General features: G+C 34.9%; 3 protein-coding genes and 1 pseudogene across 8 annotated transcripts in view; all 4 read right to left on the reverse strand.

The window, feature by feature from the left end:
* Positions 1-11291: 11291 nt before the first annotated feature.
* Positions 11292-34405, reverse strand: LOC107956449 (autophagy-related protein 8f-like; annotated as a pseudogene).
* A 4994-nt stretch (positions 34406-39399) lies between these two features.
* On the reverse strand, positions 39400-43197 carry LOC107952767 (phosphatidate cytidylyltransferase 4, chloroplastic). 4 transcript variants are annotated; one of them, XM_016887935.2, is made up of 8 exons: positions 42658-43197; positions 41969-42270; positions 41598-41788; positions 41079-41203; positions 40724-40857; positions 40017-40132; positions 39745-39783; positions 39400-39598 (listed from the first exon to the last, which is right to left on the reverse strand). In XM_016887935.2, exons 1-8 carry the CDS (start codon positions 42925-42927, stop codon positions 39546-39548), a joined length of 1230 nt encoding a protein of 409 aa, XP_016743424.2. In that variant the 5' UTR covers positions 42928-43197; the 3' UTR covers positions 39400-39545. The 4 variants fall into 4 exon arrangements, with proteins under 4 accessions (XP_016743424.2, XP_016743425.2, XP_016743423.2 ...); XM_016887936.2 differs by having other exon boundaries at positions 39400-39606; XM_016887934.2 differs by having other exon boundaries at positions 39400-39783.
* A 76-nt stretch (positions 43198-43273) lies between these two features.
* Positions 43274-48125, reverse strand: LOC107952765 (uncharacterized). 3 transcript variants are annotated; one of them, XM_016887931.2, is made up of 2 exons: positions 47595-48125; positions 43274-44967 (listed from the first exon to the last, which is right to left on the reverse strand). In XM_016887931.2, the coding sequence occupies exons 1-2, from the start codon at positions 47994-47996 to the stop codon at positions 43486-43488; spliced, it is 1884 nt and encodes a 627-aa protein (XP_016743420.1). In that variant the 5' UTR covers positions 47997-48125; the 3' UTR covers positions 43274-43485. The 3 variants fall into 3 exon arrangements, with proteins under 3 accessions (XP_016743420.1, XP_040972887.1, XP_016743421.1); XM_041116953.1 differs by having other exon boundaries at positions 43274-46202; positions 46844-47838; XM_016887932.2 differs by having other exon boundaries at positions 43274-46898; positions 47595-47688.
* A 16833-nt stretch (positions 48126-64958) lies between these two features.
* Positions 64959-72089, reverse strand: part of LOC107952764 (protein transport protein SEC16A homolog) — a 7918-nt gene continuing 787 nt past the window's right edge. Inside the window, exons 2-14 of the mRNA XM_016887930.2 lie at positions 70679-72089; positions 70243-70560; positions 69986-70114; positions 69749-69871; positions 69425-69592; positions 69177-69299; positions 68908-69042; positions 68483-68610; positions 68290-68398; positions 67860-68219; positions 66540-66683; positions 66144-66436; positions 64959-65956 (exon numbers count right to left, since the gene is read on the reverse strand). The exon at positions 70679-72089 is cut by the window's right edge and continues 434 nt beyond it. Coding sequence (XP_016743419.1) covers positions 65458-65956; positions 66144-66436; positions 66540-66683; positions 67860-68219; positions 68290-68398; positions 68483-68610; positions 68908-69042; positions 69177-69299; positions 69425-69592; positions 69749-69871; positions 69986-70114; positions 70243-70560; positions 70679-72089 — 3940 coding nt within the window. The 3' untranslated portion in view covers positions 64959-65457. The remainder of the gene's footprint in view (positions 65957-66143; positions 66437-66539; positions 66684-67859; positions 68220-68289; positions 68399-68482; positions 68611-68907; positions 69043-69176; positions 69300-69424; positions 69593-69748; positions 69872-69985; positions 70115-70242; positions 70561-70678) is intronic.

Genomic DNA, 72089 nt, shown 5'->3' on the forward strand with positions numbered 1-72089 from the left:
CTGACTTGCATCTATGAAGAAACTCGGGTCACACAGCCTTAGTACACACCCGTGTTGCCAGGCTGTGTGTCACACACAGTTATGACACACGCTCGTGTGTCTACCCATGTAGACAAAAATTATTCTATTTTCCAGTCATATTTCTCACTCATTTGATCCTTTATCTTCACTCACATTTAATACATGAAAAAACCAATTTAGGATATTCAACCGAGCCTTACACTGAATGCCATTTGTTAGTCGTACACTTCATGTAAATAACAAGAAACGTATATGGGCTCAATTCCCATTAAATTTCTCTTGTACTTATTCTTTTTTTACATTATATATTCGTATAACATATAACAATCATACCTCTGTATTTCATATACAGTTTCATAACAATTTGTCTTGGTTTTGAACAACTTTATATTTGAGTTTTACTCATCAAATCATTTGAAACATCATCTTTACACATATAGTGCGCTTGAGGTGCTCAATTCTATAATTATAAATGAGTGTTCAATTCTATAATTATAAATGAACACATTTATATATATATATTTATCATAGTTTCATATTTCCATGTATCAATTAGCATCACTTCCTTGTATTTCAGACAAAAAACGTGTAACAATTCATAAACATGCAATTCACTAACTCTTCCTGCCAATCACGATTTAAATTGACAAATCACTTATTGAGCCTAATTTCAATGTTCACTAAAATCTATCATATAAATTTGGATGTACGTATTCATCAATAAATTCCATGTACAGATATCATCATCTCATATTGCCACATACATTTACTTTCCACATTTATGAATTCAAATAACATATATAAGACATATCGATGTATTTCAAGTATGTTTTCATGATATTTCATTTCGAATTCAGATTATTTCATATTAGAACTTTTCTCATTAACTCATTTGGAATACCAATTCATACGGATAATAATCTCAAGGTGTAGAAATATATAATCACAAATGAACTCATTCATCAACCAAGTTTTATATTCATGTCTCATCAACTCGTATTTCGTTATCACATAATTCCATGTAATACTTGCCAAAATTTGTCAAATTAGTGAACATATTACGGAATTGGTTTGCACTGGTATGCACTGAATCTCATTGATAATCACTGATAATCACTTATGCCATAGCATAGCTATGGTCTTTTCACTAGAATTCCATAGCTCGACTATGGCCTTACCTCTTCACTATTATTATGCCATGGTGAAACCATGGACTTATCCATCACCTCATCACTTTTTACTAAAATACCATAGCCCAGCTATGGTCTTACATCTTATACACATATCACACCGATGCCATATCCCAGGTATGGTCTTACACAGAAATCACTTGTCACTTTTAGCCAAAGCTACCACTATTCACTGATCAGGTAGCCGGAGCTACCATTTTTCACTGATCAGGTAGCCGAAGCTACCACTTTTCACTGATCAGGTACCCGAAACTACCACTTTTCACTGATTAGGTAACCGAAACTACCATTTTTCACTTGTCATTTGTCCTTGATCAGATAAGTGTAGCCGAAGCTATCACTTATCACTTTCACTTATCCTTGATCAGATAAGTGTAGCCAAAGCTATCACTTATCACTTGTTGCCATGGTGCAACCATGGTCTTTTCCGTCAATTCATCTTGTCACTGAACTGAAGTTCTCAATTTGATCATTTATTCAATTTTCATGCTTTTACATTATTCACAATTTTATCATCAGTACATATGAAATAACACATCACAAAATTCATAAAATTAACAAATGATCACTAAAATTTAGCCATATAAACTCACAAGTTCGATTTTTGTATTATAACGATAATCATAATTTCATAATAAATATTCCAAATAAAGCATTATATCATTTCTAATTCAACACTTATCGATTATAATCGGGCATGTGATCAATTTATACACGAGTCATTTATATATTTTTCCTCCTCCTCCTCTCTATCCACATCCTTAGTATAAATAGCACACTTGTAAGTAATATTATCCATAATTTTTACTATTTACTTATTTGAATATTAAAGTTATCCATCTGTATCATAGTCACTAAATTATTTTTATCTCAAACTACAGAACTCCAAATTAAGATCCGCAAATTTTCCTTAAAACTAAACTCACGTATCTTCTTACCATAAAATTTTCAGATTTTTTGGTTTAACCAATAAGTACATTTTATTCTTTAAATTCAACCCTATTCTGCTGTCTAACAGTTCCAACCCTTCTTCACTAAAAATTAATTATCTCCTCGTACAGGATTTGAATGATGTTCTAGTTTGTTTCTCTTGAAAATAAACTCATTCAAGATTCTAAAAATATAAGTTTAAGCCCCTAATTATGTTTCTATAATTTTTTATGATTTTACAAAGTCAAAATAGGGGAACCCAAAATCATTCTGACATTGTCTCTCAAAATTTATTATATCTCATGATTTATAATTCCATTTCTTACATTGTTTCTTCTATAAGAAACTAGACCCAATAAGATTTAATTTATATTTTATTCATCCTCTAATTCGATTTCTATAATTCTTGGTGATTTTTCAAAGTTAGACTATTGCTGCTGTCCAAAACAGTTTTAGTGCAAAATGTTGGTTTCCATTTTGCCCCAAATTTCACAATTCATACAATTCAGTCCTTACTCAATTAACCCCTCAATTGAGCTAATTTTTATCAATTAATACTTTATTATATCATTTTAAACTACTTCATAAGCCTTGAAAATTAGAATTTTAGCACTAGACCTTATTTCCAAACTCTTTACAATTAGGTCCTAAAATCAATTTCCATCAATTTTACTTGATAAAATCATCATATATCAAAATTAAAGCTTCAATTCTATGTTTATTCATCATATGCTTCCAGCACTCATCCATAAAAACTTTAAAAATTAGCCATGGAATCAAAAACTAATGAAATAATAAGTTGGACCCAATTGTAAAAGTCCAAAAACATAGAAATTTCAAGGAGAAAGCAAGAATTAAATTTACATGAAGCTAGAGTATGAAAACCAGCTTTAACCCTCTTCCATGGTTGTTTTTCAGCTGATGAATATGAAGAGAAGTAAAGAGAATTCTAGTATTCCAATTTAGTCCCATTTTTATTTAGCTAATTTTGGCAATTTTCTAATTTTGCCCTTATTTCACCTATTTCCTGATATTTCTCAGCTATTGCTGCACAAAATATCTTCTTTGGGCTTATTTTCACTTTCGGTCCTTCCTAGTTTGACAATTGAGCTATTTAATCCTTTTAGCAACTTTTACACATTTTACAATTTAATCCTTTTTATTTAATTAACCACCCAAACGTCAAAATTTTCTAAAGAAATTTTAATACTACCTTATTGGCACTCTATAAATATTCAGAAAAATATTTATGGCTTGGTTTATAACACCGAGATCTCGATACCTCTTTTTCTCAATTTTTTGACCAAATAAATCTTTATAAAACACAATTTACTATTTCAAAAATCTTTTAAAAACTACATTTGGCTCGTAAATATTAAATAATATAATCTATGAGTTTATTTTTTGGATTTGATGGTCTCAAACCACTATTTCTGACATCGCTGAAATTCAGGCTATTACAATAATAGTGAAATGCGAAATTAACTTTATTTATTTATTCATCGTTCAAATAAATAGAAGACAGTTACATGTTTACTATAATATGGTACATTTCCCAACACTTTGGGACTATGGTATGGAAATGAGGGAGTCCGCTAAGGGCTGGTTCAATTATGGATGTCCGCCAAGGAAAGAAAGGAAAGATAAACAAGAAGTAAGGATAGGACTTGCTGATATGGCAAGCTACCTGGATTACGGTGAAGAGGAGAGTTCGACCAGAGGAAGGTCTCATGGCAAGCTGAATACCTTGAAGGACTAGGTGGAGTCCAACATTCTAATAAAGAACAGGTGGAGTCCAACATTCTAATAAAGAACATTCACCTTGAGTGAGCAGGGAGTTAATTTATGTTTAGTTTATTTTATGTTTGCTACCCTCATATGTAAGGGTTAATTTATGGTACAAAAAAGGAATTTACTAAGTTAATTCGAACTTATGAGTGGTTGGCATATGTTCACAGGATTTTTGAAGTTGATCGAGGACTCAGAGGAGGGACCAAGCCAGAAGGAGTAAAGATTGTGGATCACTATTTGGTCAAGTCATGTACATAGGAAGAGGGTACTATTGGATTCTTAGCTTCAGGATCAATAACAACAAAGCCAGATAACCTCTCTAGAATCTAGATATTTAGGACAAATATTCCTTAGTAAGATTTTAATAGTTGTATTGAAAACAAATAGATTGATTAGAGATAGAAATTTGAGAAATTAAGTATTCAGTGGCTTAAGGCCTTGATGTACTAATTGTTATTTTAAATTTCATTATTTGATTGGTTTTATTATTAGTCTACTTTATAGAAGTTTAGTTAGTAAAATAAATTATAGGTCCATTTGTGACGCTTTATACTTCGATTTGATGGACGAATTAGGCATGGGGTGTTACAAAAAGAACATGGAGAAGGATACTATATAGTTACCGTATGAGAAGATTAATGAAACCAAATATTTCTACATATCTAAGACGCATATATGATCCACGTATAGTACTTGTATAATTCATTCCTAACAACATCAACCTATGTTATATATATTGTAAAATATGTAGGTTTGTTATGGCTATGCTGGAAAGAGGAAGATTTGAGAAGACTTTGAGTTGAGACTTTACATTTGGAAAGAGGATTAGGAATGATGATGATGATAGTGATCTAAGTTGTGAGAAGGAGGATTTGCCATTGGAGGTGAGTAATCTAGGTTAAAACCTGGATGTTTTCCTCCACGAGTCTCATGAGGCACACGTTAAGAAATAGAAACTACAGACATGTGGTTGATGTCAACATCGTCTTCCAACTTTTGAGTATCATCATTATCATGATCTGCTATGAGATTCCTTGAAGCTTTCTTCTTTTATTGATAGAATTTCTTTCCACGTGGTATATATTGCCTGCACTACTGCAGCTAACTTCTTTTCGGAACCCTTCTTCATATCACTCTGCCAAACACCCCAAGAAAATTAATTAATAAATAATAGATCCAAGCCACTAACAAAATATATATGAAAGGCTATAGCTAGTGATGAATGATAACTTGTTTCTTGAACCAACCTTGATAGTCAAGTGAAGCTTCTTTTCAAGCGTATTATTCTATGTGTAACCCGTACCAAGGCAGCAAGCATTATATGCATGTACAGAAAGGCAAAGAAGTACAACAAGAAAACTGTAAATAAAATGAAATAAAATAAAATAAAATAAAGAACACACAGATTTTTACGTGGAAACCCTTTCGAGAAAAAACCACGGGCAGAGGAGAAGAAAATTCACTATGTCAAATTTGAATAATTTCAAGAGGAATAGACTATGTCTATTTATAGGCTTATAAAGCCATATTCTAGTAAGACTGAAACACCTTATTCTAATCAATATCAAATAGATGGAATTTAATAAGGTTTAAAAAACCTTATTCTAAAATAAAATAAAAGAAGTATAATTCTATATGGATTCTTCTTTTATTTTATTCTACCACTATATTTTATTTAAATAAGGATTCGGGTCACTTAATTCTAACAGTCTCCACCTTGACACGAATTCTCAATGAACAAGTTCTTCATCGCGAACTCTCAACGAACAAGTTCTCCACCTCTTCCATAAATCTCTTAAGGGTTTAACTTCAACAATGAACACCAACCAAGTTTAGCAATGCTCAAACTTGGTTACAGGAAGTGACTTAGTCATCATATCTACAGGATTTTCATGAGTACTAAATTTGCTCAAACAATATCACCACGAGCAATAATATCACGAATAAAATGATACCGAACATCAATGTGTTTTGTTCACTCATGAAATATTTGATCTTTTGTAAGAAATATGGCATTCTGACTGTCACAAAATACTGTGTTGATTTGAAGGTCTTCATTGAGTTCACTAAGGAGTCCCTTCAACCAAATATCTTCTTTACAAGCCTCAGTAATTGTCATGTACTCAGCTTCAGTAGTAGACAAAGCGACTGTAGTTTGCAAAATGGCTTTCCAACTGATTGCACAACCTCCGATTGTAAAGACATAACCTATGAGAGATCTTCTTCTATCAAGGTATCTAGCAAAATCAGCATCAACATACCCAATGAATCTTCAGTTCTTCCAAACTGTAAGCAAACATCAGTAGTACCTCGTAAGTATCTTAAAATCCACTGAACTGCTTTCTAGTGTTCTTTACCAGGATTCACCATATATTTACTAACTGCACTAACTACAAAAATCTGGACGTGAACAAACCATAGCATGCATAAGAGATCCCACTGCACTAAAGTATGGAACATGTGACATTTACTCAATCTCATCATCTGATTATGGAGACAAAGCCGATGAAAGTCTGAAATAGGCTGCTAAAGGAGTACTAATAGGCTTAGCACTCTGCATATTGAACCTGCAAAGAACTTCCTCAATGTACCCCTTCTGACTTACGTACAATTTACTTGTTTTTCTATCTCTGAGAATCTCCATACCATGTATCTTCTTTGCTGGTCCTAAATCTTTCATCTCAAATTCTTCAATTAGTTGGGCATTGACCTTTCTTATCTCTCCTTTATCTTTTGCTGCTATCAACATGTCATCAACATAAAAAAGTAGATACACAAAAGAACCATCACTGTTTTTCTTAAAGTAAACACAACTGTCAAAACTGCTTCTTTTGAAATCTTGAGAAGTCATAAAGGAATCAAACCTTTTGTACCACTGCCTTGGTGACTACTTCAAACCGTAAAGGGACTTTTTCAGCAAGCAAACATAATATTCTTTTTCTAAGACTGTAAAACCCTCTGGTTGTTGCATGTAGATGTCCTCCTCAAGTTCTACATGAAAAAATGAAATTTTTACATCTAACTACTCAAGCTCCAAATCATGCATGGCCATAATACCAAGCAAAGCTTGAATCTCACAACTGGGGAGAACACATCTCTGAAGTCTACTCTTGGAATTTGACTGTAACCCTTTGCAACAAGCCCTGCTTTATATCTGGGTTCTTCAACTCCTGGAGTCCATTCTTTCTTTTTAAACACCCATTTACAACAAACAGCCTTTTTACCTTTAGTAAGTTTCACAAGATCCCATGTTCTATTTTTGTGAAGTGATTTCATCTCCTCTTGAATAGCAAACATCCACTTTTCTGAGTCTTCACAGCTAATTACCTCAGAATAATTAGATTGCTCTCGGTTTGCATCTATATCTTCAGCCACATTTAAAGCATAAGCAACTAGATCAGCCTCATCATACTTCTTTGGAGGTTTAATTTCTCTTCTAGTTCTATTTTTGGTGATAAAGTATTGCGGTGAAGAAGTAACTCTATTCTCAATTTTTGTACTGGCTTGAGGTGTCGACTCTGTATTAATTTGATGCTCCACCTACTTTTGATTTTCTTTATTGGAAGAGTCTTTAAGAGATAAGTTAGGTAACATAGCAGTTTCATCAAAAACAACATCTCTGTTAATCACAATTTTTCTATTTTCAGGACTCCATAACTTATACTCTTTTGCACCAGCTTTATAACAAAAAAAAACAAATTTAATGGATCTCGATTCCAATTTTCCATTACCAACATGAGCATACGCAGGACACCCAAAAATCTTTAAATCAGAATAATTAGCAGGATTACTAGACCATACCTCTTGTGGAGTCTTTTTCTCAATGGCAACAGATGGGGATTGGTTGATTAAAAAAACATGTAGTAGAGGTTGCTTCAGCCCAAAACGACTTTGGTAAGTTGGCATTTGACAACATACATTGAACCTTCTCCATGATTTTTCTGTTCATTCGTTCTGCAATGCCATTTTGCTGTGGAGTATGGCAAACTGTCAAGTTTCTCACGATCCCTTCTAACTTGCACAATCTATTAAACTCATCAGAACAGAACTCTAAGCCATTGTCTGTACGGAGGTATTTTATTTGTTTTCCCATCTGTTTTTCGATCATAATTTTCCAAGCCTTAAATGCGGAAAACACATCGCTTTTCTGCTTCAAGAAGAACGCCCAAACTTTTCTAGAAAAATCATCAATAAAGGTTAGCATATAATTAGCTCCACCTCTCGAAGGCACTCTGGATGGCCCCCACAGATTAGAATGAATATACTCCAACGTTCCCTTCGTGTTATGGATTCCTCTGGTGAATCAAACTCTCTTTTTCTTTCCAAAAACACAGTGCTCACAGAAATTCAGTTTGCAAATTCCTTACCCATCAAGAAGTCCTCTTTTTTCTCAATTCTGCCATGCCATTCTCACTCATATGCCCTAGGCGCATATGCCAAAGTTTAGTAATATCATCATCTGACAAGGAAAAGGAAGTGACAGTTGTATCACCAGTAACAGTATAACCCTACAAAATATATAACTTGGCAGTCTTTCTCTGCCCTTTCATCACAACAATGGAACCTTTGGAAATCTTTAAAACTCCACTTTCAGCTGTGTATCTGTACCCTTTTGTATAAGAGTACTCAATGAAATTAAATTTCTTTTCAATTCTGGAACATGTCATACGTCACTGAGTGTTCTGACAACTCCATCAAACATTTTAACTTTAATTGTTCCAACACCTGTGATTTTACACGAAGCATTATCCTTCAGACATTGTTTCGTAAGTTGTAAACCAATCTCGATTGGGACTCATGTGGAAGGTGCAGCCAGAATCAAGTATCCACTCCTCGCTCACTTTAGAATTGTTGACTGAAGAAACTAGAAGTTCACCATCGCTGTAGTCTTCTACAACATCAGCTTCACCTGAATTTTCTGTTTGTTTTCCCTTTTGATTTGCAACCTCCCTTTTAATCTTGTTCTGTAGCTTATAACACTTAGATTTAATGTGCCCTTTCTTCTTGCAGAAGTTCAAGTTTTACCTCTGTTTGAAGACTTTGATCTACCCTTAGATTTATAGTGAGGATTCCGTTCCTGTGTCCTTCCACGATCATCATCAGCATTCCGATCTTGTCTTCCCCGAACAATGAGACCCTCTCCCTGAGAGTCAGGTTTAACCATAAGATGTTTCATCTTATCATACGAGGTTAAAGAATCATAAACCTCATCAACAATGAGAGACTCATGGCTATATAAAATCGTGTCTCTAAAGGTTGAACAAGACGGGGGCAACGAACAAAGTAGAATCAACCCTAGATCTTCCTTATCATACTGAACCTCCATGGCCTCCAAGTTTGAGAGAATTTCTTTAAACACTGTTAAGTGTTCGTATACAGACGCACCTTCCTCCAAACAATGAGCATAAAGACGCTGCTTTATATGCAGCTTGCTTGTTAGAGTTTTCGGCATACATATTTGTTCTAGCCTTTTCCATAATGCAGCGACGGTCTTCTCTTTCATCACATTCTGTAAAATTTCGTTGGACAAATGCAGATGTAATTATGTTAACGCCTTTCGATCCTTACGCTTCTTCTCTTCATTTGTTAATGTCGAAGGCATCTTATTTATCCCTAGCAGGGTATCCTCCAGATCCATCTGTGCAAGAACTGCTTACATCTTAATCTGCCACAATGCAAATCTGGTGTTGCGATCCAACAGTGAAATTTCACACTTCAAAGATGCCATTACCATGATCTAGATGAACAACCCAGAAGCTCTGATACCACTTTGTAAAAAATAAAATAAAATAAAATAAAGAGCACACAGATTTTTACGTGGAAACCCTTTCGGGAAAAAATCACGAGCAGAGGAGAAGAAAATTCATTATGTCGAATTCGAATAATTTCAAGAGGAATAGACTATGTCTATTTATAAGCTTGTAAAGCCATATTCTATTAAGACTGAAACACCTTATTCTAATCAATATCAAATAGATGGAATTTAATAAGGGTTAAAAACCTTATTATAAAATAAAATAAAAGAAGTGTAATTCTATATGGATTCTTCTTTTATTTTATTTTACCACTGTATTTTATTTAAATAATGATTCGGGTCACTTAATTCTAACAAAAACAAGATGTGATTGGCATGTTAAGGGAAAATAATTGGGAGACGACTCCGATCGAATAGCCGGAAACTCGTTTGCAGTGTTGGGATTTGAGAGATAGAAGAAGTGGAAGTATAGCCTATGGTGGTATGTGTAGTTAGAGCATTAAATGCAGGTATCTCGATAGATAGAAGAGGGTCTCTTTTAGAACATACAGATGCATGAGTGAGAATAGGTAAGAAAAGTTGATATATGGGTCGCCTCTCTCATGTCCTCTTTCTCAATATTTTTAATCAATTGGGGTCTCTACACGCACACCCCCCTTCACCAGGGAAAACTAAACAATTTCCTTTTGGAAAAATTAAACTTACATATGGGAGGTTGACTCCAAAATAGAGATTTTCTTTTGTAATATGACCAAAAAATTCAAGAAAGCTAATGCGTGTGAGAGTATCTTTTCTATTCAAATGTATTAAACCATTAATTAACGAAACTGTAGCATTTATTTATCTCAAGTTTCCATTTCAAGCAGGCAGCACAGCAGACCATGCTTTAGAGTAGAGATATTTCGTCCATTTTTAAATACTTCTTTTATTATATTTAACTCATACTATAGGAAAATGATATAAAGAGACTTAATAGGAATTAACCAAACCTCAAATCAGTGATCATCCACAAATTAACAAGTGTAGGTAGGAGCATATATAGAAGAAAGAAAGCAAGGGTACTTGGACCACCTCCTATTTGTTCATGTTGCACGAAACACTAAAAGCAAGTGCCCTTAACCATGCATGACATGTGTCACTTACCGACGTGATTCATTCAATTGCCATGGGCCCCGAAACCTTGAACGATCCTCCACAATCCACACTATTTGTTTCTTAAGGATTCTAAATGATTACAATTTCCATGTTCTAACCCGACATTTGCCTCTTGCTAGCATTTGAGGTTGCTTTTGGCTAACCTGCTATGCTGGTATCTCATCTCATGGAGCTGAACTAGGAACTTCAATATGATTTACACTTGCCTCACCGAACATACCATGTTGCAGATTGGAAATGAAATATGTAGGAATATATATTTATATAACACACTTGATTTAATTTCAAATTGCTCAATTGATTTAACATTAGTCTCTTGAGAAGCTATATGTAGAGGAACTATACAAGTAAAAGGACTATAAGGTCACATATCAGACATAACGCCACAGTTATTGATACCATTTCATGGGAGGAAAACATTAACATGAAAACACGGCCGTTGTATTAGTTCAGCTGCTACCAAAATTGTTTTCTCCATTGTATGTAACATACAGAAACCCATCTTCATCCTTCTTTTCATCATAGATGGTTGATATAGTCGCACCTGCAATATGAGAGTGATAGTTAATTTAGTAGATCCATAAGAAATAAAAGCTGACAAATAAGCATTCAACATTAGTCAAAGAGAACAAAATTTCCACGTGGAACGAAAACTTGCTGGAGGGAGGACTCTGTCCACAAATATGAAGATAACCTTTTGAGCACTCGGTCTAATTCTCTTTTGAATAACATACACAAATTGACCCATCGTCAGGCCAGATGGAACTAAGTATCTGGAAGTCATTTAATTGAGACTAAGTATCTGGAAACCATTTAATTAAGTTAAGCCGAGTACCATAAGAGATTCCACAAAGTGGATGGCAAAATTGTATTGAAAGGACTAGCATGCACCAGCCATGCACTTGGTGGCTAGTACTGATGTAACAACTTACTTTTTTCCCCTAAAAGTAGAAAAAAAGAACATAACATGATACTAAACTTGGCATGAAACAATTTCTTACTTCTTCTTGTCAACGGTAGGAATGTCACTTCTCTTTGCGTTCTCCACTTTCACCTAAAGTCACATAAACAAATGCTAATAGAAGCAAGATTGGGATTATCGCAAAGTTACAAAATTCTCTTTTGCATGGAAAACATGCATAAACTAATCCAAGAAGGCTCCATTTAATGTTTCACAGTTTTAATATAAAATAGTTCCCTTATTCTAATAAACTACTAAAAGATAAAATAAAAATATTCCTAGAATATGAATAAAATTTATCTACCTAAATAAGATTTATCTACCTAAATAAATTTTCAACAAGGAAAGAAAAAAATGAAAGTTTCATTCCATAACCATCAGGATAACCGCTTACCCCCTACTTTTATTGTTAAAAAGCAAAAGAGAAAGAAGTTACAGGGAAATTGAATTTCAATTGAACCTGTTAACATAAGACCCCCATACGCTTCGTTTTATCCCCTCAAGCAAAACACACCGTTTCTTTAAACTAAGACACTAAGCGGTGTGTTTAACTAACCAAAATAACAGAAAAGGAAACATTACACCAATAAAGCATTCCCTAACAGGTCTTATTTAGTTGTAATAATATGTACAAACTTGGTAATGTTTCATCTTTGAACTTCAGAGTTTGGCCTTTGAATCAGGTTTCCATTACCCTTAACCTGGAGAGTTCAAATATATGTTAATGGATGACCATTGCATGAGTATGACATAACGATGATGTGTTTGCTACATCATGATATCTATTGGGTTAATGTCAGTTATACATGTTTAACGTATGTTTATGAGGTATGACTTGAGAATAATAACTTATACGCAATAGTTGAACATTTGTATTGGTAGCACTAAGATCATTCTCTAGAGATATTGCATGAATAGAATATTTATATATCAAGTAAATATTGGCAAAACTGGTGCTTATTCTTAGCTTGAAAAAAAGTTGTAAGCTGAAAAAGATAAAGAACAGATCAATTTTCTGCTCATTTGGGCATGGCAAAGTCGAACAATTTATAGCGAGGAATGGGATTATAGTTGTGCTCTATGCATTTCCCATTTTGAAGTGTAATAGAGATTAAATCTACGCCTCAAATGCCCTACTTCTCCCTGCCGAGAAGGGGAGAAGGAAGGACAAAAAAAAAGCTTGAAACTCTAGTACTTGGAAGTGTGAAGTGGCACGGGCCTCTATCCTGGAACTAGTTATTAGACAAAAGGACTTCATAATTTCCCTTATGTTTTAGTAGTTTATTAGAATAAGGGAACTATTTTTCCAATTAGGATTTGGACTCTTTTCTCTATTTAAGTTCAGTTCTTTAGTCAATAATAATAGAATAGTTTTATTAAAAGCTCTCTTAGAAACTTTCATGGTATCAGAGTTAGGTTAAATCTCTAGTAACATCATGGTTAAACCTTGGTGCGATCACTACAAAAAATATTGGCACACTCGAGAAATATGTTGGAAGCTCTATTGGAACCCGACAAATGGAAGGAAAAAAAGTGGCAATGGTCGTGGTTCATAATCAAGGGATAGCAAACCTTTCCAAACAACTAATAGAAATTATGAGCGCAAAAGTTCTCTAGAAAGGTCTCCATTCACTAAGGAATAATTACAGCATCTACACAAGTTTTTTCAATCACTACAGTTTCGGATGAATTCTTCTATTCCTAACTCATCCAATAATCCTTCTTCCTCTTTTGCCCAATCAAGTACTGATTTTTCTATTTTTTTCAATGTCAAGCCTTGTAAAACAAACACGTGGATCGTTGATTCTGCAGCTAGTGATCACACAACTAGTAGTCATTTTCTTTTTTCAACTTACACACCTTACGCAGGAAACAAAAAGATCAAAGTAGTAGATAGGTCATTCTCGGCAATAGCCGGGAAAGGCACTGTTAAACTTTCATCTTCCTCGGTTTTACATGATGTTTTACATGTGCCAAATCTAGCTTGTAATCTCATATCGGTCAGTAAATTATCCCAGTCCTCAAATTGTCCTGTTATATTTGACTCATCTATGTGTAAGTTTTAGGACATGGTCTCGGGGAGGATGATTGGCAATGCTAAAGAATTTGGAGGAATTTACTTTCTTGAAGACAACCATCTAAGTCAACCAACAACTACTTTATGTTTAAATTATGTTTCTGATTTTGATAAGTTTATGTGTAACAACCCAGTTTAGACTCTAGTCAGAATAGTGGTTTTGAAACCACAAATATGAGCCAAAAAAATATTTTAATATTATTTTATGTGTTTACAGTATGAGGTTAAACATGTGTGAAAGTTTCGTATGGAACTTTTATCATTTGTGTGCTTAATATTGAAAAAGGACTTAATCGTAAAAAAATGCAAAAGTGGCATTCTATTTGATTAAGTTCCGAATTGTTATGTCTTTTTAAATGTGAGGTCCTTATGTTGTAAATGGACCATTGAATTCATGAATAGACATAATGGACATTAGTTGGTGGAATTTTAATGATATTAATAAGGGTTAAATTGGTTAAGGGCTAAATAATGCTGATTTAATTAAACAAAGGCATGAAAATAAGCCATTTTATGCTCATCCATTGCCGAAAACCAAAGAAAAATAAAATAATAAGCAAGCTAGGGTTTCAACACTTATATTGGCTAATTAAGGTATGTGTTTTCATTCATTTTTTATATTTTCTACGTTTTGTAATCGTTGCTCTGAATACTATCATGCCCATGTATCAATTTTGGAAATTGTTGATGATTTTGAGTTGAGCCATTGTTGATAATGTGAGTTTTATGAAGTTTGATGATAGTAAATGGAAGATATGTGTTAGATTACTCTGTTTTGTAGTGGGATTTTTGATGAATTTGAGTATTTTGGACTAAATTATGAAAATGAGAAATTTAGGGATTAAAATCTGAAATAAATGACAAATATGGGCTGATATGGATCATAGGAAAATTCGGCTAAGGCATGGTTTTGATGAATTTTATATATTTTGTGTTTTGTGTAATAAGGACTAAAATGTCAAAATGTGTAATTTTAGGGGCTAAAGTGAAAAAAATCCCAAAGATGTGTTTGTGGATTAAATTGAATGTGTTGGTGATTAAATGAGTTAATTTTGAATACATATAGATCAAGAAAGGAGAAATTTGGACCTAGATCGAGGCAAAAAAAAGTGCTCGATTGATCGACTAATATCGTCATTTTTACGTCTGAGGTAAGTTCGTGTATAATACATATTATTTATATAATGTTTGTATGTGATGAAATAAATAGAAATGAGATTGAGAAGTTGGAGTATGTGAAATGTGAATCGAATTTGAGGCACTAAGTGCGCGAGAAATGAAATAGCTACGGCTATTAAAAATGGCAATGAGTGTGCGAGAATATAACAGCAATGGCTAAATAAACGGCACTATGTGTGCGATACTGATATAAGTTTGGTTTAATGAAATGGCACTAATTGTGCGATATTATTATAGCTTCGGCTAATTATTTGGCACTGAGTGTGCGAGTTCATCGAATGTTCAATTATGATCGAATGAAGTAGTGCATCGAGCATCAAAGTGATAAATGTGATAGAAAAGAACGTGATGTTACAGGTATGTACGGAACCTAAGTGGTTGATGATATTGAGTATGAAGTAGATGAAAGGTTATGTAAATGAATGATGAGATGAGTTGCATTAAGTGTTAGCTAAATGATAGAATTTTATTTTAATCGATGAGTTAAATGGGTTATATCATGAACTTACTAAGCTTTAAAGCTTACTGTGTGAAATGTTATCTATTTTATAGTGTTATAAAGCTAGCTCAGATCCAGGGAACATCAGCGACTCACTCACACTATCGGATATCTATTTTGGTACCATTTTGAGAGTTGTATAAATGGTATATGGCATGTATAGGCTAGAAGTATTTAGTATGTTTTGTGATGTGAATATCTAGCCATGAGATTTGGCTTGTAAATGTTGGTATGTATGGCCTTTTAAGTTGGCCTAAATGATGTGTTTGATAGGTAAGTTATATGATAAATATAATATTTATGTGATGGTTTGAATATGGAATGTTGAATTGGTAAGTTGTGTGGTATGAAGTATGTGATAAAATGATGAGTTTATCTATTTGGAACTTATGCAAGTTGTGATCATTTTGGTACATTGATTTGGTATGTTGGTTGTGAAATTGAGTAGCGAATTGGATTGTAATTGAATGGCAAGAAATATATATAAATTGATTGATTTGGTTTCCTATGAACGTATACAAATAATGCTAAAATGTTGTGGTTTTGGAATGCTTGAGTTAGGTGGGAAATGTGGCTTAAACCAAGCCTAATTTCACCCCACATCGTTGAGCACATGGGTGTGTGTTTCGACCGTGTTTCCATTGTAATTTAGCTATTCAAGTCAGTCTCGAGCACGGCCTAGACACACGGACGTGTCTGGTGACCATGTGAGGCACACAGCCTTGGTACATGAGCATGTGTGGCCATTTCAAAAGGGTACACGGGCTAAACACACGGGCGAGTGATCGGCCGTGTGACCCAAGTCAGTTTCGACCACGGCCAAGGCACACGGGCGTGTCTTGTGGCCATGAGGTGAAGTCAGTATGTATGCCCTGTTTTGCCACAGCCTTGACACACGGGTGTCTAATGCCGTTTGAGGCACACGGCCTGTTCACACGGGCCTGTGACCTTTATAACTTAGAAAAATGTTTAAGTTTTGGAAAAAATTTGTATGTGCTCGGTTTAGTCCCGACTCCTTTCTAAAATATGTTTAAGGTCTCGTTGAACTAATAAGGGACTTATTTTTTATGTTTGATTTTTATTAGAGAATGATGTATATGAATTGTTCGTAAAATATTTTGATTTGTCCGGTAACTTATTTAACCCTAATCTAGCGACGGATACGAGTTAGGGGTGTTACATTATGATTTGGCATTATAGGCTTGGACATCCTAATTTTTACTATTTAAGATATTTTTTACCTAATCTATTTAAAAATAAAAGTCCTTCTTCAAATCATTGTGAATTTTGTGAATTGGCTAAACATTATCGGTCATTCTTTCCACCTCAAAAATATAAAACCTCCAAACCTTTTTCATTAATTCATAGTGATGTTTGGGGACCTTCAAGAGTATCAAATTTTTCAGGAAAACATTGGTTTTTCACATTTATTGATGATCATACTCAAATTTGTTGTGTGTTTTTATTAAAAGATAAGTCTGAAGTTAAAAATGTGTTTCAGTCTTTTTATGCTATTGTGAAAATACAATTTGGTGTGAAAATAGAAGTATTTCAGACTGACAATGATAGGAAATTTTTTAGCGACCAATTAGGTGTTTTCTTAACCAAACATGGAATAGTCCACCAAAGTTCTTGTACAAATACACCACAATAAAATGGCATTGCATAAAGAAAAAACTGACATCTTTTGGAAGTAACTAAAGCCTTGATGTTCACTAGTAAGGTACCACGTTATCTTTGGGGCGAAGCCTTGTTAACAACTACATATCTTATTAATAGAATGCCTAGTAAAACTCTAAACTATAGAACTCCTTTTTGTCTCTTTAAAGATAACTTTCCTAACTCTAAATTGATCACAGATTTATCCCACCGAGTTTTTAGGTGTAGTGTTTTTGTTCATCTTCACAACCAAGGTAAACTAGATCCTAGAGCAGAAAAATGTGTCTTTGTTTGCTATGCTTCTAATAAAAAGGGTTACAAATGTTATGATCCAATTGATAGGAAGATTATTGTTACCATGGGTGTCTCATTTGTAACACAATCTTATTTTGATTCTAATCTTCAAGGAGGGAATTATACTAAGGAAGATTCTATAATTGATCAAGAAAAGACTAGGAATATACAACATAGGGATTCTAATAATGGGGAAGGTGAATTTATGATTAACACAAAAATTAATGATGTTAATGTTAATGAAAAGGAGTATGAAGGTCTAGAGTCTGATCATGAGAATAAAGAACAAACAAAGGAGTTAATTGTTTCCTCAAGAAGAAATCGAAATCAAGAAAGTGGAATCCACCAGATTCATCACCAAGATCTGACCCACAAGATCCTATCAAAAGTCCAGGTAAAGCTCATAATCTAGCAAATGAATTTTCTAATTTAGATATTCCAATTGCCAAAAGAAAAGGTGTTAGAAATATTGTCAAATATCACATGTCTAACTTTGTATCCTATAAAGCCTTGTCTTCGACATTATCAACCTTTGTTTCGTGTCTCGATACTGTAAAAATACCAAAAATTTTGAAAAATGCTTTACAGGTTCCTGAGTGGAAGGAGACTATCTTAGAGGATATGCGCACTCTTGAAAAAATAGGTACATGGGAAACAATGCAATTACCTGTAAGGAAAAAACAGTGGGTTGTAAATGGGTGTTCACAACCGAATTCAAACCAGATGGATCTTTAGATAGATACAAAGCCCGATTGGTGGCTAAAGGGTACACTCAAACATACAGGATAGATTATCTTGAAACATTTGCTCCAGTAGCTAAATTAAATTCCATTAGAGTTCTTTTATCAATTGCTGCTAATCTTGATTGGTCTTTACAGTAGCTGGATGTGAAGAATGCTTTCCTAAATGGGAAACTTGAAGAAGAAGTTTACATGGATCCTCCTCCAGGTTTTGAAGAAAACTTTGGAACTCGAGTATGTAAACCCAAGAAATCTTTGTGTGGTCTAAAGCAGTCTCCTCGAGCTTGGTTTGAACAATTCACTCAAGTTGTTAAAAAACAAGGTTACTCACAAGAGCAAGCTGATCATAGAATGTTCTATCGACATTCACAAAAAGGTATAATAGTAGTTATTATAGTTTATATCGATAATATCATTCTTACTGGAGATGATGTGGATGAAATAAGGCGTCTCAAGGAGCATCTACCATTGGAATTTGAGATCAAAGACCTGGGTCCTGTGAAATACTTTCTTGGAATGGAAGTTGCTCTATCAAAGAAGGGTCTTGTAGTCTCTCAGAAAAAATATGTGATTGATCTTTTAAAAGAGGCTGGGATAAGTGGCTGCCGCCCAGCTGACACACTAATTGATCCAAATGTAAAATTCAGAAATAAAGAAGGTCGATTAGTTTATAAAGGGCAGTACCAAAGATTAGTTGGTATGTTAATTTACTTATCGCATACAAGGCCAGACATAGCTTTTGCAGTGAGCTTAGTGAGTCAATTTATGCACTCTCTAATAGAGGAACATGAAGAAGCAGTGTTTCGAATTCTAAGATACTTGAAGAGTTCACTTAGAAAGAGCTTATTCTTCAAGAAATCCGAACAAAGAGGAATTGAAGCTTATACAGATGCAGATTGGACAGGCTCAATAACAGATAGAAGATCTATATCAGGATACTGTACATTTTTTTGGGGAAACCTTGTGACTTGGTGAAGCAAAAAACAAAGTGTTGTAGCAAGAAGTAGTGCAGAGGCTGAGTTTAGATTAATGGCTCAAGGAATTTGTGAAATGATGTGGTTAAAAAGAATTATAGAAGAGCTGAGGAAACTAATAACTTCACCAATGAAGTTGTACTGTGATAGCAAAGCTACCATTAGTATTGCTCACAACCCAGTCCAACATTACAGAACTAAACATGTTGAGATCGATAGATAGTTTATCAATGAGAAGATTGAAGATGGCAAACTGTACATACTGTTTGATCCTTCAAAACATCAGATTGCTGACATAATCACCAAAGGACTCTTTAAGATAAGTTTGATTTTCTTATAAGCAAGTTGGGCATGATTGATATATATGCACCAACTTGAGGGAAGGTGTTGAAATATATATATATTAAATTTATTTAGGTAGATAAATCTTATTTTGGTAGATAAATTTTATTCATATTCTAAGAATATTTTTATTTTATCTTTTAGTAGTTTATTAGAATAAGGGAACTATTTTCCCAATTAGGATTAGGACTCTTTTCTCTATTTAAGTTCAATTCTTTAGTTAATAGTAATAGATCAGTTTTATTAAAAGCTCTCTTGGAAACTTTCATTCCTTTATTGCTCGATGTTCTTTTTTTCTCTCTTTCTCTCAACTTTTAGAATTCAAACATATCAAAGTTATCAGAACAAGATGATTCTTGAAGGTAGGAGAAGGAATTTTGACTTGCCTGCAGGAAGAGGTTAGCCATCTTCAATAGAAGGTGGCCAAGCTTCAAACTGAGTTTTCTTAATAGGACAATCGAATGGAAGGTCACCAAGGAACTAAAGGAAGATTTTCAAGGGAGCTAAAGTTAGAACTAAAAGGATTATTTGAACAATATTTAGGCTACTTAACTGGTTCTTCCTCTACTGAACAATGTCCAGATAAAGGGAAAGGAACCTAGGTGGTCTTCCCTTGGTTTTCCCCTAAGGAGTTCTTTCCAACTTCTTCTAGAGTGGATCTCAGAAGTTTGATCCTTTCTCATTGTCAGGGTAGTATGGAGTTAATTCCAAAGACTTAAAAGTTAGAGCGCCCTCAATTTAATGGATCTGATTTTCGAGGTTGGTGAGCTAAGCTGGAGTAATACTTTAGGGTTGAGGGCATTACTGCCAATGCTCAAGCTAAAACATTCATGTTGCATTTGGAAGGGAAGGCCCTTGACTGGTATCACTTTTATACCCAATGCCAAGGAGGATTTCACATGCTAACTTAGGATTCTTATGCTCAAAGCCTACGGAAGCATTTTGGCTCGTGTTTGTTCCAGGACCCTATAGCTGATCTGTTATCCTTAAGGTAACTAGGTTCAGTAGACCAATATCGTGATGCTTTTGTTAGCCTCTTGAATCAAATTCACTTGCCTAAAATATATACCTTGAGCATTTTTATCAGCAACTTGAAGGTAGAGATTGGTTAATAACTACAACTCTTTAAACCCAAGTCCTTAATGGAAGGGTTTTTGATAGCATGATAGGTGAAGAAAATACTCAAGCTCTTCCAAATGTGGTCTCTTAACAGGATGGAGGACCCTATCTAGGGTAGCTTCACTGCCTTCTTTGACCTCTAGTGTATCTAAGGCTTCTATAACAACAGCTCCTACTACTCAGACTAGTGGAATAGTAAGGTCTGGTGGACAGGTTAAAGGACCATTTCGATCATTATCTTTAGCTGAAATTGAATACAGAAAGAAAATGGGCTTATTTTTCTAATGTGGAGCTAAATATAGTATTGGCCATAAGTGTGTGAAGTCCCAACTCTTATTGTACCCTTATTTAGAGGGGGAGGATGAGGAATTCCAGGAGTGTCTTGATCAACTTGAGGATATCACTCCTACTGAGAAGGTTGCTTAGGGATCAGTACTGTCCTTACATACCATTCAGGGATACCAGGGAATCAATACTATGAATGTTGCAGCATGCATTGGAAATGCCAAGGTTATCATACTAGTGGATTTAGGTAGCACTTACAACTTTACTAATGCTAAGCTAGTTAGACAACTATCCCTACCAATCAACTAGATGAATAAGTTGAAGGTTACAATTTTTGATGGGGGTACCCTATCTTCTGGTCGTATATGTTGAGGGGTGACTTGAAAGACTCAGACCACCAGTTTTACCACTAATTTCTTTGTGTTACCTTTGAAGGGCAGTGACCTAGTGCTAGGCATTTTGGGACTACTCTTTTTAGGGACCATTGCATGGGATTTTAGCTCTTTGAAAATGTAGTCCACTTATGAAGGGAAACATTGTTTGTTAAAAGGGATTCTACCAAGTACTATTCAACTACTAGAGCTTATCCCACAAAATGTTTTATCTAATTGGCCAATTCATTGGACCATGCGCAATGGTGCTGGCAGCACCTGTGTAAGCATCATTGCTAATGGTTGCTCTTCTATCCCTGTTGATTTGCATCACTTATTGAAGGAGTATGAGGATATATTTAAGGCACCTATAGGCCTTCCTCTACCTCTACAGGACCACAAAATACCCTTGAAAGATGATACTTTGATAGTAAAAATTAGGCCTATAGATATCCTACTGTGCAAAAAAATGAGATGGAAAAGTTGTTCTAGGAGATGCTGTAAGAAGGAATTATCAAGGACAGCAATAGCTCTTTTTTCCACTCCCACTGTGATGGTTAAAAACATGGTAGCTGGAGGTTATGTGTGGAGTATAGGAAACTTAACTAGTTGACCATTAAGTATAAGTTTCCCATTCCTTTCATTGAAGAGCTTTTGGATGAGTTGGGACAGATAGTGTTTTTTCCCAAGTTGGATTTTAGGTCAGACTACCATCAAATTAGGATCTGGGAGCCTGATATCCATAATACAGCCTTTAGGACACATGAAGGCATTATGAGTTTCTGACCATGCCCTTTGGTGTAACCAATGCCCCCTCCAGCTTTCAAGGATTAATAAACTCAATGTTCAAGCCCTTTCTGAGGAAGTCTGTGCCGATTTTCTTTGATGACATTTTTGTTCACTCCATGTATTGGTTAGATCATTTGCTGCATCTCAGAGTAAATGCCAATTTGGTTCCCCTCGAACTAAGTACCTTGGTCATGTAATTTCCCAAGGAACTATGGCCATGGACCAATCTAAAGTGAAAAGTGTGATTTTTTGGCAAACTCCACAATCAGTTAAAGAGCTTTGAATTTTTTTGATGACATTTTTGTTTACTCCATGTCTTGGTTCGATCATTTGCTGCATCTCAGAGTAAATGCCAATTTGGTTCCCCTCGAACTAAGTACCTTGGTCATGTAATTTCCCAAGGAACTATGGCCATGGACAAATCTAAAGTGAAAAGTGTGATTTTTTGGCAAACTCCACAATCAATTAAAGGGTTTTGAGGTTTTTTGGGCCTTTCAGGGTACTACAGAAGGTTCATTAGGAACTATGGAACTTTAGTCAAGCCATTGACTAACCTTCTTAATAAGAATGAGTGGGGCTAGTCATGCAAGTTGACAAAGCCTTTTAGAAACTGAAATGTGTTTTAAGTGCTGCTTTTTTCCTAATTTTACTTTGACTTTCAACTAGAATTCTATAACACCCCTTACCCAAGTTCGACCCTGGAACAGGATACGAGGTGTTACCGAACTTAAACACATACAAGCATTTATTTCCTTGATATGAAATCTCGCACCAAATTAAAACTTTTCACAATACCTTAATGTCCCTACTATAGGCTTACGGAGCCCCGAATACACTTTGGAATTAATTCGAGGCTAATCTGTGCACTCTGGAAAAATTTGTAAAATTTCAAACTGACAGGAGCACACGCCCTTGTGGAAGGGCGACACACCCGTGTGAAAGGTCGATACGCCCGTGTGTCTTCTTAACATGGCCATGTTGTAGGCCCATGTGACTCACACGGCCTGAACATATCGGGACACAACCATGTCTCTAGCCCGTGCGAATTTATTTTTCAATTTGAACCTATAAGGGTTTTCACACGGCTTGGCACACACCCGTGTCCATGACCCGTGTCCCTCACACGGCCATGACACACCCGTGTGCTAAAACCTTGACACTCTGTTTCTGACGTCAGCAACCCCTTAAGGGCACACGCCCGTGTATTAGGCCATGTTATTCACACGGCTGAGACACACGGCCATGTCTTTGCCTGTGTGTTTACTACCATGCATACTGACTTGAAAAATAGAGGTGCAGGGGACACACGGCCAGACTACATGTTCGTAGGACAGACCGTGTGTCACACACGGTCTAGACACACACCCATGTTTCTACCCATATGGACAAAAATAAGGCTATTTACCAAGCCTTTTTGCCACCCTTACTTGCACCAACCTATACAACATCAACCAAAACCAATCCAAGCATAACACATATGACCAAAATCACTACAACCATGAGAAATTTGCATCAAATGCATTTATTAATAATCAATATTAGCCAACATTAATGGCCTATACAAAATGAATATCACATCCTCATATGAGCCAACTCTTATGGCTAAACTAACAAGACACTAAACAAAAGATTCAAGTTCCTATACATGCCAAAAATCAAAATATTAAACTAGTTATACCAAAGCTTCAGGTGATAGTGTGATCGATACCTCCGACGTGCCTTGATCCTCGATACTAGCTTAACGACACTATAAGAAAATGGAAAGGAGAGGGAGTAAGCATAAAGCTTAGTAAGTTGCATATAAATAAGTAACAACATCAACCATGCATGTTATAAATCAACACAACATTCTTGAGTGAACATGGTAAATATCACTACATGCTTATATATATCACAAGCATAAACCAAAGATTTCAATATCGTCCCAAGATCATTTCCATAGCTAGAACTTACTCATGTCATTCTTACCATCAAGGCAACATAACTAGACTCATATCTCATGAGTTTCGAATAAAAACCTATACCACTCACAACATGATTATATCATTCCATATCATTGTCATAAGCTTTTAAAATAACCCATGAAACTATTTGGAATACTAAAGGATATCTGACAAGCTTTACACGAGAGGGTGAATTGCTGATGCCATGTTCCAAACATGGTCTTACACTAGCTCACATGTCGAGGCCGATGCCATGTCCCAGATATGGTCTTACACTAGCGCACATATCAATGCTAATGCCATGTCCTAGACATGGTCTTACACTAGCTCTCATAATTTAGCCGATGCCATGTCCTAGACATGGTCTTACACTGGCACACATACCACCCAAATGGCATAACATAGATATCCAACCTATTCCTAGGTTCAACTGGGAATTTACCGCATTAATTTCATCATACAGTATTCATAATCATATTCAACCATATTATGCAAAATAATTCATTCAACATATAATAACGATAAAGTTACCTTACTTACGTACAACTTACCTCGGTATACAAAAAGTGGACGACTAATTGGCTTTAGTGTACTAGCTTAGCCTTTCCCCGGTCTAGGTCCGAATTTCATATTTCTTGATATAAAATGATAAAAATTCACTAATTTAATCATCATATTAATTAGTGCACTTCATAAATCATATTTTGGCAAAATGACCATTTTGCCCCTAGACTTTTACAAAATTACTATTTTATCCCTAGGCTCGTAAACTGATTTTTATCGAATTTTCTCACTACACAAGCCTAGCTGAATTCTTTTTATACTAGAAGCAGCCCAAAATTCCCATTATTGTAACACCCCGTACCCGAGCCCGTCGCCGGAGTCGGACACGAGGGGTTTGCAGACTTAAATCACTTCTTTACACAATCCATTTTAAATTTTCCAGGCAAGCTGGCTAACTGCGTCACTGTCACCTTAAAAATCATATCTTGAGTTTCACAACTCGAAAATCAGCTTCGTGATTTTTCCCTGACACTAGACTCATATATGCATCTAAAATTTTTTTCTAGAATTTTTGGTGGGGCCAATTAGTACAGTTTATTAGTCAAAGTCTCCCATGTTACAGGGATCGACTACACTGACCTTTGCACATTACGACTTGGATATCTCCCTGTACAGGGCTTCAATACTGATGCCGTTTGTTTATATAGAAACTAGACTCAAAAAGGAATCTATGAATATATGGCATGACTTCTAATTATCTCTGGTTAATTAATAATGAATTTCCAAAGTCGGAACAATGAATCCAGAAACCGTTCTGGCCCTGTCTCACGAAAACCTGAATATCTCTTAACATACTGTTCATATGATCGTTTCATTACTTTCCTATGAAAATAGATTCATCAAGGTTCGTTTACATAATTTATTCACTATTTAATTCCATTCCTACTATATTTAGTGATTTTTCACATCCACATCACTGCTGCTGCCTGCATCTATTTTTAAGGTAAACTTTACCTATTTCATGATCCTCCATGGATCAACTAGAGTTTGTCATACATATTCTAAAAGTGATCATGAATAACCATTCCCATGGCTAACCGTTACCAACATTTCCATACCTCTCGATGGACAACATACAAAACAATTATAATGCTATGATCAAAGTATATTTAAGCCATTTTCGCATGGCTATCCAAATTTACACAAAACCGAAGGGTACATGACCGACAACAAAAGGGTAGTCCTATACATGCTATTTCAAAGTTCAACCAAAATTGTACCAAAAGGGGGCTTTGATAGTGTGGGAGACTTCGACTTCCAAAAATCCCGAGTCCAATAGCTGAAGAACCAAAATCTATAAAACAGAGAATCAAAGAAACGGAGTAAGCATTAAATGCTTAGTAAGTTTTGAGCAAAGAATTTAGACACAACCAAAGTATAGCATTCATGTAGCTAAACGGATAATTTCATATGCACAAATTTTCAATATCATACTTACTTCACATTACCAACCCTTTTATTCATACACAAAGATCAACTTAGCCAAAGGCCGGTAGCTCATTTATCAACTGAGCGAATACTTATTTGTAAGGGCTCAACTAATTCAAAGCACATACGAAACATACCTCAATGTTGGGATGTTACAAGCGTATTAACTGAAATTTTTACAGCAAGATCATTCATTCCCAAATCACATACCTTCGGAATTTAACCGGATATAGCTACTCGTTCAAATGCCTTCGGGACATAGCCCGGTTATAGTAACTCGCACAAATGCCTTCGGGACTTAACCCGGATTTAGTAACTCGCACAAATGCCTTCGGGCTTAGCCCGGAATTAGTATCTCGCACAAATGCCTTTGGATCTTAGTCCGGAATTAGTATCTCGCACAAATGCCTTCGGATCTTAGTCCAGATATGGTCACTTAGCACAAAGCCTTCGGGACTTAGCCCGGACATCATTCGAATAACCATGCACATTTAACAATAAATCATGACACATTCGTATTTCATTTTCATTAGCAAAACTCAAACACAAGACACTTATTACTCTTGCAATTTCGGCTCAATAGCCACACACAAAGAGCATGATTTTGATTTGCTTAAAACATGATCTAATCAAATCATAATTTAAGCTCTATTACTCAAGAACTTACCTCGGATGCGGTCGAACGTTTTCAGCGGCTATTCGATAACTTTTTCCTTTCCCTTATCCAACTGTGGTCCTCTAAGCTCTTGAGCTAATTCAAACAAATTTAACTTATTAAAGTCTCATTATGCTAGCTTGTGGCCGAATATGACAAGGAGTTTGATTGGTCATATGGCCACCTTTTAGCTCAAATACACAATGGTCATACGCATTTCTAATCACATCAAGCAATTTAATACAATTCATTCGAACATCAAAAGAGAAGCTCAAGGTACTTAGCCCATATATACATTAGACATTAGAGTCACATATGTACGAAATCACGAATCGAATTTCAACATATTAGCTAATATTCCCCTTAGCCGAATTTTCTAAGTCAAGATAAAGCCATCAATATGCTTACCTATGGCCGAACATACACATCAACTTATGTACTCATTCATGTGGCCGAACATACATGTCTATGTTGAGGCCGATTGCAACACTCAATACATTCTACAAGTATGGTCACTTGTATTGACTAAACACCATTTTGTTTCAAGTTCAAAACTTGGCCCATACACATATATACACTAGTAAAGCATCCTCTCCCTTTCCATCAATTCAACACATGCATTACTCATTAATATACAAAAATTATATTCGGCCTTAGCACACAACTTGCTAACCGGTTCTTCTCCATCTAGCAACTAATGCACATATGTGCTCATTCGTTAGACTCTACTTCATCTAACAACAACCATATTTTCCCTTCTACTTCCTACCATGGCCGAATGCATCACAACACCATACCATTTCAATTTTTGGTCATGGTTAAACAAAGAACTTAATGTCTCACTCAAAAATGCTAAAAAGAAGATTCAAGAATCATCAATCCACCATCACATGCACCATTACGAAGCTTCACTTTTAGCATGCAAATGATATCAACACAAATCCACCTTAGCCGAATATCATCTCCATGACATAGTAAAGATTTGAACCATGGGCTAGTTAGAACTCAAGCTAACTACTAAAATATACATGAATCTCATGGAGCAACCTCAAACATACCTTAGCCTAGTTACATGCATGGTCGAACCTCTTCAACATTTCCTCCTTTCTTTCCTTTTGAATTTCGGTCAAAGATGTTCAAGGATGAACACACATTTTTTTTCTTTGTTTTCTTTCTTCCATTCACGGCAAAGGGGGGGCATGGATGAGACCATTTTTTTTCATCACTCCTCCCTTTCATTATTTAATTACCGTGCTCATTATTTTATTTTTCCTCCCATGATGCACCAACACAACATGTCTATGACATGTTTTGCCCATCACCCTTTGTCCATCCTAATGTCATGGCCGGCCACTTCTAGATGGGGGGGAAAATTGACATGCAAGTCCGCCCTTTTTCAACATGCACTAATAGGTCCTTATGTTTTGATCTATCACATTTCAAAAATGTCACACATAAGTCCTATTGACTAAATTCACATGCATTTTACTAAATAGAAGCTTAAAATTTTCACACATTTATTTTAGACAATAAATATCATATTCAAACAATTTGGTGACTCGGTTTAGCGGTCCCGAAACCACTTCCCGACTAGGGTCAATTTTGGGCTGTCACAATTATTTCACAAATTCACCACATAATTTATAACTTATGCAAAATGGTCCTTAGTTAGGGTTTTCATGAAAACTACTTCACAAAAGTTGTTGTTTAACAACCATGATTCATTTTATTCTATAAAAATTTAGAAAACAACATGAAAAATATCATGTAAAAACCCTATACTTTCAACTATTTTGTAAAATAGTCCCCTCATTAGCTAGATTATGCTACAAGGGTCCCAAAAGTACAAAAATTATCAAGAATGGTTATCAAAATCATTTACTTGTATGGGTAAAGAGTGGCTGAAACTTTGAAGCTCCAAAACCCCTATTTTTTCTGGTATTTTTGATGGAGAGTAGAAAGATGAAAGGTGATATCTTTTTCTTTTTATTTTATTATAAATCTAGTCAATTTAGTCACCCAATTTCACCTAACTTTGACCTTACAATTTCTTTGTCCCTATGATCAATTATTAAAAAATTTGTGGTCTAGTTCTCAATAAAGACCTGTAATTTAATATTCCATAGCTATTTGACACCTTTAGCTAGTAGAACAAAACTTTCGCACCTTATGCGATTTAGTCCTTTTTTGCAATTAAGCATGCAATCGCTAAAATTATTTCACCAAAATTTTCATGCACTCATATAATCATGCTAAAACACATAAAATAATATTAAAAATAATTTATCCAACCTCAAGTTAGTGGTTCTAAAGCCACTATTTTGACTAGGCCCAAAATCGGGTTGTTACAAATTCTATATTGATACAGATGCCAATAGCTTGGGAGTGGGAGTTTTCTTTCAGCAGCAAGGGCACCCTATTGCCTTTTTTTAGAAGGAAACTCGGGTTAGACATCAAGCCTTGTCCATCTACGAGAAGGAGATGCTGACAGCCCTTTTGGCTGTCAAGTGGCGTTCCTATTTGATTGACCCACCATTTTTGAATTAGAATTGATAACCAAAGTCTCAGGTTTCTCTTTGATCAATAGGCCAATACACCATTCTAGTAGAGATGGGTAGCCAAGATGTTAGGCTACAATTTTGAGGTGGTGTATAGGAAGGGGAGCAACAATGTAGTGGTTGATGCCCTCTCCAAGCAACCTTGTAGCTCAACTAGCCAACTACTTCAAATGGTTGGCAGCTTAGTCATTTTTGGTTTGTTGGCTTGTGTGTAACATTCTTGGCAGAATAAACTGAAGCTCAGTAAACTTCTATCTTGAACTTCAGCGCCAACCTTCCTTTCATCCCAAATGCATATGGGATGACAATTTTTTTAGGAGAAAGGTCAAGTTAGTGAAGGGAGCCAATCGTGAACTTCAACAATAATTGTTCTCCTATTTCTATTAAATTTCTTTAGGGGAACACTTCGGACTCCATGCCACTCAATGCAGACTTGTAACACCCCTTACCCGTATCCGTCGCCGGAACAGGGTACGAGGTATTACCGAATCATAGTACATACCATTAAATAAAACCAAGACAAAAATATGGCATACAATTAGATCATGAATCATTATAACATATGCCTTTAATAATATTAGCCAATTTCAAAGGCTTCGTACAAAATAATCGGTCAAATACTATACTTAATATTTTAAAACCTAGACAATTATGACACGTAACAAAATAACTAAGTCCACTATACATGCCATAATTCAAAATGTTTAGTTCAAATACCCAAAAATATTGATAGTGCAGGCAGATCTTCAACGATCCTTGACTCCTGTGCAAGCTGGACGACACTATAAGACGAAAGAGAGAAAAGAAGGTAAGCTTATAGCTTAGTAAGCAAGTATGTAAATAATGAATAAAGAATCTAATATGTTTACACAATAACTCAAGTGTATCTACTTTTAATTTCACCATTTACTCCACTTTGGTCAAGCTGTCTCTACTGCGTCATACTCACTAAATAAATCATAACTCGAGTTAAAAAACTCAAAATTAAAATCCATAAAATTTTCCTGAAACTAGACTCATATTAATTCTTTCTAATTTTTTTCTATAATTTTTGGTCCAGCCAATTAGTACAGTTTATTAGTTAAAAGTTCCCCTATTATACAGCTCGACTGATCTGACCTCTGTTCACTACGAATTGAATTTCTCCCAGTACACAATTCAAATAGCCATGAAATTTGTTTCATTTAAAACTAGACTCAATAAGGAATCTAGAAATATAAACTATATTTCTTAATAAGTTTTTTACAATTTTTAATGATTTTTCAAAGTTAGAATAGGGGATCACATAATCATTCTGAGCAAGTCACACACAAATATAAATATCTAAAAATATAGATTTCCTTTACTTGCTCTGTTTCTTTTACATGAAAATAGACTCATTAAGCTTTAAATTCATATCTCATTAAGACTCTAATTAAATTTATAATATTTTTGGTGATTTTTCAAATTCACATCACTGCAACTGTCCAAAACAGTATTATTGCTAATTCACTCTTTCACACTTTCTTTGTACTTACCTCATTTAGCCTACATATCACAATTCACTTTCACCACATTTCATACATCACAAGTGTAGGTTCGTGATTACAATGTCACTATAAAATCATCCCGTTGAACAATTCGGATCAATCCTCGATACTTGGTGGTTTCAGCACGCAGCTCCACCATCATATTTCATATAATTCGGCTCTCTTGTACACATGGTGAACACTTAGTACCACCCATGTGACCTAGCAATTTATCTCGTAGCTCTCTTGCCTACATGGTATCCTTCACTTGGAATCACACATGCAACCTAGCTACATTTATCCTCTCCCGTAGCTCTCTTGTCTACATGGGATACATCCCGTATCACACATGTGACCTAGCTACTACATAGTATCTCGTAGCTCTCTTGTACACATGATGTGCACTCAGCACCATACATGTGACCTAGCTACATTTCATCTATATTATTCAATATTTCCGAAAGTTCAACCGGATTTCTCTCACTATTACTTATTTCCATTCTTCCAATAGTCGATTTATGATTCAAAATCAACTAAAATATATAAAATAGGCTGAAATACAAAAATGTAAATGAATTTAATGTATTATTTACATACAAACTTACCTCGGTGCAAAATATGGGAATTTTGCAATTTAGTCCAAAACCTTTTCCTTCCCCCGTTCGAGGTCGATTCCTCGCCTTTCTTGATCTATAACAACACATTTAGCTCATTTAACACTCATACTACTTATTTCAATCCAAAAATCACATTATGCAAAAATTACATTTTTGCCCCCTAACTTTTACAAAATTACGATTTTGCCCCTAGGCTCGGAAATTTAATTTCATCCCTTATTCTTATGTTTTATGACATGCTGAACATTTTTCTCTGCTATAACAACATCAAATTCTCACTCTAACATGTACTTATGAGCATTAGGTATTTTTACTGATTATACCGTTTTGCTCGTTTTCGCTAAAAATCGCTTAGAAAAGATCATTCTCCTAACCTCAAACATTCATATTCTACCATCAAACATCAAAATACATGCATATCATTCATGGGTAAATTTTTAAACATAAACCCTAACTCGAAATAATGGTAGAAATAGGTAAACCGAGCTACGAGGATTTCAAAAATGTAAAGAACATTAAAAACGGGGCTTGAATGCACTTACTATTGAGCTTGAAAGCTTGGAAAAACCCTAGCTATGGTGTCTATGAGAGTTTCGGCCAACTTGATGAAGATGATACCAAATTTTGGCTTTGTTTTCCCATTTTATTATTTTATTTACCAAATGACTAAATTACCCTTCATTAAAAACTATGATGTTTTATCTTCCTTTAGGTATTTTTGTCCAAACTAGTATAATGGTCTAATTACTATACAAGGACCTCCACTTTAAAAACCCATTACTCACAAGTACTTAGTACCTTTGTGAACTAGAACACACATTTTACAACTTTTGCAATTTAATTGGACCCTCTATCGGTAAAATTTCTAAACAAAATTTTCACACAGTCATGAAATCATGCCATAGACCTTAAAATGATAATAAAACTATTATTTCTATCTCGAATTTGTGGTTTTGAAACCACTATTCCGTTTTGGCCCTAAATCGGGTTGTTATAAGACTGGCCAATCTTGTATATTAGAAGGGATTTAGTTTTTACGTCAAGCGTTGGATGAAGGACTATGCAATATGTCAAAGGTGCAAATATGACACTTTAACACATCCAGGTTTTCTCTAACCTTTAGCCATCCCTAGTAAAGCCTGGTTTGCTGTCAACATGGACTTCATTGAAAGACTACCTTCTTTCAAGGGCAAGGATACCATCTTGGTGGTATTGGATAGGTTAACCAAGTATAGCCACTTTGTGGCCCTATCCCACCCTTTATCTGCTCTGACTGTGGCCAAATTTTACCTTGACAACATTTATAAACTCCATGGCTTAGCACTATCCATTTTTTCTGACAGAGGCAAGATTTTTATTAGCTCGTTTTGGTAAGAACTCTTGAAGAATTTGGGCACTCATTTGCACCTTTCCACTGTTTATCACCCTAAAAGTGATGGTTAAACTAAAGTCCTCAATAGGTTCTTGGAGAGCTACCTTTAATGTATGATAAGAGAACGGCCTGAGGATTGGTGTTACTGGCTTCTTTTGGCAAAATGGTGGTACAACTCCACCTATCATTTTGCAATCTATATCACCCCATACAAGGCTTCGTATGGTCAACATCCCCCTCAAAACTTACCTTATTTGGTAGATTCTTCCATTATTAAATGTATGGACTGTAGCTTGCAGTAGCATGAAGTAGCTAGGAACCTTATTCTATACCACATTAAAAGGGACCAAGACTGAATGAAACACTTTGTTAATTGTAGGAATAGTGATCGCACTTTCCAAGTCAGTGATTTAGTTTACCTGAACCTTCAACCTTATAAGCAACACTCAATGAGGATTGAGGAGGGTAGTCAACCAGAAACTCTCTTCTAAATTTTTTGGCCTTTTTGTAGTGTAGGCCAAGGTAGGGAAAGTGGCTTATACATTTTAGTTGCCTCTTGGTTCTTGAATCCATCCTATCTTTCATGTGTGTCAACTCCAGCACCATGATGGGAGGCAACCAGTTCACTCTACTTTACCTTTCGTAGGCCTTGATAGAGCTATGCCCAAGGAGCCAATACATACCATTGATTATCACACGGTTAAGAAAGGCAACCAAGCTGTCACCGAGGTGTTGATCGAACGAGACAGCACTTTTCCTGAGGATGCCACTTGGGGGGTATTACATGAATTGCAGCAACGATATCCTACCTTAGATCCTTGAAAACAATGATATTTTCAAATGGGGGAGTATTTGTTAGGGAATGTTTTATTACTATAATGGGGATGTTTCCTTTTCTGTTATTTTGGTTAGTTAAACGTACCGTTTAGTGTCTTAGTTTAATGAAACGATGTGTTTTTCTTTAGAGGATAAAACATTGCATATGGGCACCTTGTGTTGGATGCTATCGTTTAATGAAAACAATGTGTTTCATGACTATAGTTGTACATAACGGCCTCAACTGAAATTCAATTTCCCTGTAACTTTCTTCCCTTTACTTTTTAACAGCAGAGGCAGAGGCTAATCGATTATCCAGATGGTTATAGAATGAAACTTTCATTTTTTTCTTCCTCTACTACTCTCTGTTCTCTATTTTCCCTCTTTCTCTTAACTTCTGGAATTCAACCGTATCAACACCTTAACCAAATAAAATGCAAATAAACAGAAAGCATAATTAGTTCTTAATAAAATGGAACCTACGCTCAAACCAAAAAACGTTCTCATCCAAGCTCAAAAAATTCAAAAGTATATAAAACTACATGCATCAAGGGTAGACAAAGCTTGGAACAAAAAAAATTATTTATTTATAAAAAATTTGGGAAAAAAGAGACAAAATTAATGATAAATTTTTATAGGATTTCTATAAGGGTACTTTTCTCTAATTCTTGTAGCCTCAGCATGCCTTTTCTTTGAATATCAAGTAAATTAACAAAACCAAAAACATGGATAAGAAGTACTAATACTAATACAATACACGATCATAAAAGACATACCAAAGTCATGCTCAATCTTGAAGCTTATTTTAGCCATTAGCTGATATCAATGCACCATAGGCAATACCCTAAAGTCAACTAATACCCACATTTTACATTGTTAAATATATGTGACCCAAATTCTTGTTAAAATAAAATACAAGTAGCAAGATAGAGGGATCTACAAGGGCGAAGGCTGAGGGCTGCACAAGTGAAATCCCTATATAAGTATACTACCTCTACTTGATTACTTCTATTTAACTTTGATTAGAATATGGTTTTACAAACCTATAAATAGACGTACCCGTCTCTCCTCTTGTATTATTCAAATTCGACATAATAAATTTTCTTCCCCTCTGCCCGTGGTTTTTTTCCCGAAAGGGTTTTCACATAAAATCTGTGTGTTCGATTTTTCTTTCTTTTCTTTATGATACATTGCCATTATCAACATTTTATTAGCACATACATATTAACTAAGACCAAAAAATAAAAATGAACTTAAATTAACAAGAAAGATAACCTTGTTTTTATAAATTTCATGTAAAATAGAATGAGGAAATCAATAGTCCAATCATCACAAACTCAACAGAAGAGAAAACCCAAATTTCATCATAAGGAATGTACCCGATTTTGATGAACCCAAAGGCAAAATGAATTAAATCTTTAATGTTTTGTTTCTTTTATCTTTATTTTTGTTTTCCTTTCCTAAGCAGATACAAAAAATTCAATACTTCAAGAGATTGAAAATAAAAGGAAAAAAAAAGCTTAGAAATAGATTTAAAGAGAAAGACAAAGATGAATTAGATAATAGGAAATATAGACTGGTAAAGTATTAGACACGTTCCAAGGGAGATGAATCAAGTGGCCGATTGCATAACTAAGATGACTTCTGACAAGACATTTAAAGTACAACTTTTTGGGGAAGTACCTGAGCAACTGGAAGTAGGATTACGTGCAAATAAGATTGATGACTTTATAGATCACGGTGGCTTAGCTTAATGTATTTGTGTTATTTTCTTTCAAAAAAAAAAGAGAGAGAAAGACAAAGAAATCAACTGAGCGATAGACTAGCTGAGTTGTTGTCTTCAAAGATATCAGATAGAAAAAAAATGGTAAATATGAGGGAGATGACATGTACCTCTTTGTTTAATATAGGTTTGGGGTTCTCATACGGTGTGCTTCTCCTGTTTTTCGATTAAGTTACTAACCAATAAATGTCATATCATTTCATTCGCTAATTACTAAAGTTGTGTGAGATAGATTTTTAAAATTTTGGGTAAACTATTTAGATAGACACTCGAGTTTATTCACGTTCCTATTTTGGTCACCCATTTAAAAAAAATTTATTTTAGTCACTCTTGTTGGATAAGTTGTAAGTTTTAGTCACTCTATCATTAAAAATACCTTTGGCCACTAAATGGAATTCTGATGTGGTCGTCTTTTTAATTGATGAAGTAACAAATTTAGTCATTAACGTTTTACATATTCTGTTAATTTAATCTTACTTCTAAAAATTCAACAAATTTTACCCACAATGTTTGCTCAATTTGTCAATTTGATCCTGATTCTAAAAAAAATTGATTTGCACATTTGTCCAAGTCTCATGCTTGGTCGGTATGCGTAAGAGTCATTAAGAAGTCATGGCACTTCAAGGTATCAGAGGCTCCCAGTATACGTTGGGATCCAATGCCCTTAGTTTAGTGATTTCATCTATATACCTGTAATTTTTTGAACAAATTGGTTTAATAAAATTTCATCATTATCATTAACATCTTTTGTATAATATCTCTAATGGTTTTTGGCCCAAAGCAAATCTTTACTCACTAATTATCTAATATTTACACTAATATCAAACGACATTACGTGGTTGGAACTAATGCAAGAAGACAACTTATATTAGTAGATAATCTAAACACGATCTTAGTCTAATTGAAATTGAGCAAATTGATTAAAAGACTAATATGTCATCTATCAGGTCCAATTGTGGAGATACCTTGTCTTGGGTATTGGAGTGGATGACTCGCAAAATATAGAAATATAGATGTGGCTAATTAGACTAACAGTACATCGGATAGAACCAAAGTAGAATAAACCCTGTGGATTTATCAACTTGTGATATATACGGTGTGGTATACCTTAATCCTGAGTGGATGATGGATTATGTATGCTTGAACATATACTTTGATGTAAATGAAAGTTTGAGTTCAAATAGATAAAGAATCGAAAGCTAGTACATTGTGTATATGACTTCTACACGATGTAGCATCATTCCACAATGGTGTAATTCATAGCCCAGTTAAGGGTAAATGATATCATCTCATCGACATTATATGATAGGTGGAAAGTTATGTAGTCACGAGTCCTTTGTCTTAAAGATAAATTATTTTATTATTATTTGTTAGTAATTGACTTTTCATGAAGGAAGATTTAATGGTTACCATGAGATAAAATAGGATCATATTGGGAGAACGAATTTATCTTAAAGAGATTAAGGATCATAACTCAAAAACTAGTTTTATTCAAATCAAAATTGTGTCCCGTGGGTGGCTACCCTTTTTAATAAATGAATAAAGCAAAAAAAAAGTAAACAAATCCCTAAAAACTAGTCTACAAAATGTGGATGGCTAAGATAATAAATAAAAAAACAAATCCCTGAAATGTAGCCTGAAAATGTGGGCAATTAAGAAAACGTAACTATTTCTTCCTAAGAAAGAAAAAAAAGTGAACTTGACCAGCTTTATAAGAGTTGTGCATGGACCAAATTTACAAGAAAATAAATTAACTTAGACATAAAATAAACTTTTTAATTGGATCATTGACAAATTAGACCAAAAATAAAACAACTAAATCGTCAAATGATCCAAATGAGTTAACCTTTAATAGTGTGAGCATTTGGGCTGCTCACTTTAACACTTTAATATCTACTAACGAACTTCACTTTCTAGGCTTGCGCCCATGAGCTAAGCCTGCCTCAAAGTGGGGTCTTCAAAAAAAGGTCTTTTGCCATGAACTCTTACACAAATACATTCAATTGGGCTCTAATATGTGTAAGCTTAGAGAGAGTAATTGGATCTTGAGGAAAGCTAAGCCCCTCATGTTTATGAGCTTGAAGTTGAGCATTGATGCTCACATCAATAATTTTGGTGTAATGATTCAATCATTAAGTAAATGAATATTGTTTTTTTAACAAAAATAAATGGAGTTATAGTTAAAATTGAATTAAACCTATATAAATTATGGAATAAATTCAACCATAACTCAAAAAGTTAAAAGTAATTAACATAGATGATACTACAGAATATAAAAATAATCATAACTCAAATACATCAAAAAAAACATTGAAGTAGAAAGAATTACTTAGGTATAAAAAGTATATAAATTTAGAACATTTTATATAAGAAAAAAATGAAAGCATTAGACAAACACTCCATTTTTTTAAAACAATTTAATCGGTACAAAGATTTTGCAAAAAAAAAAATAGAAATTAAAAAACATCTGGAGCATGATCAAAGCAAACATATTACTCTTTGAATTGAATCATTATGAAAAACTATGCATAATAAATAACACAAACATCTCAAGATTATAAAAGAAATATAAATACATAAAAGTAGAAATAATGATGGAAATGATGCTAAACAAATATATAAATGCTTGCAAACGTTTCCATTACGACATTCTTTTGATCCAACTATCTATGTTCTTTTCAGTAATGTATCATCCAATATTTCACCTATGCTAATTGCATCTCACTTTATACTCCCATTATCACATTTCCAACAATTCGTGCACAACTAGTAAAATCATTCTTCTATATAGCAATGTTTGAAAAGACCACATTGGTGAGGGTAAGTTGGCAGAAGTGCATGGAGAAATCAAATAAATTTCCTTCTAGTGGAACTTCAGTACCACACACCGAAATCGTAATGAATTTACCCAGGCACTGTTACTAATCTTGAAAAATAACTATTGAATATTAAAATTCTTCGACACATAAAAAAAATAGTCAAGACAGAATAGCTTCGATATCAAAGACTCAAGACCACGTCAGAGTTAGAATATCAAATATATAGTTCTTAGCAAAAATCTTCAGTTAATGGAACCTAATAATATATTCTATCTAATATTCGATTAGCACAAGTTGGAACTTAAGTCACACCTTGAATGATGACCATCATCAGGCTAACACACGAAATTTAATAACTAGTTAATATTAAAATTAAACAAACCAAACCAAATAAAGGAAAAACACACTATAGTTGACACGAGATTTGAAAACAACAGAATGATAACTTCACTATCTCCAAACAAAATTTAAACTAATTTCCCAAAATGATGACTTACTATCTCTTGTGAAATTAGGGCTTCCCAAACTTTTACTAAAGGTAAGGTTAGGCCTACTTTTATGATAGGCCTACAACCCTCTAAATCAAATAAACAGGTGAAAACAAAACATCTTACACGATATTCAATAGGAGATTATACAACAAAACCAAGAACTTAAAAGGATTTCCACCTTTAACCACTTTATCCATTCTTCCTCTAATGCCTCCAAATGTATTCATAGGCGTAATTTACTTGAGATGCTCAAGCTTGAAGGATTTTAATCAAGAAAAAAAATTTTGAAGAGCTTTTTTTTCCATTTATTTTTTAAAAAAAATTTAAATTATTTACTGACTGATATATAAGATAAAATAATGTGATAAAAAGTTCAAAAGTCTACTTTCTTCAAATAAAAAAGGTTAGGAACAATTGACTACTCTGCCATTTTTATGTAAGACACAGATTAGTTTACCCATTCGTCCCAAATTGCAATTCTCTTTTTGCATAATAATTGAAAGCAAAGTTTTTATAAATCAAGGACCTAAAACTGCAACATTCAGAGTCAGAATTTATTTCAGTAACCTTTGTCACCACATCATCATCCATGATCTCCACCGATTCAAACGACCTCACTTCACTCTTTTTTCATGTTATTTGTATTCGAAGTGGATAGATGATGTGGTGGGAAGAGTTGAAGAAATATTTTTTTCAAAATCACAAAACACGTGATGAACATGAACCTTTAAGTTAAAAGGAAAACCCCATAAAAGTCTGAATGGCCTGTGTAGTATCATTACATTGAACTTGGAAGAACTCGTATAAGAAATGTACTCCACTTATCTATAGCAGAACCTCAATTTGCTTCTGTCAGATTCTTAAAGAGCAAGCAGAAACTGATTTCTTTTGGATGAATCCATCATTTGTGCTTCTGCAATCCTTTTCAATAATATATATATGTATATAAACACTGAAGAAATTCTATCTGATATCCTTACTTGCTACTGATCAAAAAATTTACGTATCAAACTCCGTAGAGCGGTAATAAGATTTTGACAAAAGAGTATGCAAGTGCACCTGTGAATATGTAACTATCCACTCTATCAAGTATTCCACCTGGTCCACAGTCAAAAACGAAGTGTTAATATAGAGATGAGAAATAGTTTCTCCTACTTTTAACACAAAATGGAGGGGATAAGATCAATGAATCTCATATTAAGCACCAAATAACTCCAGCCAAATCAACAACAGCATCTTTTCCAATTGTTTAAGGTAAGAAAAGTTCTTGATCACCCTCAAGTGTATTGGAAAATCAAAATGAACACATAATCATGAGCAACTATAATTACCATGTCCAGGTATTAGGGAGCCAGAGTCCTTAACACCAGCATCGCGCTTGATCATCGATTCAGTAAGATCACCAAAAACAGATCCAAAGAAGTTGAGAAACCCGAAGGCTATTGCACTAAACCAATGAAAAGAACATGTAAAGTAAGTGAAACTAAAATTCCTATCGAAAATAAAAACTAAAATGCTCCGAGTTAATGTAGAGTTCAAAAAATCCATGTCCCTTTTTCGATAACCACATTTACAAAATTCCAGTCATCCAATGTTTAACTCCTGGAGTGATTAACAGTTAACACTTGCATTAATCCTAGCCAGAGATCTGTTTAATTGCAAAAGAATCAACAATTTTCAGTCATCATTGTTACTTGTGTGAGAGGACAGATAGAAAACTTCAGAATTCAAATTAAGATATGCACATTCACTAATGGATCTCTTCATGCATAAAGTTGGATGAATACCAAAGGATGCATCAATCATTAATGAAAATAAATCAATTGGTAACCCTTTGGTGTTCTATATTCTCTTATGGGGATAACAGAAACTATTGCTAGAGTTTGTACCATCTTCAAACCTAATAGACTCGTAAGCTATATCAACAGTAATCTGACTCTTGATCTCTAGAGTTGAGACAACTTACCCTGCATGGAAATGTATACCAGTGCGATTTGTACCTTAGTGTGCATTATTACTAGTAAGAGAGATTTAATACCTCACTAACGAAGCTGGCCAGCTTAAAATCTTTGATAATACTACAGAAGTTGCTATACAACCACCCAAGCCAACAATAGCTCCTTCCCATGTCTTCTTTGGACTTATATTAGTAAGTGGGGTCTTACCAATGGCCTGCATCAGAACAGGGGGTCAAACACAACCATGGTCATTTGATGATACATCCACCATTTAAAAATGTAACAAAAAAGTCACTCACCCGAATAAATAGCTGTAATTTTTTAATTTATTTGAAAATAACCACTGAACTGTAAGCCTGAAGCTAATGCAGCATTAAGGGCATCTTAAAGTTTTTAAACAAGTAAAACAAGATCTTGTTGATCAAGGCTATATACCTTTCCACCCAAAAAAGCATATGTATCTGCTGCTATTATACTGCTGAAAGAAATCAAGGTTGCCACAAGGCCTACTGTCCAATGAGCTTGGCCACCAAGAAGAAAAGGCCATCCAGCTCCTATTCCTGTCAAAAAAGAAGTTCATGGTAAAACAGGTTGAACAGTCATAATTGTTCCCCTTCCGCAACCAAACATGCAAAAGAACCAAAAGCCAAAAATAAAGATGAATAAAGTTTCACATATAAGGAAATAAAAGGAGTTTAAAAATTCCTTGATGCATTTTAAAATTACATTACATAAAGGGAATAAAAGCAGTTACAAGATTCATCATTCAGAAACACCAAACCTAGCTAAACCACCAAAATTTTAGCAAAAACAGTATATAAGCTATTGCTACTTTAAGAAAAGGCAATTCTCAGCTCTATCCTTAAAGCTTAGCAAATATTACTGTTTACCAGTCATAAATTTTTCCAATATTTAGATTTGCAAACAGAAAAGAGTGAGAACCCATATTCTTACTAGTATTCAAGGCAGGAGCTGCTAAACCACATCTGAGCTTAACCCAAAAACAAGGGAGGTAGCCACAATAAAATAACCCAAACATGGTACTGCTGAGCTGAGCAAAACGAGGGTTTCCTCTTTGCATGAGCAATGCCGTAGCCACAACAAATGCAGCAGATGTCACTGAAATATCAATATTCCCAAAGTATCTGACAATACAACACAACCTCGAAATAAATTACATGAAATATTTTCAAAAATTTTCACCAGCAAAGTAGGAATTACAAGTTTTTGAAGGCAAGATGTAGCATTTTAAACAACGACAAAGAAACCAACACATAAGTTGATATTATTGTAATGCACGCAACAACATAAGGTTACCATCTTACAATGTGAGAATGGGCATGAACGCACATATAACAGAGCAAACTCGCGAGACATATCGTGGAGGAGGTGTCATTCCTGCTGTGATTCCACGGCTCCTAACCAATTCAAAATACTCACGTGCACCAAGGAAAACAGCAGCAGCCAAAGCCACAGTGAAAACCCATCCTCCAGCTAATACAGCACCTCCGACAGAGATCCCAATACCAAGTCCGAAAACGATCCTTTTTCTCAACTGACTTGATTTATGTTGTAACTCAGAAAAAGAATCCTTTGTCGTTGGTAAGATAGCGCCTTGGTCAACTTCCTACAACATAACTGTTTGAGTAACCATATTTGAACAAAAGTTCCCTTTAATTGAATGGAGAAAAGTTGATAATCTCAACATAGATTAAAATGCTCATGCGTTATTTATGACTATTTCCATCATCTATCAATTACTTCAAGTTAGCCATTCTAAAAAAAAATTCCAGAAGTTTTTAAATCTCTGACCACCCAGGTTCTTTTTTCGCTAATTCAACATGAATTCAACTCTTAAAGATTTCAGATTCTTTTATATTGACACATCAACAGAAACAAACAGATTAATCAAACGTTTAAAATGCAGTACTAAAACAGTACTAAGTTTTTAAAACATATGCATATATATGATTTTAACGGAAACAAATCCGAGCACAACCATAATTAAAGGTACCTCCTCGGCATTGCTTTCGTCGATACTTTCGGGTTCAGCACGGGCGACGGCCGTAATTAACCGCCGGTTGACGTAAATACTGGTAGGACGAACCCGGAAGACTGATTGCGGTCCATGAAAGACAACGTTAAGCTTGAGTTTGGGGGTTCTTCTAGTGGGAATTAGGGTTTGGTTGGATAAGAGACGGCATGGGCAACCGCAGAGAGAAGTCACAGAAAGTGGAATCAGATTGTACCGACTGATTTCAACGAAAGAGGCGAAAGAGGCCATAAAAGATTTGAAGCAAAAAGAAAAAAAGGGACGTGTTCTATAATTATTAACGGAGAAAATGATGAGTCATATTTTATTAAATGATGATTGTCGGATTGAGGGATGGGGGAATTTCGAGAGGACTTGTCGTTTTATTATCTTTATTTTTATTTTTTATTGCTATTTTTCTTGGGATTTTACGGGAACGGTTAGGTTAGGTTCGGCTCTTTCAGTGGTTACGGAAATTGCATTTCTTTCTTTGAAATCAAAATGAAAATGGAAAAAGATAGATTCTCAAAGAAATTAGAGACGCCAATTACATGCCTTGAATTGATCTCTTGGACCTATGGCAAGAGCTGACACGGTAGAAAGAAAGCATATGTATCTATCTCATTATAATAGTAGTCGTAAAAATAATAATAAAGTTATTCTACTCAATAATCCTAATCATCCCCCACTTCTCTACCTCTTGACATGGCATTAATTTATTGTATAAATTTCAAGAAAGAGGTCTACCAATTCATGTTCAAGTTTAATCCTAAATTATTGCCACACTAAGAGGGACAAATGCGTTGGGACTTAGGCCGCTTCATTTTGCTCATTCTCTTCGGGGTCCTCCTCAGGGTCCTCAGGTTGCTCCAAATTATTGTTAGATTCCGACTCATCAACTGGGTCCAAGGAGGCTGTTGTGCTATCTCTTTTTGACATTGATGTTGTTGCAATAGGGTCATCCATGGGGGGAATCTCTGTGTCTAAATCCCCACTCTCCATCTTAAAAGTTGTTGGAAATTCAGTCTTAGCGCTGAAAGATTGCTGCTGACTCACTTCATTCTTTTCAGATTCTGAACCTTGACTATTTGCTCCCCTATCTCCTGCAGATGGTAAGGCTTCAGACTTCGCTGCAGTATGTTGCTGCCAAGTTTCAGCTTCCGCCATCACACCCAATCCATTCCTCACTTCTGATGTGGCTAATAAACCTTGAGGAAACTCATGCTGGTACTGGTTTCCTGAACTTGATAATGGTGCTTGTGCAGACTCCAATGTTGCTATTGGTAGAGATACCTGAGGGCCCGCTAACCCCGGGACTTGGGCTTGACTAAGGACATAAGTCAACAGCTGAGCTAAAACTACTTGTGGGTCCGTAACACCCTGTTGAATTTGAGGGACCAAGGGAGGTGGTGGAGCACTGATATTAGGTGGATAAAGTGCTTGAACTCCAGCTTCTCCATATAAAGCCCGGTGCCCGTGAAACCTCTTCATATTTGCAATATGCTTTTTACCAGCCAAATGACAGTTAAAAACCACCTGAGTTTCACACTTAACGTTGCACAATTCACACATAAAAGGAATACCTCCCTTTGGTTTGGGAGGCTCAGATGGTCTTCTAGATCCTTCATTTCTTTTCACATATTTACCCCCTCGTCCCCCTCTCATCTTACGCTTCAAACCACGGCCCCGAGCTTCAGAGGGATTCCTTAAATTCCTTTTAGCTTCTGCAGGACCAGTTGTCGATGCTTCAGGTTTATTCACAATGTCCTGCTGCTGCTCAATTTCTTTCTTGTTGTCAGTAGTGGCAGCCAAGGAGGGAACCATCTGTTGATGTTGTTTTTCCTCAGATCCCTCAACTTTCACCAATTGAACAATTTCTGATCCCAAATTAGGCACTTGCACACTTTGCTGTCCAGTTATAACTCCATTCCGCTTCTGCAGCTCTTCACGTACCTGCAAGTTTTTCTTATGCCGCTTTCCATTCTTATGCTGCTCCAGGATTTCTGGTCTGTTGCAATCAACCCTGCAAAGTTCACACCAAGCCATGCGTGGCGGTGGCCGGAGTGGAGCAGCAGGCACCTGAGCTGGTAATGTTGCATGACCTGGAACTGATGCTGCAGGTAGCATTGCAGCAGCTGCTCCATTTGGATCTAAAACAGAATTTGGTATAGCTGATGCTGCACCATTTGAAGGAGTATGCTGACTGCAATTATGGGCATGACCAGCATGACCCAAGGTGCCCCCTCTAAAAGGCCTCCTACCCCTTCTTCCACCCCTATATGCAGATTGCATCTGTAGAATACATTCGAAGATAAGGTGCAATGTGAAATCAAAATAGTTATCAGATTCTAACAAGATCAAATAAATCAGAATAATAAGGCCAAAACCAATCTCAACTAAGCAATGTGAAATTAACTCAATCAGACAGAAGTGGCAACATAACATAGATATAGAGTATGGACATACATGTTGTGCCAACATGCAGCTGAACTGACCTTATAAGTAATCAGACAGGTAACAAGCTTACAACTCAGGTGCAATAAATTGGGACATAGGTTTTGAACAATATCAAAAATAAATATCACTAACAAGAAATATCCAACTTTTAATGCACACATTAATCACACTATACTTATAGAATATTAGTTTTTCAACAAACTGAAAATTAAAGATACTGTAAAAACATTAAAACAATTAGAACCACAACAACACTTTCAAGAATGTTTACCAAGAGAGAACTCTGAGAAATCTAGCATTAAAGGATCTTACACACTTCAAATATTAAAAAATTGATGACAAGACATAAAAGCAAATACTTCAAGGTCGTAACAAGATGTGCTGTTCAAAGCCAGAATATAGTTAAAAAATTCCCGCAAGTACTTTTGCCACACAGCACAATGAACACTAGGTGTGTCTTTGGACCCATAAAGAAAGAAAGTATAATTACTATGGTAGTAATTACGCAGCCTTATAATCATAAGGAATTCTAATTCCATAGACAAGTTTGTCTCCCAGTGTGTAATTTCATCTTAAAAAAGGAATAAAAAATCTTTTTAAAAAGATGACAGTAAAGATGAAAGTCATCTGGCTAATTAACCATGTAAGTCCTCCAATTCTCAACGCTCCCCCCCCCCCAAACAAAAAAAAAAACACACTCTCTCTATAAATGGGGTACTCCAATTACACTCAATTCAGTAGGACCCACTAATTGTAATGCTTACCCGAACATGCCACACATGTAATTACAAGCAATTAAACCCAAATCCAAATATAGGTAACTTTCTATACACGCCCTAGATATTAATCGATTGAAGTCCTATTTATCTACAATGACTTGGAACTGACAGGATCTATACAGTGATAAAGTCATAAAAATAAGCAAAAGACAGTACCTATGATCAATGATTAGGGAATGTTTGGGGGAAAGGGAGAATAATAAAATGAACAGATCCACCAGAAACCCTACGCGAAAAGATCTCAAAGTGCTTCCCATCTAAAGTTTGGTAAGCATCAAGATGGAAGGTGATCTAGCAACGCATGAGAATTTCAAATTTAAAACACTGGCAACATTTAAGCAAGTGTAAAAAAAAAAAAATGAAACAGTGCATTAGTAAACAATTGCCTCAGGATACAGTGGGTGTTAATCCGAAGAAAATAAAATAGGGCAAATACAGCATACTTAACTGCACGGGTGCTAAATGACAATTGAAAATTGCCACACAAATAAGCAGCAGAAGAAGCATAGAGATGGCTCATTATGATTATAATTATGAGCCACAAAATAAACCAAATGATAGCAATCAAACCCAACATCGAGGTACACAATATTAAAGTTGTTTTCCCTCGCAGAAAAGATCGGGAAAGATAGATACCACTTGATTCAACAGAGCACATCAGTAAATGGTGCTCTCAGGCCACATGAGCCCTAAAGCAACCAGTAAAGAATTATCAGTATTCATGCATAAAATGAACCCAAAGCTAAAGCTATTGTGAACTTTTAGGCTAGATATCACTGTCTTTATCTGGTTGCTCTAGCGATTTGTGACCATTAAATTGTTCTGTCTTCTAATATCTTGCAAGAAAGGGGGAGGAGTGCCAAGAATTCAGTACCTCTGCTGATCCATGGACATTCACATATAAGCCTGATGGAGGAGGACAAGACACTTACCTCAAAATAAATGACAGCATTATTATGGAAGCCAAGCAATTACGTAACCTTCAATCTAGCACAAAGACAGTGATTAACAAAATAGACAACATCTTCAATCGGTATCTAAAATTTGAACCAAGCTAAGCACTGAGATCTTTGAGCTCCTCAGAAAAAAAATAAGAAGCGGTTGATTCCAACAAAATCTTCTCTGAGCCAAACACGACTGGGACCAGCCGAGCTCCTCTAAGAAGCATTTGCTGGACAATTCTCTTAGCACTTTTAAACAATAAGCAATCTAGGCCCAGTTAAATGTAGCATTGGTACACTACAGAGAGACGAACACGAACTCAACACAGCAAATATTTTAGCAAGATTGCATATAGTTGCTTGAGCAAAGCTCATTTAACTTAGAAACTGGGCAATTGCTAAACTGAGCCAAGTCAGGCAACTGATTCTGACATAGTCCAAATCTTAACACCATGTCATATCGTCAATCAACAAACATTGGTGATTCATCTAAGAACAAGTTTCGGAAGGAAAGTATGCTTGAAACCGTGTTTCACACCATGACTGGGAAAACCCAATTCCCACTAACAAATCTTGTTCTTCTATGAACATCCTCAAAGTAAAAACTTTTCAATATCTCCATCTCAAACAATAATTATTTTTAGAAAAATGAAATCAGATAATTTGAAAATAATGTTCAAGATTCATCCCTCTGGCGCTAAAGAAAACGTATGTAGACGTACTTATACAAAAGAACCCTAACCTGACGAGGCCGATTATCTCTCTGAGCCGAAACCACATTTCCCGCATAATTCGCCGGCACCGCGGAGGAATCCGAACCCGAAACGGGAATTCCCTGCTGATGTTGAGGGTCCACCGCAGGCTGAGGTGGATAATAAACGGTGGGCTGACTGTGGTGGTCCAAGGGAACGCCAGGAGGGTGAATGGGAGCGGCTTCTTGATAAAACTGGGAATATTGTTGGGGATAAGAATCTTGAGGAGGGTAATACGGGTATTGCTGTTGTTGATGTTGCTGATTGCCGTAGGCGTAGGCGTAGTATGAAGCGGCTGATTGATGATGGTATTGAGAAGGATCATATCCATACGCCTGCGGCTGATTCTGGTATTGCTGTTGGTACTGTTGCTGCTCCGCCGTGTATTCCATTGTTCTTCCGCACCTTTTCTTTCAAACCATCCAAGAATATCAAAATACAAAAAAAAAAAAACAAAAACAAAAACAAAAATCTCCGCCCTAGAGGAACAAGAATTCGCGAGCAGGATAGACGGTGAAGATCACTTATTCTGTTTTGTTTAACATATTTGCATCTGTATCCTCGAGGATTGTTAATTTACAAACACATCCCTCGAAAGTCGAAATTTACATTATTGTAATTTTTCAGCATTTGTGAGGCATTTTACTTTATTTTTCAGCCTTACAGTTTTTAAATTTTTAATATTTTTATCAAAATAGAACATAACTTTAGGGAAAATTAGGCACGTGTCAGTTTAAAAAAAAATCAAGTGTTTTAGATCTTTTTATTTGAAAATTAGAGAAATAAATTAATTTCAAAGAAAAGGTAACACACACAATGTTGGACATACTTTCAGGTGACGTGGCATAAGGCAAGGCAAAAACATGCTCATTAGATACACTTTTGTCCTGTCTTATACCATTTTTTATGAAAAAATTAATTAATTTTTGAGAACCTAAGAATCCTAGGATAAAGTTCTTGAAACCCGAGATTACATCTCATTTTTTCTTAATAGAACAAGAATATTATCTTTAAAAACTTTTTAGAAAAACGCTTCTTGTTAGAAGCACTTTTTTTTATTTGTCATGTCTAAAATTTTCCAATATTTTGAAATTATGTTTCATATTTGGTGATAGAGTTTCCTATTAAATGAATATTGATATGAAGAGGTTTTCATTGTTAAAATTCGAGCAGAAGATTTGCATAAGGAGAAGATTGTTGATGTAAAAAATCTGAAGTTCAAAAATTGACCCAACAAAGTAAATTAGTTCAAGTCAGTGTTATTGTTTGAATTTGGTTATTAAGTACTTATTTTTCTGTATAATTTTTCATTTTAAACATGTGAAACATGTTTTTTTGATGAAGATAAGTAGATGAATTAGAACTGTTACTTATTACGACGGTCAAATTTGTGACACTGAAATTGTGATTGTCTTTGTATTAGCCCAACCTACAGAACTAGCTTTCAGCCAGAGCATCAAATTGAACGAGCTTCGATCAAGAATTAGAAGAAAAGTCTCAACTTCAAGTCGAAAGAGAATTTCGAGTTTAAAATATAGATATCTAACGTCAATAGACCCTATTAGATATGATACATTTGAGTTCAAAGGCAACATGGATGTCGAGGCAATGCTCGACATGCATTGCTCTAGTAGAAATGTTATACTAAAGTTATATGTCTAGTTTGTCGATGTCGAGGAAGGTAGTCTGAGTTCGACAACAATTCCAATTAATGTGTTTCAGGAACAAGAAATTGAAAGTCCAATCATACGATTGTACTATAGTTTCACGACGTTGTTACAAAGCTCGTATCAAGAAATGTCAAAATCATCAATGGGAAATTATTCATAGATTTCAACCATCGATTTCAACTTTGGCATACAGTTGGGGTCAGTTGGTAACTCGAACTTAGACTTGGCACAAAATTTTGTGGGTGCTTTTGATTTCAACTTCGGAACGTCGATGTTCTATGCTGGAAACACTTATTTAAGTATGCCATCAAGTTACATAAGTGGGCAATCCACAAGTAATATTGGTTTTAACATAAGGTTGATGAGAACAGATGATATTCTCCCTATAACCTGCACCAATGAAAGGACATCCAACCTTGGATATGTAACCAAAATTGGCATTGATAATGAGGAGGAAGCTTAAACCAATAATGATCCAATCCGGGAGTCTGGACTGGATAGTTCAAAAATTACATTATTTTTTGAACTAGAGGTCATTCCTACTGAATTAGGAGGGAGTGGTTTTGACAGTAAAGGTTTGGACAATACTGAAAGAACCCATCCAGATTTTATGGCATATGAATCTCCACCCCACATGCTTAATGTCAACCTTGATGCTGAATATGAGTTAGAATTTCTAGAACTTCCTCATAGAAGACTGGATCATGCAATTCTTCTACAAATTTCGACAATTTACAAGTCGGAATGGAGTTTTTCACCAAAGATGCTATTATTGCTACAGTGAAGTGATATAGTATAGAGCATAGGGTCAACTTCCATGTTACAAAACCGCGAGACGAAAAATATGAAACAAAGTGTGCAATGCATGATAGTAAATGTCCATGAAAAATCATGGCATTTGTGATAAAGAAGATAAGGTTCTGGACAATTAAGAAATATGATGCTCTACATACTTGTGTTGTTTCAGGTATGTCATAGGATCATCCGGAATTGAATTTTGACTTTATCTCTAATATTGTCTTACATATGGTAAAATACTTGTATTGTTGCAGGTATGTCACGGGATTATCCGAAATTGGATTCTAACATTATCTCTGACATTGTATTACTTATGATGAAAGTGAATTCTAAGATTCTCATATTGGTTTTGATTGCTAATATTCGTAATGAGTATGATTAAACCGTGTCGTACTACAAGGTATGGGTTGCAAAACAAAAGGCAATGAAAAATATGCATAACTAGTGGGATATAATGATTTGCGGCAATGGTTGAAGGTACTGAATCAGTATGTCCCATGTAACACCCCTTACCCGTGTCTGTAATACCCCCTACCCGTATTCAATGCCGGAATAGGGTACGAGGTATTACCGAAATTTACAAATTAATTTTTTTTAACTCAATATAACCCTTTTATAGATATCTAACCTTCCCTGCAATTTTAAACCAAAAACAATCCACATCAACCGATCCAATTCAACATATTTTCAAGATAGATTAACGCATATAGATTCACGTATATTTATAAGATAACATCATCACATACCAAAACCAGGTTTGTTAACCATACCAATGACTAACTTTACATTCATTTCACGTTAACATTTACTTTATTAGCTTATACATGCCATTGATTTCCAAAATAAAGTTTCTTAATATACCGAAATCTTGAAGTTGATAGTGTGATGTGTCTCCAACCAAATTCGACCTCCGAGCTCTTAACACTACAAAACAGGGAAAAAGGAAATAGGGTAAGCACTTTGTGCTTAGTAAGCTCATGTAACAAGAATTATACTTACCTAATATTTTCAATATAATGCAATAAACATTCAAATATCCATTCAATGCATTATTACCCTAACATGCACAAACTCAACATTCAAGTTAGTACAATAATTTCCATGTGTCAATAATATATATACCATGATTGATGAACTCATCAATACCATGATTTCCATTCCCTTATATTTTTTTTTCATATTTATCCCGTTGAATTTCTTGGAATTTTCTATAGATTTTCAGAGGTACACTTTTAGTATACATTTCCAGGTCCGTCAATTCATATTCATATGCGCACATTTCCATTTCAGAGAGCACACTCCCGCGAACCTCATCCTTACAGCTAGATTACCAGTCCTGGCTAAATCCCTTGTAATATAAACTCATAGAGTATTGTCGGGATTACCAGTCTAGGCTAAATCCCCTACAACAACAATTACTCTAATGAGCTTGGATCTGAATTACCAGTCCAGGCTAAATTCAGACCCTAATTCGGATTACCCATCCGGGTTAAATCTGTTTACACATATTCTTTGGGAGAGCTATATCAAGATAGGATCACCCGTCCAGGCTAGATCCTTTTTACCGTCAATTTCTTTTCAGAGATCCATGAATTTTCCTTTCATTCAACCGGGATTTCTTCCCCTTTTTATCAAATATATCAATGTTTCATCAATTTTCATACAATGAACATTCAAATTATTTTCACATCAATAACATACATTTCAAGCATTTAAGAATATAATTCAAGTTACATGAACTTACATTGAGACTTGTTTGTAAACAAAAATCTACTAATCCCAAACTTTTTCCTTTCCTCGATCTAGCTTCGTATTTGAATCTTCTGGATTTGGTGTAAAAATTATGAAATACCAGCTTAGAGAACCCCTCCTATGGCGTTTTGGCTTATGAGAATGAAGAAAATTGAAGAGAAATCTAGATATTTCCTATCTAGTCCTATCTTTATTTTAGTTAATTATGCAATATTCTAATTTTGCCCTTAAATCATCAATTTTCCTGCTGATTTCATGCCCTTGTCGTCCAGCCCAAATAAATTTTGGGTCTAATTTCCTTTTAAATCCTTGCTCATTAGACTCTTAAGCTATTTAATCATTCTAGCAACTTTTACACCTTTTACAATTTAATCCTTTTCATTTAATTGACTACCCAAACATTAAAATTTCCTAAGGAAATTTTAATACCACATCACTAGCATGTCATAAATATTTATAAAAATGTTTCCAACTCAGTTTTATGAGATCGAGGTCTCGATACTTTGTTTTTACCAAATTCCTTCAATAATTCATTTTTTTTTTCTATCTAACCACTAAATCAGTAAAAAAATTTATCAATATTTTTATACGATTTTCCTATTATATAAATATTCATGCAAAAATATTAAAATAAATTTCTCTTTAAATCAGATTTGTGGTTACGAAACCACTGTCCCGATAACCTTGAATTTAGGCCATTACAATGTCTGACGCCTGAACAAGGTATGAGGCATTACCGGACTTAATCGTTCACAAACATGCAAAAACCGGGCTACAAAATTTCATTCGTATCAAAACTTTTCAAACACATGCATAATGTTCCATTCATGGGCTTACGAAGCCCTAAACATGCATTGAAAGTAGTTAGGGACTAAACCGAGAACCTTAGAAAGTTTTGGGAAAACTTAGAAAATTTTTCCATGACACAAGGTCGCACGCCCGTGCGGACACAGGGACACGCCCGTGTGCCTTCCACACGCTCGTGTCCTCAGGCCGTGTAACTCTCTGACTATGACGTCAGCGAATAATTTGAACCACACGGTCAAGCCACACGCCTGCGTGCTAAGGCCATGTCCCCAACACGGTTGAGACACACGGCTGTGTCTCAGCCTATGTGGCCAACACTTGGGCTGTTTTCCAAGCCTTTAAGTTACCCTTAATCCTTCACATCTTTATTTCCATATTACACAATTAATTCATGGCCATGACCATTTAGATTTGGTCATAAAAAATTCATCATGCACATATGTCTTAATTCCAATCATGCATGCCTTACAAGCATAATCACATCACAAGCGCTATAACTTAGCATGCATAGATAGATTTACAAACCATAATCACTATGAGCCACACCTCATGGCCATATATAAGTAACTCAATGTAAGCCAATACCTTTGGCTAATCATAATAACGGCTAACATAAAAACTAAGTCCCTATACATGCCACTCACACGAAAACGCTTAACATATATGGGTCAATACTTCAAAGGCGAAGGCTTGATAGTGTGATGCTGCCTCAGACGATCTCCAACCCCGAGCTAACCTATCAACACTAAAGAAAAGGAAAGAAAGAGAGTAAGCTTTATAGCTTAGTAAGACCGTATGAAAATAATAAGCAATTTATCAACTTGCTTCTCAAGGTAATACAACCATATTTGTACTTTTATTTATGTTCAAGTCAAGTTGTTTTCTCGATTCACAGTTATTAAATTATTTATATCTAGAGCTACGGAACTCCAAACTAAGTTCTGCTAATTTCCCCTGAAACTAGACTCACATATCTTCTTACCATAAAAATTTTAGAAGTTTTGATCCAGCCAATAAGTACAGTTTATTCTTTAAAGTCACCCCTATTTCGTTGTTTGACAGTTCCAACCCCTCTTCACTAAAAATTAATTATCTCCTTATAGGGGATTTAGATGATGTTCGCTTTTGTCTCTTTTGAAAATAGATTCATTAAGGATCCTAAACATATAAATTGTAACCCCTAATTATTATTTTACAATTTTTAATTATTTTTCCAAATCAGAATAGGGGATTTCGAAATAATTCTGACTCTGTCTCACAACAATTCAAATATTTCATAACATGGACTTCTTTTGCTTACACCATTTTTTTATATGAAACTAGACTCAATAAGATTTAATTTCGTATTTCATTCAGTCTCTAATTCAATTTTCATAATTTTTGGTGGATTTTTAAAGTCGGACTGTTGTTGCTATCTAGATCTGTTTCAATGCTAATTTTACCTCTTCGTAATTATCTTTAAATAGGCTTTTATGCCAATCAATTTCTCTTTCCATATTTATTAGGCCACAAGGTGAAGGGGTAAACATATCATGTCCCAATTTAATTCGACTTAAAAGCCTCATAGATAATCATCAATCAAATTTACAACATAATTACCCACCATAGGTATCAACCTAATATTTACAAGGTCGTCACAAAGTCATTCTCATAAGTATGACTTACTCATTTACATTCTTACCAAAAATCCAATATGCATCGAGATCATCACTCATGAATTTTTTAGTACATACCTATATCCTTTCAACATGATCATAACATAGCTTACTCATTTTCATATCTAGAACTTACTCGTATCATTCTTACCATCAGGGCAACATAACTAGACTCATATCTCATAGGTTCGAATAAGAACCTGTACCACTCAAACATGATTATATCCTTCCATATCATTATCATGAGCCTTAAAATAACCTGTGAACCCTTTTGGAATACTAATGGATATCCGATAAGCCTCACACAAGAGGGTGAATTGCTGATGCCATGTCCTAGACATGGTCTTACACTAGCTTTCATCTCAATGCCGAGGCCATGTCCAACATGTTCTTATACTGGCTCTTATATGGTGGCCGATGCCATGTCCAACATGGTCTTACACTGGCTCACAGTCAACGTCGATGCCATGTCCAAGATGGTCTTACACTAGCTCTCGTAACATAGCCGATGCCATGTTCCAAACATGGTCTTACACTGGCATACGAAATGTGGCCAATGCCATGTCCCAGACATGGTCTTACACTGGCTCACATGTTACCCTAAATGTCATGGCATGGATATCCAATTTATTCCTCGGTTCAATCGGGACTCTACTACATTAAATTTCATCATGCATTTGCAATCATATTACGCAAAATTAATCATTCAACACATAAAAATGATAAAGTTACCTTACTTACGTACAACTTACATGTTTCAATGGAATATCATGTTACATTCAATTTCCAATATATTCAATCATCACATAAATGTTATTAACATTTGGCATCACTTTCTCATACTCAATATCATTAACATATAATTTAATACAATCATAGCAAGATAGATTTCAAGTATATTAACAATAACATGGATAACATGCTTATTTAGTCACACGGACTTACCTCGAATGAAATTTCGGCTAATTATTCCATTTTAGTCCATAACCTCGTACCTTCGAATTTAAGCCGAATCTTGATTTTCTTGATCTAAAATAATAAAAATATACAACTTAAATCATCATATTAACCAATAAATTTCATAATTTATACTTTTACAAAATGACTATTTTACCCCTAGACTTTACCAAAATTTACAAATTTGCCCCTAGGCTCGTAAAACGATTTTTATCAAATTCTCTCACTAACCAAGCCTAGCTGAATTCTTTTTATAGTAGAAGCAGCCCAAAATTTCAATTATTTCTCACACTTATCACTCATTTTATAAACTTTACAAAATGGTTCATTTGATGTGTTTTCATGAAAATCCTTTCACAAAAGTTGTTTATTAAACAACCAAGATTCATTTTATTTCACAAATTTTCAGAAAATATTACAAATTATCTCATGTTAAAACCCTATACTTTCAATCATTTTGCAAAATAGTTCCCTCATTAGCTAGCCCATGCTACAAGGGTCTTAAAAATGCAAAAATCATCAAGAAAGGCTATCTAAATCACTTACTTGCAAGGGATATAAGTGGCTGATTTTTTGAGCTTTCAAAACCCCCTATTTTCTGGTATTTTTGGTGGATAAGAAGATGAGAAAAATATGATATCATTCTCTCTTTATTTTATTTTATTTCTAGCCAATTTAGTCACCAAAACTCACCTAACTTTGAAACTTTCTTCTTTTTGTCTCTATGGCCGGCCACCACTAATTTAAAGGCATATTTTCACTTTAAAGACCTCCAATTATGGTTCTCTAGCTATTTAACACATTTTGCTAGCAAAACAAAACTTTTTCCCTTTATGCGATTTAGTCCTTTTTCTCAATTAAGCTCATAAACACTAAAATTAATTCACCAAAATTTTCGTGCACTTATATAATCATGATATGACACATAAAATAATATTAAAAATAATTTCTCAGACCTCGAATTTGTGGTTTCGTAACCACTGTTCCGACTAGGTCCAAAATCGGGCTGTTACATCTCAAGTACTATTATCGATTTGCAGATGGAATGTGCATATCATGGAAATCGAATGGTCAAAGGCAAAATAATTTTCCATTGTCTTTCTTGGACATTCAAGCCATGCATTGAAGCATTCTATTACTACAAGCCATTAGTCCAAATTGACAGCATATTCATGTACAGAAGATATGAGCATCATTTGTTGTTGGTTGTTGCACAATACGATAATCGAAAAATCCTACTAATAGCTTTTATAATTATTGAACAAGAAATTGTTGTTGCTTAGGACTTCTTTTTTACTAAGTTGAGAAGGCATGTTGTGCTGCAACTCAATATATGCACAATTTATAATAGGGTACCCAAAATATAAGTTGCGATTGATCGATATGGAAGCCTATGGGTTCATGCACACTATAGGTATTGTATACGTCATATCAAGTCAAACTACATGGGTCAATTTCACAAGGATGATCAGCGACATTATGTTATTAACATGAGTACTTAGTAAATATTATTTTCTAATCATTATTAAACATATACATTGTTTGTATTGATGGATATACTCTTTATATTCTTTGACAATGTACGAGCTGATCCAACATCGATTTCATGAAATGTTAAAGAATTTGTGGGCCATAAATAGAAAAAGGTATTAATACCTCAAAGGGATACCTAAGGAACAGTGGACTCAATCATATGATAGAGCTCTAGGATATAGGCATATGACAACAAACCTAGCGAAATGCATAAATTCCATATTGAAGGGGACGCATCATTTGTCGATAACGTCAGTGGTCAAAGAAACATATTTTCGCTTATCAGCTTTGTTTCCAAAGCGGGCAGAAAAATATGCTGGACAAATAAAGGCCAGACACATTTGATGCGAGGAAGTGATGAAATATATTGTAGAAAATGCACAAAGGGCGAACTTATGTCTACAGTTTGTCAGTCACGTCCAAAAGAAATATTTTGGGTTGCAGAGTTCCGTAGACCTGATTTGGGTATTATCGAGGAATCATACTGTGTATACTTGAGACAAATGACTTGCGATTGTCAGAGATTTCAAGCACTTCGTTTTCCATACGCACATGCAATTGTTACATCTGCCTCAGCACATCTGGATTGCATGAGGTATGTTGATAAAGTGTACAAACTAAATGGATATATAAAGTATGGAAGTCTGAATTGCCACTAGTCCCAAATAAAAGTATATGGCCACTTGTTTTGAGCACTTCATCCGAATTGCTACTGAATATTGAGTTGCGTCGTAAGCCAAAAAGTCTATTGAAATTTAGTCGAATACGCAGCAATATGAATATTTGGGAGAAGATAAACCAACCAAGGTTATGTAATTATTGTAGGAATCTGGGACATAGTAAGACAACATGTCCACATTTTGGGGCAACATTGAGGTGATGATGGAATTAAAAGACAACATGTCCACATTTTGGGGCAACATTGAGGTGCTGATGGAATTAAAAAAATATTCTTTTTTTATAAACATTCAAAAAATAAACAATTTATTTATTTATTTATTAATAAAATGTAAATAAGTATATTATTGATGTAAAATTACAATACAAACAATTTGTTCATTTTTTGGTAAAATGTAAATAAGTAGATTATTGATGTAACAATACAATACTTTTTTTTTCATTTTTTTTATAAACATACAAAACAAACAAACAAACAATTTTTTGATAAAATGTGAATAAGTAGATTATTGCAGTGAAAACTCAATACAATACACATTAAAATTTAACAAACTAAATGATAATGTATATGTCAACAATTTAAAATAAGAAAATCATCTCCATCATCGGGTCGGATGTGTGCAACAACCCGGTGGTGTCGAGTACGAGGAAGATAAGGTTGGGGTTCTGGCTCATCATTTTTATCTCCATCTCCATCTCCATCTCCACCCCCATCTTGATCTTGATCTTTATCTCCAACATTATCTTTATCTTGATATTGTTCTTCCGTGCTAAACTGCATTTGTGTAACACCCCTACCCGTATCCATTGCCGGAATAGGTACGAGGCATTACCGGAGTTTACTGAATATTTTCAGATAATTCTAAGTCATTTATTATTCATATTTTGAAAATAATCATAACGTCTCTTTATTGGGCCCTCAAAGCCCCAAACATACATTAAAAACCAACCGAAATTAAATCGGGATCATAAAAAATTTCGCAAAATCTTAAATTTTATTTTCATCTAAGTACTTACCATTTCAATGCTTCTTATAATTAAACATGTTACCATTCAATCAATAGCTTGACCTTTGTCTAAGCGTCAAGCCACATCATTGTTAGTATACTTGCATATATTTCATATAAATTCAACATTGATATACTTATTTTCTCGACATGTCACACTTGAGTTTAATAATTGTCTTTACTTACATAATTTCCTTGTATCAACATATCAAAGATAATCATATATGTACATGTCATGAAACATATCATTCTCTTACCGTTTCTTCATAAGCATATATCATTCATTTCATTATATCAATATTTCATGCTCCATCATTTCCATATATTTTATGTATATTTATTCCGGTAATAGCTTATATCAAACTTAACATAAATTATATTCCATGTACTTATACTTATTTCGTTTATCTATCTTAATAATTATTTCATATAACCATTCGTCATCTGATACATATTACCTGAATATCAATTGTTCAACAGATGTCACAGCGTCTCCCATCCATGGTCTTATTTATCTTTGACATGATGCCATAGTGTCTTTCAACTATGGTCTTACTCATTTTCTGTCATGTTGCCATGGTATCTTTCAACCATGGTCTTATTCTTTTCATGTCACGTTGCCATGGTATCTTTCAACCATAGTCTTACATATCTCATATCAGGTTGCCATGGTATCTTTCAACCATGGTCTTACACATTTCATATCAAGTTGCCATGGTATCTTTCAACCATGGTCTTACACACAGGTTGCCATGGTATCTTTCAACCATGGTCTTACACATTTCATATCAGGTTGCCATGGTATCTTTCAACCATGGTCTTACACATTTCATATCAGAGAGCACACTCCCGCGATCCTCATCCTTACAGTGGGATTACCAGTCCAGGCTAAATCCCCTGTAATATAAACTCATAGAGTATTGTCGGGATTACCAGTCCAGGCTAAATCCCCTGCAACGACAATTACTCTAATGAGCTTGGATCTGAATTACCAGTCCAGGCTAAATTCAGACCCTAATTCGGATTACCCGTCCGGGCTAAATCCATTTTACACGTATTCTTCGGGAGGGCTATATCAGAATAGGATCATCCGTCTGGGCTAGATCCTTTTTACCGTCAATTCCTTTTCAGAGATCCATCAAATTTTCCTTTCATTCAACCGGGATTTATTTTCAATTTATATCGAGTATTATCAATATTTCATCAAATATCATGAATTGAATATTCAAATCATATTTTCATCACATAACCACATATTTCAAGTATTTAAAATACAATTCAAGTTACACCAACTTACCTCATTGCTTGTTTGTGTTTATAATTTCATTAATCTGATATCTTTTCTTTTCCACGAACAAGTCTCATATTTGAGTCGTCCGGATCTTTATAAATAAATTTGATCATCATTTTCATTCATTTCATATTCTAATGCATTTAATTAATGCTCTAGGCAAAATTACCATTTTGCCCCTAAACTTTTAATTAATGACGATTTCATCCTTAGGGTCAGGAAAATAAAATTCTTTCAATTTAATCCTTATTTTCAGCTATTATTCTCATACATATTGATAACAGTCCATGAATTCTATAAAATATCAAAATTTTCCATAATTTCAACACTTTTCAATTTAATCCCTAAAACATGTTTTTCCCTATCTTGAACTAAATTAATAATTTTATTCAATTTTGTAATTTAAATAATAAAATAATCCATTTCATGCAATTTGGTCATTTCTGACATTTTTAGAAAATTGTCCATAAAGTTTTACTTTTATTCAATTTAGTCCCTGAGCCTAAAATATGCAAATTAGCCATGCTAAATGAATATGCATATATGTTTTCCTCCTCCTCCTCTCCATTCCACATCCTTAATGTATATAACACACTTGTAAGTAACATTATCTATATATATTTTTTATTTACTTTTATGAATATTCAAGCTGTCCATCTGTATCATAGTCACTAAATTATTTATATCTGGAGTTATAGAGCTCCAAATTAAGATCAAAAAATTTTCCCTGAAACTAGGCTCATATATCGTCTTTCCATAAAATTTTCAGAATTTTTGGTTCAGGAAATAAGTATATTTTATTCTTTAAAGTTACCCCTGTTCTGTTGTCTGACAGTTCTGACCCTTCTTTACTAAAAATTAATTATCTCCTCATACATAATTTGAATGGTATTAAAGTTTATTTCTATTGAAAATAGACTAATTCAAGATTCTAAACATATAAATTTAAGCCCCTAATTATTTCTATCCAAATTTTGATGATTTTCCAAAGTCAGAATAGGGGAACCCGAATCCATTATGACCTTGTCTCACAAAATTCATTATATTTCATGATTTAAAAATCCATTACTTACACCGTTTCTTCTATAAGAAACTAGACTCAATAAGATTTAATCTCATATTTTATTCATCCTATAATTAGATTTCTACAATTTTTGGTGATTTTTCAAAGTTAGACTACTGCTGCTGTCCATAACTGTTTTAGTGCAAGATATTAATTACCATGTTATAACACCCTTATTTTTTTTTCTACACCATTTCTCATCACTTTCTCTTATTTTCTCTTCACTAACATATCAAGAACATAGGACCTTATGTAAGAAAACTCTACTATAACATTATTTCCATGCTTTGTTAATAATAACAAACTTAAAAACATATTGAAATCTTGATGTACTTACCTTTTCTTATTGACTTCAATCTTTAACTTGATTTTTCTCTCTCCTCCAGCTTCTATTTCTTGAATCCAACTTGATATTCTTGCTCCCCATCATCTCCTTGCTATCTTTCTCTCTTGATGGCTATGGAAATTCTTTCAATTTTTAGGTGAAAATAATGAATTTTTGGAGGAAGAACTAAATTGCAAGAAAAGGAAAACTTTCTTTCTTCTTCTTCTTCTCACGTTAGTTGCATGGGAATGGTGATCATCCTCCCCTTTCTTTCCTTACATATATATATTAAATAAAATAATAAAATATCATTTAAAAATCAATTTAAAGTATTAATAAACTAATATTTATTTATTTAATTTATCTAAAATATCTCCAACATCATCATTGTCTCTAGATTTCTCTCTTCCAATTGACTATTTTGCCCTTTGTGATCTTTTAAAATTTCAATCTTGAGTCATCACTTAATTTAGTAAAATTGCAATTTAGTCTCTCATAATTCTTCACCTATTCAATTTGGTCCTAATTCATCAATTTTCCTTGGTTTCTAGATCATTCCACCCTTAAAATATTTGCACTATTAGTCCTTCAACTTTTCATATTTACACTTTAATCCTTCAAATTTTGAGTATTTACTCTTGGGCTACAAAACTTTTCTCACTTTTACAATTTAATCCTTTCTTGAATCAATATGTCATAATATACTTCCCAATATTGACATAACTCAAAATTTCCCTTTTTGTCACTTTATTTCCTTATTTTACTATATCACGGATAATATTTTACTATAAAAATTTTCGGGGTATTACAATTTGCATCCTAGGTTGGCATCATATATCGTTGGTTATATTAATAGGCGGTTGTGAAAATGACCCACCTCCGAAGAACAATGATTCTAGTGGTGTTTCTGACACTATTAACAGAGAAGTATATGGTGTCGAATAACCCATTTGTGCATAGAATGTTGGAATTGCAGGCAATAGTGAATACATTGGTGCTGTTGACAATAATGGTGTGTAATATGTTCTCGCGGATGGAGGGGGTGCGAAAAATATTCCTAGAGAATGTGTTGATGCATTGTATGCTGGTGCATAATGTGGTGTTTGTGTGAAAAACATGGGGTTAGTAAAAGCACCAAAAAAATATGAACTATACTGACCAGGAGGCTGTACATCCATCGATATAGGATTCGGGGTTAGAGCTGATGATGATGAAATCAATGCATGTACTCCCGATTGAACCTCATGTGGGGGTGTTTTGCCTTTTGTGACAAATTTATCTACTCATTTCCTCCTCTGGCAATATATATGACTTACCGTGAACTCTAAACCATGTCATGTAATCCGAATATGTCGCCAAATCTAGTCTGACAATTGGGTCACGTATAGGTATGAAATCGTACCTATATTTCTAGATGTAGATATACTTGGCATGAAATTTAAGCTAATCTTTATCGGTTCTCCTCTACAAGTCAATCTTGTGAAGTTCATCGAGCTCTTGGGTGAGGGCAAAATATTTTGCACAAAGTCAAATGGGGCATCAATCGATAGATTCATGCATCTTAACCATTGCAAAAACCATCAATGACACTTTGAAATGAGAGATATTATGATTCGTTAAAAATTCGGTTGAGATGCATTCTTAAATTCTCATATTAGAGTATGACATTTATTCAAATAGTAGTACAAAATTATAAATTTTATTACATATCTAATATTAAATTTCAAATCCTTACATAATTATTATATAATTTAAAAATTCAAAAACTAACATCAGCTTCTGACTGTTGATCTAACAATAATCAAATATCTTTACACTCGTTCAGTATACCCGCATGACTCACGTCATTGTTCCACCTATTCAAATAATATGTTATTCGAAAAATATAATAATGAAAAAAATAATATGATACCTATATTATTAAATAAATCTTACCTTATTACGAGTGGGAATTGATAAAGGAAGTTTACTCAGGAGGTAAAAATGGTAAATGGTACCATGTTCATGACTAAAGAAGGAGTATACAACCATTGATTTTAATTTTATATGCTTTAGTTCCCTGACATATCTTTTGGTAGAATGTAGCCAAGATAGTTGATCCCCAAATGAGTCGCTCGACTTCTTTTAAATCGATTAGTTGTAGGAGCCACATTAAATGTACTAGATTTTGAGATTTATCTAGCATTAGAAGACCCCCTGACCAACCTCAGTATGTATGCTTGAACGAATTGTTCTCTTTCAACCACACTAGAAGTGTTGTCGAGATGTGAGAAATTATCTTCTAACCATTTCATATCTATTCGACTTCCACTAAACTTGTTTGGCACCTTGCCTAATAGTTGATGGCAAATTACACTCCAATCACCAACGCGCACTACCCCCATAACGAGTGACCCATCAATCGATAAATCGAGCTGTAATGTTATATCCTCGAGTGTAATCACACTTACCACTCAGAAGATGAAATGTGTGTGTCTTGAGTCTCCATCTTTCCAATAAAACATTGATAAGTGCGGGCTCCAATATAGTCTTGTCGAGCATATGAGACACGTGCAAGAGTCCTGGCTTTTCCAAGTATTATTCAATAACATACGGTGCTCTCACACTTAAATTGTGTATATATGTTTTGATAATCTGATCTTCATCTTGATTATATAAACATATAAAAATTTAAAAATAATATTAACAATTTAATAATTATATTAATTAAATAAAAATATAATAATATTTTCTTACCATTTGTAATTGGATGCCAAAAATGTATTTGTGATCCAAATGAATGAGAGGCATTGACATTTTTAAAATTATGAAAATCAAATAAAATCTAGAAAATTACAAAATAGAAAATTGAAAGAAGAAGAATTTGAGAGACTTTTGAGAGTTTAGAATAGAAAAAAAATAGATGATAATAATTGAGAGAGTTGAGAGAATAGATGAATAGAATTGAATGAAAAAGATTGAAAATAGACCGGATATATATAAGAAAAAAAATTGTTATTGTTGTCCAATTAGCCACTAGTCCCAATGGTTTATATAAACTTTTTTTCTAAAATTCTGGCTTCGGGGCGAAGTAGGGCCACATGGCAAAAACACTCATTATAGGACATATTTTCACCCTCTCTCCTCTATGTCACTTGAAAGTGCATCTTACACAGCACATTTTTACCTTTTTATCTCAAAAATCGACTTATTTTCCTAATTTACAAATAAAATAGCCGAAAAATCTAAAATTTTAAACCAACATATGTGCCTGATTTTCCCTTAACTTTTGTTCATTATGATTCCACTTCAATAATGATATTTTAATTTTGGAATATTTCCACTTATATCTATTTAAAATTTTCACAATTTTTTATACAATTAATATTTTAACAACTCAATTGTTAAATTTATTAATATGTTGGACTTAACATGCATGTAAAATTTTAAACCGATCTGATATTTTTTATCGTATCGATCTAAAATAATATATATCTTTATATATATATTTAACGATTAATTTTTTTTTACATAAAACGAATAATTAAAATTTTTTTAATTTATACCAAACTTGACATATATTATATATTGGTATGAAACACCAATTTACTTATTAATATATTAATAGTATAAAAAATAAGAGAAAAGTGCAAAATCATTTTAATTGTATTGTACATTATTTTCTAGATATAATTATAATGGAGTACATTTTAATATAAAATTATAAAATTTTTCTCAGACAACATAGATCTCCTCAAATCCAACTCCGAACTGACTCATTTCAAGATTAGACTCGCCCTGATCCAAACTTTTTGCATACGACGGGTTATGGCCGAAAATAAATAAATGCTATGAAGCCATTATTATTATTATTATTATTCAAATTAGATAGAAGGAAATTCTTTTTAAAAAACAATACTAGTACCAGTAGTTTAGACTTAAACCAAAATGAAAAAAAAACAAAAACAAAAGTGTAGTTCCAACATGAGTTGGCATGGTAAGTAATTAGCAACTAGTGCAAATTTATTCGAGGAAGAGCCACTTTGGTCCATCGCTTGGTGAATGATGAATGACCCATTACTTGTACAAGAAGTAACGCAGGCATCTGAATTCTCAAGTCATTTTGGGACAACATTAATGGGTTTCTCATATGAGGGGAATGGCCGCAACACCAAGTGCACTCAGACCAATTCTTGGCCTAAATTACACATCACATGATAAACAGGAAAATCAAGGGGTTTCACCAAAAACCCAACTCAGACCACTGCAATCCCCAATTCCCCCCACGGCAAAATGAGAGTGCTATGAGGGTATAATTACAACTTTCCTTCACACACCTCAAAGCTTGATTTCATGAAGGTCTTCCCTAGAATCAGGGTCAGTGTAAGGTATACTTAGGGTTCCTTCTAGAGGTTTTATTTCCTTCCTAGTAGTAGAAAGACTGGATGCATTACTCAGGCTTCCACTCCAAGATGCTATACGTCTAGAGTTTCCATCTGACGCTGCTACAGTGCTTTTGTGCACGATAGTATCCATGCTAGGAAACCGTTGCATACTCGATGATGATGATGGTGGTGGCGGTGGTGGTGGTGGTGCTAATGTTGATGTTGATGATAGTGGAGATAAAACTTGCTGATAAGATGTTGTGGGACTTTCATTGGTCATGACTGCTTCCTGGGTGCTTTCCCCAGTATTTTGAACTATCTCTTCGGCAGGGGTAACCGTAGAAGGGATGAAAAACTTGGGACTTGAACCAGCCACAGGTTTTGCAGATGGAACAGGAGACTGGAATAAACTTACAGGGCTGCCTCTGCCCTTGTTGAATGTATCAACATACCTGAAATCATTTCAAATTGGTTTGCCATTAGATAAGGGAGAAAAAGAATTTGGTTAAAACATTGACTAGCAACTAACAATAGAATTAGTAACAAGAAAACATGGTGGCAGCTACAAGCTAAGAAGAATAAGCATTTAACAATACTGAGAGCTTATAACAACCTAATAAGTTAATTAAATTCCAATACCTTGAGCGGACACCCATTCGAGCACGAGCAGAGTAGTGGTTCGAACTGGGTGGAATTGGAGGAATTCCTGAGCTCCTTTCAGAAGAGATGGAGCTTTTATTTTCACTAATTGTGTGAAAACCTTCAATTTTGGGTGTATCTTTTACACTGAGATCATTTACTCCATTCTGGAAAGCTGCATTAGTGGGTGGAGGTGGCAAGGCTGCTTCCTCAGCCGGAGGTTCAGCTCCTTCCTCAACCCATCTTTTGAGCTTTTCATCATAATAAAATTTGTTCTTCTCACCCAGTTTAGCCTGCAATGTTCAGATACGGAATGCAGTAGAAGCTCGATATTGAATTAACAAAAGATACCTGTATTAAGAATAATTTTCAGAAATTCAGTTAACTATAAATTACCTGGTGATGGGGTCGAGATCTTAGGACCAAACCAACAGTCTTTTGGAATAGCTGTAAACCAAAACGGCCAAATCGAGAAGACCCACTGGACACTGCTGCTTTTTCTTGTGTTCCAGATGAGTTAGCTTCATTGGATGAATTAACCTTATCAAAAAACAAAGAATCACACATAAGACCACAGCCATTTGTTGCACCCTTTGTCCAAACAAGATAATAAAAGCAGTGCGGAAATGGGGGAGAGACAAACTCGCCTTTACAGGGCACATTAAAGAAAATGATAACCCATCTTCTCGCTTTTTTATTTGATAACATATAAATTTAAGGGGGTAAAAAGAAAATGGCATTTTCTTTAAAGTGAAGGCGAGCACTTTAAAGAAAATGATAACTTATCTTCTCGCTTTTATATTTGATAACATATAAATTTGAAGGGGTAAAAGAAAATGGCATTTGCATTTGCCATGTTCATGATGCTTCTAGTAACTTCGTTACATTATATCACAGACGCTATTTCCATAATTGTCAGCTAAAACCATCATGACAGAGAAAAAGGGAATATATTGCCCTCAAATTTTGACTCTTGAGATCTATATTGCTTCTACTCTTTCATTTTTCTTAAAATATCCATGTCTAACACAAATCTACACATGAGCATAGGGGGTATGACCCACCAAATACATGGAAAAACTTTGAAAAACAAACATACCCATGTCTAACAGCTACACATATCCAACACTTACACCCAAGTTTGAGTAACATAAACTTGAGATGTATCCCACCAAAATTTTCAAAATTTGACTACCACAGCACACTGGTAAAATACAACAGACTTACATAATATAAACAGAGAAACCAACATCATTAAATTGAAATTCTTGCAACCAAATTCAAAGCCCAGCCGCCAAAAAGATATTTAGCTTCTCCTAATACCTTATCCCACAAAATCTTTCAAACACAACTATAGTAACAGTCAAACTACACTAATCTTATGTCATATGAGCAAAATGTAAAACCAACAAAACCATGATCAACTTCAAGAACATTAAAAGAAATTATTTGTCATAAAACTTATCCCAACAAATCTTTCAGAGCTAACTATTGCAACACTCCTAGAAATTTTCCTATGCTAAAGTTTTAGGGGCGTTTCCACTGCTGTGAATCGGTTCCCAAAAACCAGGCACACCACCATCTCTGTTCCAAGGATTCACATGGACTGAGGATAAATGGATCATGAGCAATTACATATAAAAACAGTTGCAAAAGGATTCCTCTGCATGTTTGGGTGTGTAAAGAATTTTTTTCTACAGCTATTGAAGCAGTTACCTTTCTGTCACTTTGACCAAAGACTGGCTCAGAGATGCTTCTACTAGGCATTGCTGATAGGTCAGTCTGACCAGTCCATTGACTAATGGATTCCATTGATGCAGAAGGCATCAGTGATGGCATGGCCATTGATTCCATTGATGGAGAAGATATTAGTGATTGCATGACCATTGTAGGTTGACTGTTGGATGTGTCTGAGCCATGCAGTTGATGAGCAAGTTCATTTTGATGAACACTGCTATGCAATGTTGAAGGAAGAGGTGGAGGTTGGCCTCCAACAACACGATGAGCAGTATCATCAAAGAATGTGAGCAATTTACCGACCAAATTAGTTGGAGCCAAATTTGTATAGTAACCACCCTGTCCATTAAATTCCCTTCTTAATTCTGTAAAGAAATAAACATTACAAGATCAAAGGACTAAGAGATACCTGCTGGTGGATTCTTAATCGTTCTTCAAGAGATGACACTAATTGTTTCCAAGTTTCCACTTCAGTTGTTCGACCAGTTCTCAAAGACTTCAAAATGGCTTGACAGTATCTAAACCGACATATCATGTAAAACCAAAAGAGACTCAACCTAATTTAGTTACGTCACCAAATAATATAAGCACCTCAGACTTACTTCAAAGAATCAGCCATTTTTCCAACTTCAGCCAGCATGTAAGCATAAATAAGCTTATATGGCTGAAAAGGTAGGAGGAGAAACTGAGAATTTCCAAGTGTCTTTGAGTACTCGAATAGTTCTGTCCTCTGCCCAGATATCAAAAAGGCTAGTTAAACAGTTCCACTGTGGAAGGTGGGGATAAAATGAAAGGTGAAACATTAGATGTGACACCGATAGTCGGTCAAAATCCAAATTAAGAACTACTCTACAAGAACCCAACAGAAGTGATCAAAGTACAAAACATTTTTGCATGTCAGGCAATATGAGAGTGGCTGACATGAAAAGGCTGTAAGTAAAAAGCATGCGCTGAAGTAAAGGTCTATGGATGCATCATTATTTAAATGGGTCTACCAATATCAAAAGAAAGATTAATGCTCGGATACCTGAATTGCCTCAGGGCTAACATATGTTCGTGGACAATTCCAATGATCAGCACCAATAAGACAAAGTCTAGCACCATCTGAATAAGGCTCAAAGTTGGCTTCAGCAACTAAATAGCATATGTGCGCAGCAGCAGCCTGTGAAATTGGTTTCGGATGCAAAGAGAAATCATTTGGTGCACACAGAGAAAGGAGCAAAAAGAAGAGCGGAAAAGAAGTGGGCAGAGATACGGGAGAGGTAGAATGACTTAAACCAGTAAGAACTGTATTACCTCACCCCTCTCCTTCCACAAGCAATCTCCAAGATGAATAATAACAAGCTCATCATCTTTTGTTCTGTTAGCTGTTAAGATGGCTAAGTTCTCTTCCCATCCATCCAACATACTAGCTGCAATCTGCAGCATACAATACATACTTGTACAAGCTTAAAAAAAATGGTTCAAAGACTCCAAGAAAGCTACAGACAAAAATAGAAAAAGGAGAATGCTATTTTCACAGCAAGCACTCAAATTATGTTCACCTGTCCAGGCTGGTGAGGAGTATTTACATAACCAGGGAGATTGCTACTGGGGGAAACTGTGGAAAACACATCTGCTGGTTGGCCAGCAACTACTAGGCATAATGCCCGCAATGGTGACCCAGCTTTTAATTGCTTGAGTGCCATTAGCTTCACAGTATCACCATAAAACTGGCATTAATAATTTCAATTATCAGCAAGCAGAACCTGAGTCTCAAATCCTTGCAGGTTTATTCAATGCCAATAAAAAATAGATCAACCATTGTAGATCCTGAACATATACATACAATAGAACAATAAATATAAGTAAAATGTGATCACAATAACCTGATCACCAAGCTGAGATGCAATAACAAGAGCTGGCCCCCACAATTGACCTTCCTGAGCAAATTCTAAAGCTTCCTTCTTTCTACCAGAGACAAGATGCCTCTGTACCACTAGAGCAGTAGCCTTAACCAATAGTAGAAGCCAAACACAGAAAATCTCAATTTCTTTATAGGAAATGTATGGAAAATAATATAAAATTTGAATTACAAGCAATCAGAAAGGGTAAGCTATCCATACCTGCATCTGTGCTTCCGATGGCAAGTTCTGCAAGCAGTGAACAACAGAACTATACAAGCCTGATTGCACTCCCTTCCCTTTCACAGACCCTAAAAGCTTAGCTATAGCTAACTCTGGGCAATCACTCTCCTGAAAGTTAAACAAAAAGGGATAGAAAGGAATAAATAAATAAAGATGGTCCAAGCTACTAGTGTCTCCATGAGACAGTTGCATGGTAACAAGAAAAAAAAAGAATTAAACATTTAGGAGTAATTCACCTTCGAAGTTTGGTCGGTGCCAAAAGGAGACCGAAGTTTTCCATAGTACTGACATGAAATTTTCAGTAAAGACAAGAGCAACCTCAAAACATCTCCTATATAGCCCAAGCTTGAAGATTCACAGTTTGCAATCCTTTCATCAATCCACTTATACAACTCTCTATTTCCAACATTCCCTCCAACTAAAGGACCAGGTAAAGGGTGTTGGCACAATGTCTGAAAGTAATCTTGGGCACCAAACCCAAAGCTAGAAGCATTACTGTTGTCCATGACAACTTCCACCAAATTGAGTACACTGATCACACCTCCTACAGAGCCCTTCACCCAATAAAATAAAAAAAGCAGTGATTTGATGGTCTACATTACCAGGCACAGAGTTGTAACAAAAAGGAAACTAAAACTAAATCAAATGAAGCAAGAAAAGAATTTGTCCTACCTGGTTCCCATACGGTGCAGTTGTGTGAGACAAACTGTTGTTTCTCATGACAACAAGTTTTCCACCAAATCCAAAAGTCACTAGAGCATGTGGAGGGCGCCCAGCAGAAGACCTTCCCTCATTGGGTGAAGAAGAAAATGGGGTGCCTATTTGAAGTGGCTGTTGAGGATGATCTCCTGATTTCTGAGCATCAATGAGAGCAGGTATGAACTGCATCTGTTGGTCTGGCTGAACAGTTGTCTGATTGCTAAACTGCGTATAACTTTGAGCAGGAATAAAGCTTTGAAACCTAGAAATCTCACTACCATATAGAAAAGTCTGACTTTGCTGTTTATAAGGAGCAACCAATCTAGAAGCGTCAAATTCAATTTTTTGCTCTGCATGATTATCTAAATGATCTGCAGGACTGTAAATGTTTCCTAATTGTTTGTTTTCAGAAGAGAAATCTCTTCCGCTCTTGGAAACAGAGTAATCTTGGAAACTATTAGAATTTTGCTGATGGTAGTTGCTTGCAGATACACACTGATTCATATAAAGGTCTTGACTACCTAAAGCTTGAAACTCATAGCTTTCAATATTTTTATTTTGATATTGCTGATCATTATCTATGGTTGCTGACTGATCTACAGCTGAAGTATAAGGCTCCAACATCTTCCATTCTAGGGCAATTGTATCATAGTACCAACCAGGGTACTGGGGATCAAATACCATGTGTGCAGGGTACTCTGCATTGCCTTGTGAAATCTGATTCCAGTTTGAGGTATTTGAATTCCCAGAGTCGTCTGCTAAAGTTCCCACAGAAGACTGAGTTGTTTTCTGCAAAGAAGGCACGTCCATCTTTCTATCAGAAAAATGATCGCCATTATCTGAATGTGTCATACCAAAGCTCTCCTGTGAATTCATAAATGTATTCACGTATCCCTCCACCTGATACCATTGCCCAGTGTTTGGATCATATTTCCATCCTGGATAAAGATTTTCCCAGTACTGATAATTGCTAAAATCCTGCCCATCTACATTTTGGTCTAATCCCATGCCATAGTATTGAACATCATTATTTTCTGGATGACTAGACCAAGCCAAATCAGAAAATGAATTCCCTGGTACACTAACTGTACTACCATTAAATTCCTTCAGCAGATCATCTTTATTCCCCACTTCAGCAAAAGGGTCCTCAGAATTATCCCCCAAATCATTAAATATTTCCGAAAATGTCCTAGATCCACCAGCATTGGTAACATTTGAATCAGAGTTAAGCGAGCTCCATTGAACCTCTTTCACACCAATACCTGAAGCTACATTACACTTACTGGTACCACCATCCAACACACCCTCCTCTCCTGTCTCCATCACACTGCACTCTTTCACATTACTAGGTAGCTGTGAACTGCTCTCCTTGGCAGCCACATTA

The sequence above is a fragment of the Gossypium hirsutum genome, chromosome A07, assembly GCF_007990345.1.
Source record: "Gossypium hirsutum isolate 1008001.06 chromosome A07, Gossypium_hirsutum_v2.1, whole genome shotgun sequence".
NCBI lineage: Eukaryota > Viridiplantae > Streptophyta > Magnoliopsida > Malvales > Malvaceae > Gossypium > Gossypium hirsutum.

Excerpts from the sequence above, each read along its gene's own strand:
- LOC107952767 (XM_016887935.2), bottom strand. The coding sequence starts at position 42,927 with ATGGCCTCTTTCGCCTCTTTCGTTGAAATCAGTCGGTACAATCTGATT. Across the intron at positions 42,271-42,657 it reads ACGAAAGCAATGCCGAGGAG|GAAGTTGACCAAGGCGCTAT; the intron begins GTACCTTTAATT and ends GTTATGTTGTAG. Across the intron at positions 39,784-40,016 it reads CTCCCTAATACCTGGACATG|GTGGAATACTTGATAGAGTG; the intron begins GTAATTATAGTT and ends ACTGTGGACCAG.
- LOC107952765 (XM_016887931.2), bottom strand. The coding sequence starts at position 47,996 with ATGGAATACACGGCGGAGCAGCAACAGTACCAACAGCAATACCAGAAT. Across the intron at positions 44,968-47,594 it reads GAGATAATCGGCCTCGTCAG|ATGCAATCTGCATATAGGGG; the intron begins GTTAGGGTTCTT and ends TGTATTCTACAG.